This window comes from Meles meles, chromosome 5, assembly GCF_922984935.1.
Source record: "Meles meles chromosome 5, mMelMel3.1 paternal haplotype, whole genome shotgun sequence".
NCBI classification, from domain to species: domain Eukaryota; kingdom Metazoa; phylum Chordata; class Mammalia; order Carnivora; family Mustelidae; genus Meles; species Meles meles.
This window is the reverse complement of record NC_060070.1, coordinates 92,694,042-92,760,928: the sequence shown is the minus strand read 5'-3', so window position 1 is coordinate 92,760,928 and position 66,887 is coordinate 92,694,042. Positions and strand designations below refer to the sequence as shown.

At 54.3% G+C, this 66,887-nt stretch overlaps 6 protein-coding genes across 7 annotated transcripts; 4 read left to right on the top strand and 2 right to left on the bottom strand.

The window, feature by feature from the left end:
* The first annotated feature begins 3,237 nt into the window (after window positions 1–3,237).
* Window positions 3,238–15,848, top strand: AARS2 (alanyl-tRNA synthetase 2, mitochondrial). Its single transcript, XM_046006577.1, has 22 exons — window positions 3,238–3,559; window positions 4,704–4,895; window positions 5,437–5,582; window positions 5,798–5,965; window positions 6,706–6,850; window positions 8,914–9,059; window positions 9,284–9,392; window positions 9,743–9,781; window positions 9,865–9,976; window positions 10,459–10,592; window positions 11,029–11,173; window positions 11,432–11,604; window positions 11,783–11,896; window positions 11,986–12,126; window positions 12,769–12,906; window positions 12,999–13,108; window positions 13,274–13,382; window positions 13,678–13,800; window positions 13,930–14,040; window positions 14,567–14,650; window positions 14,766–14,876; window positions 15,277–15,848. The coding sequence occupies exons 1-22, from the start codon at window positions 3,317–3,319 to the stop codon at window positions 15,505–15,507; spliced, it is 3,024 nt and encodes a 1,007-aa protein (XP_045862533.1). The 5' UTR covers window positions 3,238–3,316; the 3' UTR covers window positions 15,508–15,848.
* An 8,629-nt stretch (window positions 15,849–24,477) lies between these two features.
* TCTE1 (t-complex-associated-testis-expressed 1) lies at window positions 24,478–32,167 on the top strand. The gene is made up of 4 exons (XM_046005582.1): window positions 24,478–24,757; window positions 25,661–26,229; window positions 28,287–28,736; window positions 31,334–32,167. The coding sequence occupies exons 1-4, from the start codon at window positions 24,478–24,480 to the stop codon at window positions 31,541–31,543; spliced, it is 1,509 nt and encodes a 502-aa protein (XP_045861538.1). The 3' UTR covers window positions 31,544–32,167.
* Window positions 32,168–32,255: 88 nt separating this feature from the next.
* On the bottom strand, window positions 32,256–40,710 carry TMEM151B (transmembrane protein 151B). The gene is made up of 3 exons (XM_046005572.1): window positions 40,180–40,710; window positions 37,554–37,994; window positions 32,256–36,358 (listed from the first exon to the last, which is right to left on the bottom strand). Exons 1-3 carry the CDS (start codon window positions 40,315–40,317, stop codon window positions 35,231–35,233), a joined length of 1,707 nt encoding a protein of 568 aa, XP_045861528.1. The 5' UTR covers window positions 40,318–40,710; the 3' UTR covers window positions 32,256–35,230.
* A 4,575-nt stretch (window positions 40,711–45,285) lies between these two features.
* Window positions 45,286–52,612, top strand: NFKBIE (NFKB inhibitor epsilon). The gene is made up of 6 exons (XM_046005585.1): window positions 45,286–45,879; window positions 48,342–48,444; window positions 49,370–49,592; window positions 50,610–50,698; window positions 50,787–51,026; window positions 51,848–52,612. The coding sequence occupies exons 1-6, from the start codon at window positions 45,512–45,514 to the stop codon at window positions 51,911–51,913; spliced, it is 1,089 nt and encodes a 362-aa protein (XP_045861541.1). The 5' UTR covers window positions 45,286–45,511; the 3' UTR covers window positions 51,914–52,612.
* A 551-nt stretch (window positions 52,613–53,163) lies between these two features.
* SLC35B2 (solute carrier family 35 member B2) lies at window positions 53,164–57,618 on the top strand. 2 transcript variants are annotated; one of them, XM_046005583.1, is made up of 4 exons: window positions 53,164–53,735; window positions 54,283–54,476; window positions 54,665–54,819; window positions 55,775–57,618. In XM_046005583.1, exons 1-4 carry the CDS (start codon window positions 53,725–53,727, stop codon window positions 56,711–56,713), a joined length of 1,299 nt encoding a protein of 432 aa, XP_045861539.1. In that variant the 5' UTR covers window positions 53,164–53,724; the 3' UTR covers window positions 56,714–57,618. The 2 variants fall into 2 exon arrangements, with proteins under 2 accessions (XP_045861539.1, XP_045861540.1); XM_046005584.1 differs by lacking the exon at window positions 53,164–53,735 and adding an exon at window positions 53,756–53,871.
* On the bottom strand, window positions 57,560–63,814 carry HSP90AB1 (heat shock protein 90 alpha family class B member 1). The gene is made up of 12 exons (XM_046005570.1): window positions 63,658–63,814; window positions 62,041–62,187; window positions 61,578–61,784; window positions 61,307–61,466; window positions 61,032–61,165; window positions 60,615–60,923; window positions 59,862–60,027; window positions 59,317–59,507; window positions 59,051–59,198; window positions 58,653–58,921; window positions 58,059–58,392; window positions 57,560–57,937 (listed from the first exon to the last, which is right to left on the bottom strand). Exons 2-12 carry the CDS (start codon window positions 62,185–62,187, stop codon window positions 57,828–57,830), a joined length of 2,175 nt encoding a protein of 724 aa, XP_045861526.1. The 5' UTR covers window positions 63,658–63,814; the 3' UTR covers window positions 57,560–57,827.
* Between the last annotated feature and the right edge of the window lie 3,073 nt (window positions 63,815–66,887).

Genomic DNA, 66,887 nt, shown 5'->3' with positions numbered 1-66,887 from the left:
GATAAGTAAGTCAAACAACACAAGGGCAATCTCACACCCAGGGAGGGCAGCACCCAAACCCAGCTGAATAGCTTCCAGGAAACAGATTCAGTTTGCATTTTAAACCCCAAAATGAAATTCTTTTAAGATTTCTATTTATTTATTTATTTATTTGAGAGAGAGAACGCGTGCGCACAAGCAAGGGGAGGGACAAAGGGAGGGATAGAGCAGAGAGCCTGACTTGGGGCTCAATCTCAGGACCCCAAGATCATGGCCTGAGCCAAAGGCAGACGCTTAACGACTGAGTCACCCAGACGCTCCCCCCCCCCCAAAATGAAAGTTTTACAAATACTAAGAAAGATGGTATGTACTACTGAGAGAAGTTCCCAGGTCAGTAACTTCCCAGTCTGGTGAGTTCTCTCCATGCATATCTATCCTGAGAAACTGAAGACCTAAAGCTTCACTTCCTCATCCGAGGACAGTGGCAAATCAGAACAGATACATCGCAATCCTAAAAGAACCACTTGGCTTCCCTGGGGAAAAAAGGAACTGACTTAGCAGAGAATACCACATTTAAAGAAAAGAAAATAATCATTTTTTAATGGCAGAGACAAAATAGTAAGATGGAGGAAAAACTCTTCTTTAAACAGAGAACAACTCAAACAAATGCATTTCTAAAAATCCACAATACATGCTTTAACATTGAGGAACCTTGGAAACATTATGCTAAGTAAATCAGGTACAAAGGACCATATATTGTGTTATTCCATTTATATGAAATGTTCAGAATAGGTAAATCAACAGAGACAAAAAGTAGATTAGAATTGCCTAGGGCTGAGAGGGCTGGGGTATTGGTTTACTGCTAGAGGGTATGAGGTCTCTTTTGGGGTGGTGAAAGTGTTGTGAAAGTGATTATGGTAACAGATAAGGACTCTGTGAATCTACTGAAAGTCACTGAATTGTACACATTAAATGGGTGAATTGGAGGGTATGTGAATTATATTTCAATAAAGCTGTTTGGGGAAAAAAAATCTATGGCTCCACACTAGATCCATGTTAGTCTAAAAACACAGAATTCCGGGGCACGTAGGTGGCTGTTGGTTAAGTGTCTGATACTTGGTTTTGGCTCGGGTCATGATCTCAGGGTCATGAGAATAAGCCCCCAGTCAGGCTCTGCGGTCAGCATGGAGTCAGCTAAAGATTCTTTCCTCCTCCCTCCCACTCTCCCTCTGCTTCTCCCCTCACCTTGCTTATGCTCTCTCTTTAAAATAAATAAACAAAATCTTTAAAAACACGGAGTTCCTGGGGCACCTGGGTGGCTCAGTAAAGCCTCTGCCTTCAGCTCAGGTCATGAACAGACCCCTGCATCGGGGTCTCTGCTGTGGGGAGCCTGCTTCCTCCTCTCTCTCTCTGCCTGCCTCTCTGCCTAGTGTGATCTCTGTCAAATAAATAAATAAATAAATAAAACCAAAAAAAACACGGAGTTCCTACTATAATACAAAAAGTTTCTAGAAAAAAAATCTGAAAAAGAAAGAAAGTTGACATCAGAGCTAGATTTCTCGAGCAAAACAATCCCATCTCAGTTTGGGGAAGAATTTCACAGTCTTGTCTCAAGATCATCAATCTCACAGAAATCCCCATCTGGCTTTGGGTTCCTGTTCCAAAAACATTGTAAAAGCCAAAACAGGCGAAACGCACTTGCAAAACAACTCTTTTAATTTACGTGGGCAAGGGAAGAAACAGGATCACGGGATCGATGCTATGTGCTCTGTCAGAATACAAAGCTGACAATTCACTATTGCTATAGAAACTCAAGTCCAAAAAAAAACCTAAACATTTCCCAAGGAAACCATGTTTCAAAAGTCCCTAAATAACATAACGCCTAAAGAATGACCAAAAGAGCCACAGGGATGACTGAGACCTTGTAGGTGAACACACTGATTTCAGCTCTGCTGTCCCTCTTGAGCTTTAACCTTGGCAATGTCTCTTCTTAACCTGCTTAATTTCCCAAACCCAGAGCAGAGGTTATCATGAGAAGCCCCAGGAGGACTCTGGCTGTACCCACAAGGGCCTGTGTTGGCATCATGGTCACGGCTGTTCCCATAGAGATAAAGACAGAAATAGGAGGTGGATCTCTCTTACCCTAATGCAAAGCACACAAAACCCTAGGGCATTGGGAAGCTGAGAGAGAGAGAAATCCCTGCAGCTGTTGGTCAACAGCTTCATCTTGCCCTGACAACCAGGATTCTCTCTAATCCCCAGGCAAATTAAAAGACCAAACGTTATTATGCGATTAATAATGGAGCAGATGCTGTTTGGCTTCAGTCCCCCCTAGACTCCTGTTCCAAAGGGCCTACTTCTGTCCCTTAGAACAAAATGGTCATTTCCAATGCCAAGGACAAAGGGCATTGGCAAGTGTCTAGAACAGTGCCTGGCACATATATTTATTTACTTAAGAGAGAGAGTGATCAAGTGAGTGAGAGAGAGAGGGAGAGAGAAGGAGCAGGGGGAGAGGGAAAAGCACACTCCCGCCAAGCGGCAAGCCCTAGACTCAATCCCAGGACCCCCAGATCATCACCTGAGCCGAAGGCAGACGCTTGACCCACTGAGCCATCCAGATGCCTTATTGAATGCTTCTTTTTTTCTTTTAAGATTTTATTTATTTATTTGACAGACAGAGATCACAAGTAGGCAGAGAGGCAGGCAGAGAGAGAGGGGGAAGCAGGCTCCCTGCCGAGCAGAGAGCCCCATGCGGGGCTCAATTCCAGGACCCTGAGATCATGACCTGAGCCGAAGGCAGAGGCTTAACCCACTGAGCCACCCAGGCACCCCTATTGAATGCTTCTTGAATGAATGCTGATATTACCTCTCTTGGCACTCTGCCTTCTTCCCTCAGCCCGGAAACACAAACACACACACTCTCAGACACATGAAGTTGAATCCATGTCTGTTCACTGCAACTCCAACTGTAACCTTGCAAAATTAATAAACATAACAATTACTACTACAATATAGATTTCTGGAGAGCAAGGATTTTTGTTAAAGTTGTCACTAATATACCTTAAGGGCCTAAAACAATGTCTAGCACTAGTAGGCTCTAAGCGAATATTTGTTTAATGACGAATGAATTAAGGGCCTACTAGGTGTCAGGCAGCTGAGCTAGCTAAACCTAATCCTGCTTAAGTCCCCTTCCCAATCACTCTACCTGGGCAGTAGAGGCTGCCTTGAGTCCTCCTACCGCCAGGGACCGCTGTAAAAACCGCGCGGCTTCCTTTCCAAGTCACCGTCTATCTCCGCGGTGCCCTTTGACCCCGTGAAGTCACTGCCCCGAGTTAAGATGGCGATATCGATGGCAGCCGCCGCCGGGCGACTAAGGCGGGCCATTCGAAGGTCGCCCCTATGGGGGAGCCCCAGCCGTCAGCCGCTTTCATCCGAGCCTCCTCCAGCCCAGGCCACTGCCGTACGGGACGCCTTCCTGAACTTCTTTCGGGACCGCCATGGCCACCGGCTGGTGCCGTCCGCTTCCGTACGGCCCCGTGGCGACCCCAGTTTGCTTTTCGTCAATGCCGGCATGAACCAGGTGGGGGCTGAACCACCCTAATCGGGGGCGGAGTTTGTGATTTCCCACCCCACCCCACCCTCCCCGGGAGAAAGGCGCCGCGGGATTGGGCAAAAGAAGAGAGGGGCGGAGCTCATGTCTTCTGGGGAAGGGGCAGTTGGTGATTGGGCTAAGTGATTGGGGACTCGAGTTTGGGTTAGGGGAAGGCTCCACTTGGAAACTTCAGGGTTTGAGTTGAGTTTTAGGTCCAAGAATTCAGGGTTTGCGGGACGCCTGGGTGGCTCAGTGGGTTAAGCCTCTGCCTTCAGCTCGGGTCATGATCTCGGGGTCTGGGGATCGAGCCCCGCCTCGGACTCTCTGCTCAGCGGGGAGCCTGCTTCCCTCTTTCTCTCTGCCTGCCTATCTGCCTACTTGTGATCTCTCAGTTAGGAAAAAAAAAGAAGAGTGGAGAATGTGGACTTTTATGGGGGAAGTCTGGCTTCGTTTATTCATGCTTTAAATAAAGATAACTAATCATTAGTATGTGCTAGACTGTGTTCTCTAAGCTTTTTTTTTTTAAATATTTTATTTATTTATTTATCAGAGAGAATGAGCACAGGCAGAGGCAGAGGGAGAAGCAGACTCCCTGCTGAGCAAGGAGCCTCATGCGGGACTCGATTCCAGGATCATGACCCGAGCCGAAGGCATCCACTTAACCAACCGAGGCACCCAGGCGTCCCTTCTCTAAGCTTTTGACTTTGAGCACCATTTACCCTCTGAATTTGTCTTTATCTGTAAAATGGGCGAGGAAGGGGAGTATGTTAACCTTAGAGGCTGTTAAATGCTGACTTGCGAGACCTGCCCTGTGGTCTCGGTTTCATACCCTGCGGTTATTGGGTGTGGTTTGGAAAAGCTGAAATGGAGGATGAAGCCATTCAGTGCCCTGTTACCAGCCCTCTTTTACCTTGCCTAGTTTACTAGCAGAGGGTCTCTGTTTCATGATTTATCTACCCTTTGTCTGTTCCACACATACCGGAGATGGGTGCCCCCAGGCTCCCAGATTGCCCTGTTGGCCAAGACCACACTGCACTCTGAGGGGAACAGTAAGCCTTCAGTCTGAACACCCCACTCCCTACCTCTCCTTTCTGCTGATGGAATGAGAACTGAGATCTTCATGTGTTTCCAGTTCAAGCCAATCTTCCTGGGCACTGTGAATCCACGAAGCGAGATGGCAGGTTTCCGACGTGTGGCAAACAGCCAAAAGTGTGTGAGGGCCGGAGGACGCCACAACGACTTGGAGGATGTGGGCCGAGACCTTTCCCATCATACCTTCTTCGAGATGCTTGGCAATTGGGCTTTTGGGGGTGAATATTTTAAAGTGAGTCTCCAGGAAGCCCTGGATTTAAGAAAGGGTCAGTAGTCAACCAAGAAGAGGCTGGAGATTAGTCCTGTCTCCATTCTTAGTGGCTGCTTAGACAGGACTCATACTGGACACAGAGGCGAAGTGCTAGGTGAACATGTATGGTAGGATTCCATATTGGATTGTAAGCTCTTTGAGGGCCAGGACTGTGCTTCTTGCCTAATGGCTAATCAGTAATTGTATGAATAAATGGTCAGGCAGAAATACTAAAATGCAGGAGTTAGAAATCAGCCCAGCTTAGGGTGGAAAGACAATTTCATGGAAAGGATGGGACTTGAAAGAAAGGATTTAGAGAAGGGGAAGGAGCTTCCTGGGCAGGGAAAAAAAAAAAGAAAAAGAAAATTCAAACAGAAATGGTCCAGGTTTGTTCTGGAAACAAGGTGGGCAGTGGAATTTTGTCTTAAGCTGAGGACTGAAACTCATGTGGCTTGACTGGCACTTCAGTGGGGCCCTCTTCTCACCATGTTCCTTCTCCACCCCATGTGGGTTTCCCCTGCAGGAGGAGGCTTGCAGCATGGCCTGGGAGCTGCTGACTCAGGTCTATGGGATCCCTGAGGACAGGCTCTGGGTCTCCTACTTTGGTGGTGACCCCAAAGCAGGGTTGGACCCAGACCTGGAGACCAGGGACATCTGGCTCAGCTTAGGGTAAGTTTGCCTCTGCCCGTTATGTCCACTTCTGGAGGGCAAGAGGACTGGCAAATAGTACCAGCATCAGTCCTCAGAATCTCAGCGAATCCTAGGAGACTGGAGTCATACCTGTTTTCTTCTTGCTGAGCTTAATGGAGAGGATTACATGGCCAAGAGGGTTCTGGTTCTCATGTTTGTCTGTCTTGCTACCACTTGCTTGGCTTTCTTCTCAGGGTGCCTGCCAGCCATGTGCTTTCCTTTGGACCCCAAGAGAACTTCTGGGAGATGGGGGACACTGGCCCTTGTGGACCCTGTACTGAGATCCACTATGACCTCGCTGGTAGAGTGGGAGCCCCCCAGCTGGTGGAGCTTTGGAATCTGGTCTTCATTCAACACAACAGGTAATAGAGGTTGAAGTGGGAGGGAAATCCCTGGCCAGAAGTGGGAAAGGTAGCAGTCAGGAGACTTTGACCCATTTCTTACAAGAAAACCCAAACACTTAAATGGTGCTTACTGTATGCCAGGCACATTTCTAAGTACTTTTCAGATAATAACTGATTTAACCCTAGTCTCTGCTCATAACAGTTTATTTATGTACTTAGAGAGTGGGAGAGCACAAAGGAGCAGGGGGCAGTGCAGAGAGAGCATGAGAATCCCAAGCAGCCTCTCTCCTCAGCACAGAACCCAATGCAGGGCCTGATCCCATGACCCCGAGATCAAGACCCGAGCCGAAATCAAGAGTCAGATGCCCAACGAACTATGCTCCTAACGATTTAAACTAGTCACTGCTGTTCTCAGGCCTCCCTCTTTTATCATATGCTGAAGCTGAGCCTCATGATCTCTTGGGATTTTCTTCCAGCCTTGACCTGTCTCTTTCTCAGGTCAAAGAATTCTGTCCCAGAAAGGGGACATGTGGATTCAGGCAAGGGCCCAAGCAGGGGTGAGGGTGGAAATCACCCTTTACGAGAAAGTACATACAGGAACTAAGGCCATCACTGTCTGCCTTTGGTGGGGAGTGGGGGAAACTGCCTTCTGGTTCCTCCCACTGTCAGCCCCCTCTCATTCCTCCCCTGCACTTGGGCATCTGCCTCACCCCTGTAATCCTGTGTGGGGCCTTACCTTGCACACCCTTCCCTGGCAGAGAGGCAGACGGAAGCCTGCAGCCCCTGCCCCAGCGGCATGTGGACACAGGAATGGGCCTGGAAAGGCTGGTGGCCGTGCTGCAAGGCACATGCTCCACCTACAACACTGACCTCTTTTCCGCACTGCTCAAGGCCATACACCAGGTGAGCCTGCCTCTTCCCTTCCAGAAGCTTCTGCTTTCCATCTTTATTGAGAACTCTGCATAAACAATGACCGATCAAGGATACCAGAGTCAAAAATGAGGTTGATGTTCATGTTTATTACCTGATATTGCCCCTAACTCCTTCCTTCCTTCTATTTATTAAAAAAATATGTGTTGAGTGCTTCCTGTGGCCGAAGTCCTTTGTGCTTGGTACGGCAGAACAGCAGTGAACAGAAAAGAGATCATGGAGATTACATTGTAGCCTAAGAGATAAATAATAAGTAAATGTATTTAAGAACAAGATGGCAGATTTAAACAAGAATGCAGATTATAACCAGGCAGTAAACATGGGTGATAGTAACTAGGAGGGGGTTGGGTCAGAGGGCTCTTAGACCAAGTGTTTGGGGAAGGCTCACCAAGGACATGATCTCTGAGCTGGAACCTGAAAGAGGAGGAGCCAGCCACAGGAAGCTCATTTCAGGTAGAGGGGACAGCAGGTACCAAGGCCCTGAGGCAGGAAAGGAACACAAAAGTGGCCAGCTAACTACAGAAGAATCACACGGGATATAGCTGGGGAATGTGTCCCTGAGATTTCACTGTCTAACAAACCACCTAACACTTTGTAGTTTAAAGTAATAACCAGTTAGTTGGTTGTATAAGCTGTGGGCTAGCAAGGTTGGCTGGGCTTTGTCGGGTCATACTTTTGGTTTTCTTGAGTTCATTCATACATCTGTAGTCAGCTGCGAGGCAGTTCTACTTCTGGGAATCGGCTAGCTGGCTGGCTGGCTGTTTGGGGCAACGCGGGGGACCAGGCTGTGTCAAGAAGCAGGCTAGCTGGGGCTTGTTCACGTCATATCACAGCTCAACAAGGTTCTAAGAAGAGCAGGCGCACACGAGGCCTCTTGAGGCCTAGGCTCAGAGCAGTGTTAGCTGCACCTCATTCTGTTGGCCGAAGCAAGTCACAAGGCTAGCCCAGGTTCAAGGGGTAGAGAAACAGATTCTGTCCCTGGATGGGAAGCAGCTGCGGTCACACTGTAAAGTGGCACACATATGGAAAAGGAAAGGATTGTGGCCCTTTTTGCAGACAATCTATCGTACAAAGGAAGGCTGGAGTCAAACCTTGTGGGACCTTGAAGTCCAAAGTGGGGCTTTTATTCTAAATGTGGTGAGAATTGTTCTGAGGTGGGACGGGCCATTCTTGTTGCCCTGTGGAGGGTGGGCTGGAGGGAGACCTGAGATGACACTAAGAAGCCAACTGGGAGGCTAGTTCATCATCCAGAGAAGAGACAATAGGGCAGGGCTTAGGCTGGTAGCTGTGGAAGTGGAGAAGAGTAATTGATTTGAAAGATCTCACAGACGTAGGAGAAAAGGCCCCAGTGACGGATGGGATAGGATGAGGAAATAAAAGTCAAGGCCTGCTCCTCAATTTTTGAGTGGAGCAACATGGTGAGTGGCAGGACTATTCATGGGGTTGGGGGGGTGGCAGGAGGGAAGCGCCACCAAGACACAGATTTGGAGCTCTAGGTGTGGAGCTGGATGAACCAGGCATCTGATTCCGAGCACTTCCATGTAGGTGCAGCTTACAACTTACACCCTCCCTCCCTGCCCCCCCACAGAGGTTGGAGGAGTGGGTGTGGGCCATGGAGAGCGCCTGAGCTCAGGCAGGCCAGATTCAGATCTCAGATCTGCTCCAGTGCGATGTGATATGATGCATGGCCTTGTGGCATTCAGCTAGCTCCTCTGAGCCTCTGTTTCCTCTTTTTAAAAAGAGGCTAGTAATCCCAGAGCAGGATGTTTTGGGTATTAGACAACGCGTCATTCAAGCACCCACCCATTCTGATAGCAGAAATTCAGTACGTGATCACAGCCGTGATCATTGTTAGTGCTGAATGTGGCCCTGGCGGGACGGGGAGCAGCTCCGTTTCATGTCGGAAGCTTCTCCATGTTCCAGATGTGATCGGCTTTAGGGGGTAGGGCAGATGCTCTGGTGCTGATGAAGAGTACCCCACCTGGGCCACATTAGGCAGGGCCAGCAGCCACATTTCCTTGTCTCCCACTTGCCAGGGTTGCGGGGCACCCCCTTACTTGGGCCGGGTAGGAGCAGCCGACGAGGGGCGCACAGACATGGCATACCGCGTGGTGGCCGACCACATCCGCACGCTCAGTGTCTGCATCGCTGATGGTGTCTACCCTGGAATGTCAGGCGCCCCGTGAGTCTGGAAGGGCTGCAGGGAGAGGCGTGTGCTGCTGGGGGATTGCAGAAGAGAGGAAGGAAGGAGATGGAGAGGTGGGTCAGGTTGAGATGGCAGGAGGAGCAGAAGAAGGGTGAGGGCTCCAGATGGAGAGCACACACTCTGGACCTTGCCCTCCCCACTCTCCATAGTGCTGACCAAGGGTGGCTGGGGGTTCATAGCTGGCCTCTGAACCCCTCTAGGCTGGTTCTCCGTCGGATCCTCCGTCGAGCTGTGCGCTTCTCTACAGAGGTGTTGCGAGCACCGCCTGGCCTCCTCGGCAGCCTGGTGCCCATCGTAGTGGAGACACTGGTGAGGGCAGAGCTTACCCTTCTGAGCTTCCCTGGGTGCTCGGGAAGCTTGCAGCTGAGCCCAGACAGTGCCCCCAGCCTAGGCTCCCTACCCTAAATGTCCAGCCCAGGTCCTGAGAAAGCTGGGATTGCATACAAGAAGTGGGGAGCCCTCAGGAGGTCTCCTTGCCCAGGCAGCTGAAACTTTGAGTTTGGGACTCCCTTCCTCCTGTATTCCCTATTTGGCTCCATTCCCCATCCTACAATATGAGCTGAGCTCCCCAGGCAGGTGTCCTCAGGGAGGCCCAGGGTGGGGAGGTACAGAGTGGGTCAGTTGCCTTTCACACCTTCTCAACCCTCTACCTCCCTCAGGGGGACGCTTATCCAGAATTACAGAAGAACTCAGCCCAGGTACTGGCTTCAGATGGGGAGGGATGGAGAGTGGCTCTCCTTTGGAGGAGGTCTAACTCTAGTCCCTCCCTGCTCTGGTTCAGATAGCCAGCCTGGTATCAGAGGACGAGGCCGCCTTCCTGGCCTCCCTGCAGCGGGGTCGGCGGATCATTGACCGGACCTTGAGGCGCCTGGGGCCTGCTAAAGTCTTCCCTGGTGAGTGAGGTGCCTGGCCAAGGTGTGATGGCCTCACGCAGGCAAGCCAGGGCAGGCAGAAGAGGGAGCTCGGGCAGGCCTGGGCCTAGCATCCACACCCTCCTTGCCCCATGCCCCTTTCCCTGCACTGTCTCCCAACACCCAGACCTCTCTATGGCCAGACACCACCATGATTCTCTCCACTTCCCCACTGCCCAGCTGGCCCTGCCTCCAGTCCCTGCTTCCCAAGGCTGGCTTCATGCCTGGAATGAGCTTCCCATGTCCTCTGAAATGACAGATGACAAAGGAGTACCCTGGGTTACCCTCAGCTCTGGCCTGACCCCTGTCCTGGATCTAGCCGGAGTAGGCAGGGGACACTTGCACTTGGCACCTGGTAGCTTCTGTGTGCCTAGAAAGCCCTGGCCCTTACTGCCCCCTCATTCCTTTCCCTTTGGGCTATCCTGCCCCTCCCCCCCCCCCAACACCCTTTGTCTTCCTCAAAGCTGAAGTGGCCTGGTCCTTATCACTGTCTGGGAACCTGGGGCTCCCCCTGGACCTGTTAGAGTTGATGTTGGAGGAGAAGGGTGTGCAACTGGACTCAGCTGGGCTAGCCCGACTGGCCCAGGAGGAGGCCCAGGTACAGGCTGGGGGACCCCCTCCCAGGGTTCTTTTGGGACAACCTGATCCCCGGCCCTGAGTTCCTGGGGGAGGAACTCTTAAGGACAACAGGTGGGGTGTGTCCCCTCACCTCTGAATGACCCATAGCCTGGCAAGAATACAAGTGCAGTGGGCTAACCAGGAGCAGAAGGGGAGAGACCAGCATAGTGGCCCAGAGAGGGGACCTTCAAGGGCAGCGGTGGGTGAGGAGTGGGAGGTAGACCTGATCCTGGGACCCTGTGTGAAGGCCCGTTGACTGACCAGCCCAGGGTCCAGCAGCCAGCCAAGCCCTGGCGGCTTACTGAGGGGGGCTGCGGGGTCCACACAGCCGTGTGGCAGGGACAGGACTCCAGGGAGGCTGAGGTCCCGTGGCACCATCCACGTGTCCCTTCCAAATGCATCTGCCCATCCTGCAGCACCGGTCACAGCAGGCCGAACCTGTTCAGGAGCAGGGACTGCAGCTGAGTGTCCATGCACTGGGGGAGCTGCAGCGCCGAGGGGTGCCTCCAACGGATGACAGTCCCAAGTACAACTACTCCCTGCGACCCAGCGGGGGTTATGGTGAGAGGCTGGATGGACACTCGTGGCCATAGGTGTACCTGGCGGTGACTGGGGAGGGAGGGCTGTGACAGGAAGGAGGGCGGCCATGGTTGCTCCCGGCCCTACACATTACTGGGATCGCCCCCAGGGGTCGCTGTGGCACCTGAAAGGGCCCTGTCCTCTTCAGCCGTGTGCCTGTGGCTTCAAGTAAGGCACAGACCCACTTCCCCAGGTCCCACGCCCCAGCCTAGCACTGATAAGGGTTCTTCTCTGTGGCAGAGTTTAGCACCTGTGAGGCCCAGGTGCTCCAGCTGTATACAGAGGATGGGACCGCAGTGGCCTCCGTGGGGAGGGGCCAGCGCTGCGGCCTCCTCTTGGACAAAACCAACTTCTACGCCGAACAGGGGGGTCAGGCTTCAGACCGAGGCTACCTAATGCGGGTGGACCAGGAGGTGAGAGACAGACAGACAGACACACACACACACACACACACACACACACATATACATACATACATACATACATACATACATACATCTGCCTCCGGCAGGCCCAAGCTCAGAAGGGAGCCAAGGGGAGGGAAAAGCGACAAGCCATCACTTCAGTGCCACGGCCCCTGCCCTTCCTCAGGATGTGCTGTTCCCAGTGGCCCGGGCCCAGGTCTGTGGAGGCTTCATCCTACATGAGGTTGTGGCCCCTGAGGACCTGAAGGTGGGGGACCAGGTGCAGCTCCACGTGGATGAGGTAAGCACTCCACCGCTGATACTCGGGATATCTTGCCGCCTCTCAACTCCCTCCACGCCCCAGCATCCTGGGTGACCAAAGTGTTTCAGGCCTGGCGTCTAGGCTGCATGAAGAAGCACACGGCCACCCACCTGCTCAACTGGGCGCTGCGGCAGGCCCTGGGCCCTGGCACAGAGCAGCGAGGTTCCCATCTCAATCCCGAGCGCCTGCGCTTTGACGTGGCCACGCAGGTGAGTGGGTGCAGAAGGCCTTCAGGTGATGCGGCAGGCTTACAGGGTGGTAGTCGGGGCGGGGGGCACTGGGTGTTGGGGGTTCGGCCAGCCCAAGGACCTGGGCCTCCCATGGCTCAGTCACCATGAGGCCGTTGGGGGGCGTCTTGCCCTCAGGCTCCTGGTGCACCAGGGAGGGGGTTGGCCAGACCGTCTCCAGAGCCCTCCTTTCACCTTCAGCCACCCAGCTTCCTTGTTCCTGCTGTCACCCAAGACCTTCTTGCTCCAACTGAGCTGCCCTCACTCCCCTGCCACCCTGTCTCCCTTCCCTCCTAGCACATCAGGCTCCGTCCTTGTCCCCGCACACCTCCCCACACATACACACACAATCCTGTGCTCCCTCGGTACAGAAGAGCATGTTCGATTCTTCATCAACTTTTAGTGCCTAGTGAAAGGCCTGCAGTTCCCAGCAGGCCCTACTCCCAGGTAGCTTTCTGAGGAAAAGAATTGCCTGCTCCTTGAAGGCTGAGTGAGCTCTGCTCTGGGCTAGCCGCTGTTTCAGCAGCGGAGGGTAGTCAGCCAGCTGACTGCTTCTTGCCATATCAGTTACTGGTGTGGAGCTGACTTCCTCTCAGTCTGTCCGTTTTCCCCCCACCCCACCAGGCTCCACTGACCTCACAGCAGCTCCGGGCAGTGGAGGGCACTGTGCGAGACGCTGTGGCACAGGACGAGCCAGTGTACGTGGAGGACGTGGCCCTGACACGCACTGCCCATGTCCCTGGCCTACGCTCTCTGGATGAAGTGAGCTGCCCGCCCCCCACCAGTGAAGATCACCTGCTCCCTACCTCCCCACACACAGGCTGGGTAACAGACTTGTCCCCTTCCACCCTCAGGTGTACCCAGATCCTGTGCGGGTGGTGTCAGTGGGGGTGCCTGTAGCCCACGCACTGGACCCGGGCTCCCGAGCTGCACTGCAGACCTCTGTGGAGCTGTGCTGTGGGACGTGAGTCACTCCTGCCTGCCTACCTGCCTGCCTGCCCTCACCTGGGGCCCTGGGTCCTCACCCTTTTCTGGTCTCTGGAGCCACAAGCCACTGGTTCGGAGCTGAGGCTGCTCTTTCCTGTGCCACCGTCCCCACCGACTTCCTTCTCTGTCCCCCTGGTCGCAGGCACCTGTTGCGCACGGGGGCTATCGGGGACCTGGTCATCGTTGGGGAGCGCCAGCTCACCAGGGGCACCACCCGCCTGCTGGCCGTCACAGGGGAGCAGGCCCAGCAGGTTAGCATGCCAGCAGGGCCCGGGAGGCTGCTGGATGGGGGCATGGGGGGCAAAGGGGGCCCATGCAGCTGACACTCTCAGGCTGGGGGATGCCAAGCAGCAGAAGCAGGGTTCGGACCTGTATGCTGATAGGGCAGGGCCAGCTGCTGGCAGCTGCTGTGATTGGCCAGTGCTTTGAGTGGTCCTGATGGTTAAATATTTCTAATTTGGCCCCCACTGGCAATGGGTTGAGCCCCTATCCTGGGGAGGCAAGAGTAAGCCAAGTGGCCCCGAACATTCTGTTCCATCCCTGCAGGCCCGAGAGGTGGGCCAGAATCTGGCCCAGGAGGTTGAAGCGGCCACAGAGCGGCTGAGTCAGGGCAGCAAGGATGTGGTGGCGGCTCAGAGACTCTCCAAGGACATGGGACGACTTACTGATGTGAGGGTCACCCCCACCATGGACCTGCTCTCCACCCTCTCCTGGCCCTCTTCCCCCCGATCCTCCCCCTGCCCCAACTCCGAGTCTGTGGCTCAGGGAAGGGCCCCACTGATGGGCTTCTGGCTGTAGGCCGTGGACCTGGCCGTGATGCCCCAGTGGCAGCGTCGGGAGCTTCAGGCCACGCTAAAGGGGCTGCAGCGGCGCGCCAACACGGCTGTTCGGAAGCTGGAGCTGGGGCAGGTAAGAAGAGGTTCAGCTGACACTCGGCAAGGGTCAGAGCTGCTGGAGTGGCACACCGGGAAGCCTCCAGGTCTGACATGGGGGGCGGAATGGGCAGCTCCTCCCTCTCCCACCTGCTGGGCACCATCACCAGGCCATCTTGCCACATCTCTCTGACAAACTGTGCCTCTCCTTCAACTCCCAAGTCTGGCTCAGACTCTCCCTCCAGGAAGCGGACTGACTTGATTAAGCCATGCAGCCCTCATTGCTCCTTGATGTAGATCTGCCTCCCTCCCCCCCACCCCTTTCATCCACCTGACTCCATCCTTAGACCTTGACCTTCAGTAGCATATTTGTGAGGGCCTGGAGCTCTGGCAAAAGGACAGAGATGGGGGGAGGGGAAGGACACAGAGCCCCTGTCACCTCTGTTCAAAGCCAAATACTGGTGCTGGGGGCGGGAATTTCTGGACTGGGGCTCACTGTGAAAGTTGGGGCCGGTTACCTTCACGCCTAATGCCCGTGCCATCCTTCCTGCCCCCTCCCCCAGGCTACACAGAAAACCCAGGAGCTGCTGCGGCGGCACTCACAAGGGCCCCTGATTGTGGACACAGTTGCCGCCGAGTCCCTCTCAGTGAGTGCTGGGGCTGGGGGTGGCCCCAGGGTTCAGAAGAGGGAGGAGGGTCCCGGGTGGGAGGCAGCTGGGAATCCAGAGAGCAGCGGGCTCACCATCTCCCTCCCTTGCCCAGGTGCTGGTGAAGGTGGTACGGCAGCTGTGTGAGCAGGTGCCCGGCACCTGTGTGTTCCTCCTCAGCCCCCAGCAGCTGGGGCATGTGCTATGTGCCTGTCAGGTGGCCCAGGTAAGGGATGGAGCAGAGGAACCTCCCCCACCCCCAACCCTTCCCGGTCCAGCCCTGTGGTTCCCCACCTTTGATTCCTCCGAAGCAGGGTAGAAGTGATGTATGGGGACACCCCAGGATGGGCATAAGGCCATCTCTTACCCCTAACCACACTTCCTGACCAGAGAAGGCACCATGAGCTCCCCTAATTACCACCCTGCTCCAGGCCACATATCCCTTACAAACAAACAGCAGACATTCATTAACCTCCACCCACGTCCCCAAACCCCACCATCTCCTTACCTGATTCCCCTGCCATGTGTCCAGCTAATCACCATGATGCCACTCTTGAGGGGAGATGGAGTGGATGGTGGCGGGCAGGGGTGCCCTGCATCACTGTCCCTTCTGCGTCTGTCCCCAGAGTGCCACGCCAGCCTTCACAGCGGAGGCCTGGGCCCTGGCAGTATGCAGCCACATGGGGGGCAAGGCCTGGGGCTCTCAGGTGGCAGCCCGGGGCACTGGAACCACTGCTGACCTGGAAGCTGTCCTCAGTACCGCACGAGCCTATGCCCTGGACCGGCTCCGACCCAGCTCACCCATGGACTCGCATAGACTACACAGACAGCAGACAGGCCTGGGCCAGGAGCCCTGAAGGAGTTGGCAGGACTTCCCTGGAGGCTGAAGCAAAGGACTGAAGGCTGGAGGCCAAGCAGCTAAGCCCAGGAGGGCCACCTGGGGCCAGGCCCCGTGCAGACACAAGGAGATGAGGCTGTGGAAGGCAGAGTGGACCCAAAAATATACCCCCTCTCACCGGATGAATGTGGAGCCACGACTGTCTTGGCTGTGATTGCTCGTTAGAAAGTATTTTCACCAAGGGGCACCTGGGTGGCTCGGTTAAACTTCTCCCTTCAGCTCACATCATGATCCCAGGGTCCTGGGATCCAACCCCGCATCAGGCTCCCTGCTCAGTCAGGAAACTGCTTCTCCCTCTCCCTCTGCCTCTCTCCCTTGTGCTCTCTTTCTCTCTGTGTCAAATAAATAAATAAAATCTTTTTATTTATTTATTAGTTTATTTCACCAAGGCTAGGAAGCTCCAGAAGGTCTATTGCTTATAAACAAGAGCAGTTTTCCCCACTCAGCATCCACATTGGAGCCATCCTCGTCGCCCCTGCTGCTCAAAGGGCTTTCCATGCCAGCCTGTTCTGGGCACCCACGAGGGTCTCTCTGGCCACAGAGACCCAGGCCTGCCCTATGAAAGTCACAACAGCAGGGCAGATCCTCTCTGGTGCCACTTGTTTCATTAACAGCAACTTCCCATTTTCATGAAGGGCCTGTAGATAAAATGAGCAACAGGTACTGGTCAGTTGCTGAGAATGTGGTGAGAACCAAAGGTCTAAAATTTGCTGCATTTGTGGAAACTTGCTGCTAGTGGGGAAATGCACAATGAAGAGAAGGGAGCAGATGTAAGGCAGCGATGAGGTCTGCAGAGAAAGTGGGACAGGGATCAGGAGGGTGGGTGACTTTGTTGTTTCACCGGGATGTGCCATCTGAGGGGAGGGTGTGAGCCAGGAGGGTATCTGAGGGAGGAGTGCCCCAGGCTGAGGGCACAGTGCAGAGGCCCTGTGGGGGAGGTGCGGGGGAGGTGAGCAGGCACAGGGAGTGGTGGCAGGTGGTGAGGGGTCTGGAGAGCTGAGGGTCAGAGGCACGTGACTCTTTTTTTTTTTTTTAAAGATTTTGTTTATTTATCTGACAGAAATCATAAGTAGGCAAAGAAGCAGGCAGAGAGAAAGAGGAGGAAGCAGGCTCCCCGCTGAGCAGAGAGCCTTATGCGGGGGCTCCATCCCAGGACACTGGGATCATGACCTGAGCCGAAGGCAGAGGCTTTAACCAACTGAGCCACCCAGGCGCCCCGAGGTACGTGACTCTTAAAGACAAGTTGCACAGCACCTGCCCCAGCCCCAAGCTGAAGCTGACAGAATGAATGTGCTTAGCACCCAGCCAGACTCGGAGCTCCACCTCTGTTCCCAGATCTCTGTTGCTAGAGGAGGGAAAGGACCTCAAGGGATCCATCTCCAAGTCAAAGGCTCCCTGGTGACCAAGTTCTGGGGCCATTTAGTTAAAACTGTAAGTGCAAAGCATGGCTTCTGGCATGGTTTCTCATTCTAATTGCACCGGTTGAAAGGAATTGCAAGGGGGACCAGTCCCTGCCAGGATGGGATACCGAGGATTCTGCTGGGGCTCCGACTGCTTGCTCAGCCCTGTGGGCTTGCAAAGCAGTACTTCTGGACCTCGTTTCCACACAAAAGTTAACAAAAAAGAACAGCACTCCAGTCCAGGAGCCCCGTCCTGGCTCCCACTCCTCACCTTCCCCCAGAAAAGCCCATCTATTCCTAAACACGTCCCCCAGAACCAGAAAGCGCACCCCTGCCAACAGAGTTCGCCGTACCCACACAGCGGCACGCCGCGGAGACCCGGTGCACACGAGGGTATATTGCGCGCTTGCGCACTGGCCCTCAGCCCCGCCCCCTGGCGACGTGGGGCGTCCCTAACGACCGGCGCGGCCGCGCGGGTGGCCTGCAGGAAGGTGAGTGCCCAGGCACCGAGAGTGGGTGAGGTGAACCCTGGAAGAGAGGACGCTCCACCCGGGGTCTCCATAACTCCCCTTGCCCCCCACTCCCGCCTGGCTGAGGTTGGCTTGGCTCCTGGACCTGTCTGTCCCCTCAGAAGGCCCCCCACTCCCACCCATTCGAGGCGGAACTCTTGCCTCTCCCCTTTACGGTCACATCTGCATACTGGCCCAGAGGCTAAGCGTCTGAGAGTAAAGAGGTTGGGGCCGGGGGAGGGGGGGGGGCACCATGAGAAGGGGGAAGGGGAAAGGAGCATCTGATAGGTCGTGGAGGAAAGCAGTCCTGAGCCCAGAGCCTCAGCCTTCTGGGAACAGCTGACTCCCACCCCCAGCTCCTTTGGGGGCTGCAGTCCTTCCTGCAGGTCCAGAAGCTTCGGCACCTCCCTTCCTCCCTCCCTCCCACAGCATGGCTGATTTCCCTTGGTTACCAAGGAGCAGCAAGGGCCTCTTCACCCCAGGCAGGTTGGGGGAGGGACTCTCTGGCCTTTGGAGCTGAGCTTCCCTGTTGGGTGTCTGAGCACAAGGCAGGATCGAGGGGTGGGAAGCGAATACTGTGGAGTCCTTTCTAAGACAACAGACCAAGTGGTCAGGAGTTGGGAGGAGGGCCAGGCCCATGGGTGTGATTAAGTGTGTTGTCTCACTGGGGCCAGTCACCCAGCATGCTGGGCTAGGCTCTGTCAGAGAACTTTGGTGTCCCTCTTTTGTGATTTCACAAACTGAGTGTTCCCAAATGGGAGTGATATGGCCTGAGGTAGGGTCTGATAGGGGCATGAAAGACATCAGAGGAAGTCTGACAAATGCCCAGGTCCCCTGAGGACATGCCAAGGGAGGGTTCTCCTTGGGGGTCCTAAGGTGAACGGGAAGCTGAGAAAGTAGAGGAAGCACAGTGGGAGAAGTGGGTGGAGAGTAGAACCCATCTAGCTGAGCCAGCCCTGGGGGTGGTGCACAGAGGTGCTTTGGCTCCTCAGCTAAGAGGAAGGCCGGGGAGAATGAGGGCCAGAGATGTGATGAGCAGGAAGGAGAGAGGGTGCTCCCCCAGCCTCTTCAACTTTCCCCTTTGGGCAGGGGGAGAAGCCTCTGCCCACGGTGGTTAGATTTAACTGAGGACTTAAGAACAGAAGTCTGACACGTCCAAGACGAAAGGATGTGCTAGACATACAGGCACTGATCCCAGGTCTGTGAGGAACATCAAGGGCCCAATGTGAACCATGGGGCAGGAGAGCATAGCTCTGCAGGATGTTCTTGGGTCCCCAGAAGGCTGAAGGATACAGGCAATGGCGCAGTTCTGTGGAAGGGCCTGGTGAATTAGGGGGTTGAGGAAGCCTGAGCTGTTTAGGCCAGCATCAAAAGGGTTAAACAGAGATGCCAAGAGCTCATGAGCTGGGAAAGTGGGATGCCCACTGGAAAAGTGCTGTGAACACCCGATCTGGCCAATTTAGGAAGCAACCCCAATAGCTCATTATTTGTCTATGCTTTTGTGTATGGAAGTAACGGACAGCTTTGGACAGGTATCAACTCAAACCTTAGCTTTCCCACTTACCAGCTATGTGCTGCTTAGCAAATTACTTATGCTTTAAGCCTGTTTCCTCATTTGTGCGATGGGGATAATAGTGTCATAATAGCAGTAATAGTCCTCCATAATAGTCCTCAATAAACATATGTAGGTGAGGCATGCAACATCTTCATCCCAATATCTATCACATATTTTGAATGCTGGTTCTGGGCCCAGCACTGCATGAAACGTCTCACTCACATCAACTCCTTTAATCTTCTGGATAATCTTAGGAAGTCAGTACTATTCATTTCCATCCCTATTTTACAGATAAAGAAATGAAGGTTTAGTGGGGTGAAATGACTTGCCCAAGGTCTCACAGATGCTGGGGGCTCAAGACCGAGTGGAGATTGGCCCTAAGGCAATCCTGAGTCCTTAGCCAGCTGCCTCCTGGTGTGCAAACGCTTTGACAGCCTTGCACTCCATAAATATAGCCGTATATAAGCAAGAATATGGTTCCCGGAATACTCATCCAACTGATGCAAGCCATCAAAAATGAGGACAAGCTAGCTGAACAGGTGCATGTTGTCCCTTACATTACCTGTGCTTGGGCACATAGAGAATGGATTTTAACACCTAACCCTTGGAGTTAGGGCCTGAATGTGATTTCAGGCCCCTGGACCCTGGTCCTAAGGACACAGAGTGGGGACCTGGTTGGAGGGAGGACTGGCCTTTCTACATGGACTGTGGTCCTGTGTTGGGTTAAGCTGACGCTGGAGACACAGCAGGTGAAGCCCCGCGGGCCTATGAAACAGGTGCCGGGAGAGGAAAGGTCACAGGCTATGCCCCCACTTTCCCCATCCTCGGGTAAGTTGTGCCCTTAGGGATACCAGGTGTTGACACAAGAGGCAATCACTCCTCAAGGCCCCAACCTTCTCTCTGGGATGTCTGAAAAGATTGCTGCCCCAGAGAAGGATCGGAGTGTTCAACACACTTCCAGTCTTCAAACTCTGGGGCTATTAGTCAAATGCACCAGTTGGTTATTCCACCAGACAGAATTCTCTGTCTGCCCTGCAGTTTCCCTACAGAGACAAAGCTCCAAGAAGGAATGTGGTTGCCATTTCAGGAGCTGTCCTCCTTGGGCCCTTGGGAGCTGCCAGGGTGCCCCTGGGCCCCTGGCTAATAGGTATCCACACATCCCTCAAGCTTCCAGGGAGGGTAGCAGCCACCTGCTGCCACCCTCAGCTGCAGACTGGTGATGCCTAGGCCAGACTGAGGCTGCCCCGTGAGTAGGGGGAGTCATCACAGGCCCCCCTGACTCGTGGGCTCTCCACATTCAGTGGTGTGTTCTCCTTGCCCCCTTCCTGACTTGCCTTTTTGGATCTGAAATTCATTCAGACTGAGGTGTGGATGACTGGTAAGAAGGGAGATAGATATGTATTTTATTTAATTAGATATAAGTGTATAGTTAGGGGCCTGGAATTTCCATAGCGGGGCACCAAGTTCTGGTTGCTCTCTTGGCCTGGGGAGGCCTTCCCTGACAGATTCTCTTTGCATAAAGATAGGATCCCAGCTTCCCAGGGAACAGGGACGTGCCTTCTTTCCGGGCGGAGGGTGGAAAAGTGTGGGGAGCAACTTCGAAGAGCAAAGTATTGTGGTGAGAGGCCCTCAAGCCCCGGGCCCAGCCCTCCTATGTCGGAGCACCAGTCATTTCTCCATCCCTGCAATGGGGCTGAGAAACCCACCCCGCCTCCACTGTAGAGTGGCTGTTAAGCCCCATTGACAGCAGAGCTCTGAAAGGAGCTTGTAACTGCTACTTGCCGCGTAGCTCAGGTTGATGATATGTCCTATGGCTGGAGAGGTGAGAGGGGAGGCTGGAGTGATCTCGAGTGATCAGGAGAGGAAGAGTCCCCCGAGTTAGAGTCCAGGCCCTGTGTATAATAAACCTGGGGGCCTCTGGTCTTCAGCTACTGCATTGAACCGCACCTACTGACGTAGAATTTTTTTCCATAATTCCATTCATCAAACTGTGAGCCTATCCAAACGGTCAGGACCCTTTGGTCACAAAGGGGTTAGAAACCCAACTCAGCTTCACCAAAAGGGACTTATTAGAAGGCTGCCAAGTAAGTCTCAAAACCAGAGGCATTGCTGAGGAGCCAGGCAGTTCTGGGACTCCCGGGGACGTCAGACTTGGGGACCGAAGGTGCCGGGTGCTCTCTGTCCGCCCCTCTTTTCTGCTGGTCTCCCCCAGGCTTCATTCCCTCCTGCCGCAGGGAAGGGAAACAGCCTCCCGCAGCAAGAGAAGAATACGCTTGAAAGACATCCGCCCTGGTGTCTACCTCCACCTTCCCAGAGGCTCTTAACAAATCCCAAGATTTGTTAGGAAGATCCCCTGATTGGCTGGCATCAGGCATCCCTGAGCCAATCACCCTGACCAATATGGGACATTCCTATTGGCCAGAGTCTGTTCCCAAAAGGGGGCGGGGCAGCTCCAACACCATTTCCAACACCAGCCCCCGGCACTCCCCCCCCCCCCCCGTACCCTCCACTCCCCCGAACCACCCCCCCCCCCCCCCCGCAGCCTCCCCGGCCAAAGCAGACCTGACCTGGGATGGGGATTAGGGAGAAAAAAGAGTCAGAAACAGCCCCTGCACTTCAAGGGGCTCACAGTCTAGCGTAAGTGTGTGTGGAGGGTGGTCAGTCAGATCACTGAAGGGATACAGGTACAGAGGTCTGATAAGGGCTAAGGATCAGGGGCACCGCCCCCGCAGGGAGGGACAATGCTTTCTACTCTCTTTAAATTTTTCTTTAAATTCCAGTTAGTTAACAATAGTTAATCTGAGCGGAGGTGGATGGGGGATGGGTTATATAGGTGAGGGGAAAGAGAAAACTGTCAACTCCGACTTTAGGAGATTAATGGTTTCAACCTTTGCCCTACAAATGACATCAGACCTGGTAGTATGGAGTTTCTGTAGACGCTGCAGGACGGTGGGGGCTCTTTCTACAAGCGCCATGTACCTGGAGCACATGGAGGGATGCTCTGCCTCTTCTTTCTGAGGAGAGGGCTCAGGACCCTGGAGCCCACCTTGGGGCAGGTCCTGCGGTGTTAGGCCCAGAGGGGGCCACAGGCTCCAAAGAGTAGCAAGAAAGATGAAGACCAGACCTCAGGAAGAGATGTCGGGTCCTAAGACAATGAAGCCCTAGAAAGTGGAACCAGCACCAGCCAGGTCCAGAGGGCAGCTCACCTGGCCCCGGGTTGGGTGTCCCAACAAAGTGGCCTCCCAGGAGGAAGGAGAGGGAAGGGCCTCCCTGGATAGAAGGTGAGACTAGGCACCCTTGTGAGAAATACCTGGAGAGTGGGCTCCAGGGCAACTCCAGCCAGAGACCTGGGGCTCCCCCAGCCAGGCTGGGTCCTGCTCCCTTGGGTGTGGCCCACAGTGTGTCTTGGGATACATCCTGGTCCAGAGAAAATACCAGAAATGTTTTCAGCCAGAACTCTGGAGGGAACTTTTGGCAGGAGCCCCAGGAGCCCAGAGGCAGAGCTGGCAGGAGCAGGGCTGACCTGTTGTCTCTTTCCTCCTTGTGTCCAGACTGCCAGGCCCCTCCATCCTAATCCAGCCCAAACACCACCAACTGCCCCTTTGTCTGCTGCCTTCACCCTGGAGATAGGGAAGGGCCTCACTCAAGGATACCACCTCAGGTCAGCACTCAAGAGGTGGAGCTCCAAGGTGCTCTCTCCCCAACCCAAGACCCCTGTCCCCCACCCCTAGCCTCGACACACCGCCCGCCCCCCCCACCCCAGTACCGGCTTCAGACATTATCTCAGAGGAATTTCCACACCCGCCTGCAGAAGGAGGATATTATCCTGTGGTACAGATAAGGAAACTAAAGCTCAGATATGTTAAGTAAATTGGCCAAGGTCACCAGCAAAGCCAGAAATGCAAAGTCATCTGGCACCTCCAAGTAGCATCCCCTCCCAGCCACACCCTCCGAGGGGCTATTAGTCAAATACACCAGCTGGTTATTCCACAAATCTGGACACAATCAGTTTGTGAATTTGCATTTGATTTGCATAAGGGTATCATAAATACATAGATCTCTTCCCTACACTGCCCCATACCCCTCCACCCTCTGTGTGTGTGTGTGTCTCTCTCTCTCTGCCCCCCCCCCCCCCCCCAGCCAGGCTCTTCCTCCTTGTGATGCCTTGTGGACTGGGGAGTACCATCTGGTCCCCTCCATCTGCCAAGGACACCTTTGCTGGTTCAGAGTGTTCCTTCCCACCGGGCATTACACAGTGCACCGAGTCAGGGAGCAAATCATAGGGGAAACTGCCGGGAGGAGGAGCTCGGTGCGAAGCGGCCCCATTTCAGCCTGCAGCTGCCGGGCAGCGCCGCTGCAGCAAGGAGTCACGAATGGACAATCGCGGAGGAGGGTCCCCAGCCCCAGATACATCCTCTCTTCTGTCTCCAGCCCCAGATTTAGCTGCCTTTTCGCCTCCCACGCCTTCCCGCTGCCGTCTGGAATGTCGGGAGGCTGGGAGAACTAGGAAGACTGGATCGGGATATTGGTGGCGGGGAGGAGGTGGGCGGAGCCAGAGCTCTCAGAGGGGAAGAGAGAAGGTGCCCTGGATGGAGCATGGGTCTGGTCCCCTACCCCACCTCCACCCCCCGACCCCCCATCTTCCTCTCTGCCTACACTATGCAAAATGGTAGCCACTAGCCACACGTGACTATTGAGCCATCTGATTGTGAAGGCATAGTATTAAAAAAAAGTATATAAAATATCTCATTAATTTTATATTGATTACATATTCCAAGGATAATACTGTGGACATACTGGGTTAAACATAAAATTAATTCCACCCATTTCCCTCTTTTTTTAATGTGGATGCTAGAAAATTTTAAATAATATATATGTGGCTTGCATTTTGATATGTGTTGCATTTCTATTTGGCTTGCTGTCCTCAACACCAACCTCCTGGTTAGGCAGTTGCTGTTTAAAATAAATACAATAAATCTTTTTTTAAAGTAAGTACCTAAGTAACTGTCCAACATGTATCAATTACTTATCATTGCTGTGTGTGTATTATTATCCAAAATGTGGGCCTGCCCCTTGCTATAGTTGTACGGGTCACAGTATACTATGCCTCTTTGGATGCGTTATTTTACATTGTTCACTTGTCCTGCTTCGCTTAGAGGTAACTGCCATCCTCATTTCACAGAGGAGGCACATGAAACTATAAGAGACTCAATAACTTGCCCAGGGCCACACACCTAGCCAGTGGGATTTGTGCCCGGACCTTGTCTAACCAGAGATGGACCCTTGAGAACCACTCTGTGCTACCTCTCTTGCTAAACGCCCACCGAGGACCTCCAAAGTTAAGTCCTGCACCCCTCCTCTCCCTCCAGGTTCCCACGGGCATCAAGGACCTGCCAGTGTGAGGCACTCCTCATCACAAGGCCATTGCCAAGGGGCCACCTGTCTGGAAGCTGCCAGTCCACAATATGCAGGAAACCCTAGCAACATCGACCTTGTTGTCGGTCCCCAGTCGATCCTCAATCTCCATGCAGGACAAGTTCTCCACTGCAGGCCAGACTTCGAGTGCAGGCCCCCAGCCCTCAAGGCCCTCAATCATCCCACCCCATAGCAAGTCCAAGGGCTGGAATTCTGGGACCAAAGTACGTCGGATGCGCAGGATTATAGCCGAGGATCCCGAGTGGTCCTTGGCCACCGTTCCCCTCCTCACAGAGCTCTGCATTCAGCACATTGTCAAGAACTTCCACAGTGAGTTTGTCCCCACCCTGGGAAGAAGGGAAAGGCCAGGGGTGGGGCAGGATGGGTGGGGACTGCCCAGAGGCGTGGCTTCAGAGGCTGGGTCCTGTGGCAGCCCCAGCCTTTCTCAACATGGCTGTCCCATTTGGGGGGGGGGGGGACACCTTTCCCATTCTCTCTGGCAAAACCCAGCCCAAACCGTATTTACCGAACACCTCCTCCAGTAAGCCCTCCCTGGTGGATCATCCTCCATTCCCTTGGCCTTCCCCAGTGTGTGTATGTTCTTGGTTCGTTCTGTACTCTGTGCTCTACAAATGGCCATCCTTTGCAAAGATGAGCAACCAGCCTCTCCTAGCAGATGGGGTGCTCTGAGGACAGGATCATCATATTATCTACAGCACCTACCACCCCCTGACCTACAATATATTCGCCCAACTGATTTACTGTCAGCCTCCTCTCCCAAGAGGGAGTGGCTCCCTCTGTCTTGTTCACTCTTATGTCCATGCCCGCCCCTTAGAACAGTGTCTAGTGCACAGTAGGTGCTCAAACATCTTCTTGCTTTAAGATGAATGAATCAAATCATTTGGGAATCTCAGAACTCAGGATTATCTCCTGCATCAGACCAAGTGATCATGGAGGGCTAAACCGGAGATCCTTGCTCACACTGGGAGCTCTGGGAAACCAGATACTAAGCTGTCCACCTTCAGACAGGCAACACCCAAAGCCTGGGGCTGCGTCTCCCCCCTCAGACTGAGCCTCTCTAGGAGTAAAGGCTGTCTCCCCTCTCTGACTGAGGCTCCCTGAGGGCCAGGGAGGGTCTTCCATTCCCTCGGTGCCCCTAGGCAGGCTGGGCTGGGGCATTATGTAGAAGGCTCCCCAACACTGAGACTCCTGCTTTCCTTCCTTTTCTCAAAGACAACCCTATCCTGAAGCAGCTGCTTCCAGAGCACCAGCAGAAGGTGCTGAACCACTTGTCACCCGACCTGCCGCTGGCTGTGACCGCCAACCTGATCGACGACGAGAACTACTGGCGCCGCTGCTGCGAGCAGCGCTGGCCCGTGTGCCACGTGGCCAGGCACGGCGGCAGCTGGAAGCGCCTGTTCTTCGAGCGGCACCTGGAGAACCTGATCAAACAGTTCATCCCGAGCACCACAGACCCTGCGGTGATCCTCGACCTGCTGCCGCTCTGCGGGAACTACGTGCGCGGGCTGCGAGTGGACCAGTTCCTTCCGCCAGTGCGGCTCCAGCCCCAACCCCGGAGCGGGGAGCTGTCCGACTCCGGCAGCGACGTGGAGATGGAGGAGCCCGCCACGGACCACTACCAGCTGTGTGACTTGGTGGCTGGCCTGAGCCACCTGGAGGAGCTGGACCTGGTGTACGGGGTCAAGGACTGTGGCATGAACTTTGAGTGGAACCTCTTCCTCTTCACGTACCGGGACTGCCACTCGCTGGCGGCCACCATCAAGGCATGCCACACCCTCAAGGTACCAGCCGGCCCTGCCTTCCCCCACCTCCCACTCAGCGCCTCTCTGATTTCCTCTCCCCTCCTCTTCCTCCTCCTCCATCCCCATCTTCTCCCTCCCATTTCCTTCTTATTCACTGACCAAGTGTCAATGCACTGGGCACCAAGCTGGATTCTGGGGATGCTGGGATGAACAAGGCGCTGCCCTCCCAATTCAGGAGCCAGTTATTCATCCAAGGAACATTTGCTCTCCAGGCCCTATCCTAGGTGCTGAAGATTCAACAGGGAGTGAAATTATACTATTTGTGCCCTCTGGAGCTAACAGTCTGGTGGGATAAAAGGCACTCATCAGCAATCATGTAAATGTGAAATTACAACTAGGATAGGCTTGCTAGATTTAGCAAATAAAAAATACAAGACATCCAGTTAAATTTGAAACTCAAATATACAACGAATAATTTTTTTAGTAAAGTATGCCCCAAATATTCTGGTTGGAAGGGGGAAAGCCTGCCCAAAAATCAGAGAAAGAGGAAAAGGGGGATGTGGCCCTGAGTCACAGAGCCAAGGGAGGGGTGTGTTTCAAGAAAGGGGGAAGGCAGCAATGGGGGGGGGGGGGGCTGATGCTAAGGACCAAATTTAGCAAACCCGGAGGTCACAGAGATGGAACTGTCAGTGGAGTACCAGAAACAGGGACCAGATCCTAGTGGTTTATGGAAAGAGTGGGAAGTGAGGAAACAGGATGGCTGTGATCAGCTTTTTCAAGAACTTGGCTGTGAAGGGGGCGAAGGGGAAATCGGTAATACATGAAAGGTTGGGGTTTTCTTTAAAAGATATTGGCATGTGTTTAAAACCAGCGTAAAGCTCCTTCCAATAGCAAGAAAGCAGCTGAGTCCAGGAGAAAGGTACAGGTTCGTTGAACAAGGAAGGTTCCTGAGATTGCAGGAGGGATGGAATTGAGGACGGTGGTGGGACAGTTGGCTCTGGGCAGAGGAGAGAGTGGATGTGGTGGGTAGCGGTGGGTTACTGTTTGGTATTAGGAAAATGAGGGGTTCTCATTGAATGGCCAGGGTGGTCGGAGGAGACTTAATTGCTGAAAGGAGGCTGTAGGGTTTTGAATCACTACCCCCTGAAGTTTGAGGAAGCTGGAGAAGGTTGAAATTATTGTTTTAGAGGAGGAGAGAGTATGTTGTCCAGAGAAACAGGGCTGAGTTGGAACACAGCATTGAGGGTCTCTTGGTGGTTCCGGCAATAACAACCAGCAACCAACCAAAATGTCATGTGACATTTTCCATCATGTCAGTTGCCTGGGCACAGATATGCTGCAAACAGAGTGGGGTTGATCCAGAGTTGGAGCTCTGCCAGATAGGTGCAATGAAATGACAAGAGGGACAAGAGGCTCTAAGCTGGCCGAAAGGGACATAAAGAAAGGGGACTGAAGGACAGGAAGAGGGTGGAGAGGCCTCAAGGAAGAGGGAGGTGTGGAGGGAGCTGGTGAGAAGGGAGGGTTAGGGCTCCCATCTCCAGTATTCCTCACGCTAGTCCTACCCCATTCTTTCATCTTTTCTCTCCATCCTTCCATTTCCTGCCTCTCACCCTGGTTCCTACCCTGGCATCTCCTTCCAAGAGTTCCTCTCCTTGCCATGGTGGATCTTAGCCAGCTGAAGAGGGCAGAACGAGGGGCTGGGGCATCAGGCAGACCTGCATTCAAACCTACCTCTGGGGCTTGATCACCATGTGACCTTGAACAAATGATCCATCCACCCTAAGCCTTCATTTTCTATCTGTAAAGTATCTAGGTTGCTGAGGGTTAGAGATAATGGTTATGATACCTTCTAGCAGCATGTCCAGCATGTAATTTCTCGATAAATGCTAGGGTTTCCTTCTACTGCCCTCCATCAGGTCTGCACTGATCTGCCATGTGGGGGATTTCTGCTGTGCCCAAAGGCCACTCAGGGGGCCAAGAGCAGGTGAGCAGGACCTCAGGCCTCCCTGGGGCCCCCTCCTATACCTGCAGAAGGCAGGCAGGCAGGCAGATTCTCCCTGGCTTCCAGCTGCTGCATATCTTCTACCTGCCCACAGATCTTCAGGCTGACCCGAAGCAAGGTGGACGATGACAAGGCCCGCATCCTAATTCGTAGCCTCCTGGATCACCCCGCCCTTGAGGAGCTGGACCTATCACACAACCTCATCGGGGACCGGGGCGCGCGTGCTGCAGCCAAGCTGCTGAGCCACAGCCACTTACGCGTGCTCAACCTGGCCAACAACCAGGTGCGGGCACCTGGTGCCCAGTCTCTGGCTCACGCCCTAGCACACAACACCAGCCTCATTTCCCTCAATCTGCGCCTCAACTGCATCGAGGACGAGGGCGGCCAGGCACTTGCTCATGCCTTGCAGACCAATAGATGCCTCACCACCCTGCACCTTGGGGGCAATGAACTGTCTGAGCCCACCGCCACGCTGCTGTCCCAGGTGCTTGCTGTCAACACCACGCTCACCAGCATCAACCTCTCCTGCAACCACATTGGACTGGTAAGCCATACCCTTCTGGGGCCTTTGGGAGGTGGGTGTGGGAACCAACTGCCTTGGGGTGCTTCCAGGGTAATTCTTAACAACACAGACTTCACCTGGTTCTAATCCCAGCTCTGCCATTTTGCACTTGGTGTAATTACTTACCCTTTTTGGGCCTCCATGTCCTTATCTGTAAAATGGGGATAATAATAGTATCTAGTTCTAAGTGGGATACTAGTTGTTTCTTGGAGGATGAGTTGTACTTGTAAAGCAGTTAACATTGCAGGGGCTGGCTAGCATATCAGTCTTGCTAGCTGTTACTGTTATTCAGGGTTATATCCTATGCTAGGCACTGATATCCTTCAGTGTTCCTTTATTCCTCCTGGTTATCTAGTATAATGTGTATTCCTTTCCCCCCTGCCCCTTTTTGAAGGTTTTGTTTTTAAGTAATCTCTACATACAACATGGAGCTCAACTCACAACCCTAAGATAAAATGTTGCATGCTCTACCAACTGAGCCAGCCAGGCGCCCCTAATAGAATATGAATTCATTCATTCTTTCTTTCTTTCTTTCCTGTAAGATTTTTTTATTAACTTGCGAGAGAGAGAAAGAGAGATGGGGGAGGGGCAGAAGGAGAGGGAGAGGGAGAGAATTTTAAGCAGACTCCTGGCTGAGCCAGGAGCCTGACACAGGGCTTGATCTCATGACTCTGAGATCACAACCTGAGCTGAAATCAAGAGTTGGACACAACTGACAAAGTCACCCAGGTACCCCTAGAATGTGTACTCTTTTTTTAAAAAAGATTTATTTGTTTATTTATTTGACAGACGGAGATCACAAGTAGGCAGAGAGGCAGGGAGAGAGGGGGAAGCAGGCTCCCTGCTGAGGAGAGAGCCCAATGCGAGGCTTGATCCTAGGACCCTGGGATCATGACCTGAACTGAAGGTAGAGGCTTTAACCCACTGATCCACGCAGGTGACCCAGAATGTGTATTCTTAACCCCACTTTACCGATGGAAAATTGAGTCTCAGAGAGGCTAGTGAATTGCCCAAGAGCACCCAGTCAGTGGAGAGTGGCAGAGCTGTGATTCAAACTCAGGACTGGTTGAATACCAGATTTATTTATTTGGGGCACCTGGGTGTCTCAGTAAGTTAAATGTCTGCCTTCAGCTCAGGTCATGATCTCAGGGTCCTGGGATCAAGCTCCATATCAGGCTCCCTGCTCAGCAGGGAGTCTGCTTCTCCCTCTCCTTCTGCCCCTCCCCAGCTCGTGCCCGTGCTCTCTCTTTCTCAAATAAATAAAATACTTCTTAAAAAGAGATTATTTATTCTAAAAAAAGATTATTTATTTATTTATTTGAGAGAAAATTGAGAGAGTGTGTGCTCAAGGGGCAGAGGCAGAGGGAGACGGAGAATCTCAAGCAGACTCCCCACTGAGCACAGAGCTTGATGCTGGGATGGATCTCTGGACCCTGAGATCATGACCTGAGCAGAAAACAGCAGTCAGACACTTAACCCAGTGAGCCACCCATGTGCCCCACCTGGGTCCTTTCTGATAGATGATGTCTCTCATTTTCTTGACCAAGTCTCAGAATAAGAAATGCAATTTACACAAACACCTAGTGAACATATACATCAATATAGTATCATTGAAATGTACTTTTAGTGCTTGTGATACATGCTGATATTTTCCTTTATTTTCTATTCTACTTCATTTTTTAAAAAATGCATCTGCAACCCATTAAACTGGCTTTGCTCTTGGGTCACAACCATGGAACACAACCATTCTGCCTCTCACATAAGTCTTACATCAAGCATGGCCCACCCAGCCCAAAAGTGGCTGGAGCTATGAGGACTAGTGAGGAAGACCCTCCATCAAGAGAACAGTCTCTCTTTCTCTTTCTCTCTCTCTCTCTCTCTCTCTCTCTCTCTCTCGCACACACACACACCCAAGTCTCCACTAGGGGTGCTTTTGGCTACAAGTAACAGAAACCTGAACCAGGAAATGGCTTAAACAATATTCATTATGTCCCATAATCAGAAGCTCCAGGGTAGGGGGCGTCTGGAGTTGATAAATTCGCCGGCTCACTGCCACCCTCTGCTCTGCCCACCCAGACACATGGCCATATCCTCTTGGGTGCTTCTGTCATGGTCCCAAGATGGCTGCTGCTCCTCACATAGGGCCATGCTCAGAGGCAGAGAAAGGGAGAGCACCCCTCTCTCTTGTTCTCTTTTCAGAGGGAAAAGAGCCTTCCCAGAAGCCACTCCCTCTATACGTCCTCCTCAAATGTCATTAGCCAGATTTGTCTCACACACCCATGGCTGAATCGGAGGAGGGTCATTACCATCATGGTCACAGAGACATGTTTTTCAAACTATGAGGGTTGAAAAATCAGTTTAGTAAGTCTTGATCACCGTTTTTCTTATACAATAGAACAGGATGGGATAGGATAGCATAGAACACATTAGTGTGCTGCACAAAATGTTAACCATTGTTTTGTGAAACCCATTCTAGTCACATCCTTGTATAAATGTACGTATGTGTGTGTACACATATGCACAAGGGTGATCCTGGGTAGTGATATGAAATGGCCCCTTCCCTTGTACTCCTCTCCCAGGATGGCGGGAAGCAGCTCCTGGAAGGCATGTTAGAAAACAAGACCCTCCTGGAGTTTGACCTGCGCCTGTCAGATGTAGCCCAGGAGAGCGAGTACCTCATTGGCCAGGCCCTCTGTGCCAACCGGGAAGCTGCCCGCCAGCGGACCTTGAATCCTGGCCACTTCATGTCACCAATCATTGCCAAGGGCCCTGAGAACCCTGCGGGATAAGGTGGGGGACAGGGCTGGGGCAGTGACGGGACCTGGGCCACTGCTCTAGCCCCCTCCTCATTTCATGCTCAGTCATGCCTGCTGTAGAGCGACACATTAGAAGGGAGAGACCACGGATATCCTTGGGGAGAGTGATCAAGGGTGATGTGGGAAAAGTCCTGAAGGGGGGAGGGGACTGGAATAGGGGGAGAGAGGGGTATGAAGTGGGACCCATCCTCTGTACCCTGGAAGAGGATATTACCAGAACCCCTGAAATGACTGACTTCTTCCAGGGTCAGGGAAGGCAGAGAAGATTCTGAAAGCCTGTGCCAGCCCAGACTCTCCCATGCAAATTGTCCATCTCCCTTACCTACTCTACTCCCTTTCCCCTGACATTTTTCTCTCTCTACTAAATAGGTGCTGAACTTCTTTACCTTTAAACATGTGCGTGCCTGCACACGTGGACACATGCACACCCTCAGTCTCTCTCTACTGCAAGGCTTTGCCTGGCTCTTCTACCCTCACCCCTGCCAATGCTACCTAGCAGACTCACTGAGTCTGCTAAAGTGATCCGTTCTACAAGCCATTCCATCCCCTAATTCTCACCCCACCCCACCCCCCACAACCCGGCAAGGGGGAAACAGAGGTGACAGGAGGGACTCAGACCACTGCCCCACCAGGGAGCTTCCGCAGGGAGTAGAGTGTGGGGGAGGTGCCACACTGGGGAGGGAAGTCAGTGAGTCATCCGCAACTTTATTATCCACCAGTTTGATTTGTACAATCTTTGCGCTTGGAAATCCACGACAGAAAGGCCACAGTGTGATGCACCCAATTGACAGAGACCTGTCTTCTCCCCAGCCAGGCCCAGCCCACCCCACAAGCCCTTGTCCTCAGCACATATGGAGCCTTCCAGTGGCCCTCCAAGAGTCCCCATGGTTCTGTGGCTGCCCACAGAAGTCACATCAGCCCCCAGGGCCACAGGAGGACCTGACAGATACAGGCTGAGCCCCATCTCCCCTCCTCGTCCCGCTGAGAGGTCCAGAGCCTCCAGACCTGTGGTCTTTCCACAGGGTGGGTCACGGGCTGCAGCCACAGCCCAGGGGTGCCTGCTCCCCAGGGACTTCTTCAAACAAGCAGGCGCCATGCAGAGCACCAAAGGGGGCTTGGGAGCGACTGCGCTTGTGTGCCTGTCTGGGCAACCTAGAGTCTGTCTGTGCCTGACACCCTCTGACAGTTCTGGAGTGCAAACGTGTAGATGTGAGGGTGTGTGTGAGTGACTGTATGTGTGTGTGTGTGTGTGTGTGTGTGTACATAGCCACAGTTGCTAGCAGAAGTTCTAATTAGAGAAACAAGAACATTCAGTGTAAAGTTTAATTTTAGAGATTAATTAATTGTCTGGTTTTCGTTTTCCCTGGCAATCAATAAAGCTACCAAGAAAATAGACCAAAGAATCAGTTTCTCTCTAAGTCTGTGCGTGTGTGGAAGGTGAGGCTGTCTGTGTAAGAAGACCTAGGCAGAAATGGTCAATACAGGCAAAAATAGTAACAGGAGTCCCTCCGTCCCCTCCTCCTAGCTCAGGCTCCATCTCAGTAATGGGCCTGAGGGAGAAGGAGCTGAGTCCCTCCCTCTTTGGAGCCGGGAAGTGGCCAGGCTGCCTCCACACAAGGGTATGACATCCGGGGCCAGCTGGCCAAGAACTGGGGCCTGCGGCCACAGCTCACCACCTGGACCTCACAGATGTCCCTTCAGAGGAAAGAGGGGTTCTCCAACTGCCAGGGCCCCAAGGAGCACAGACTTGGGGTTCAGGCAGGTTCAGTGATGGCAGTCAGGTGGCCACGGGTGCCCAGGCCCAGGGAAACTCAGTGGGCAGCTGTTCCCTCCTGCCCAAGTCTCCTGTTCTCCGGCCGTCTCTGCCTTCCCACTTAGCCATCTCCACAGGAAAGTAAAGCTCAATCCCGATGGGCCATGGGCCATGGTGTCCCCACAATCCGAACCTCCCAAGTCCCCTGGGGGAAGGGGGACGGGGAGCCAGAGATGTTGCATAGGTGGCAGTCATGCCCTTGGCAGGTGTAGTCCTGGCTAGGCTGGAGGAAGATGGGAGAGGAGGCTGAAGGAGGGGAAGAAGGAGCTCTGGAGGCTTCGGTGAAGTGAGGAGCATCAGGGGAGAGTGATGCTGGCGGGCCCCAGGGTTATCCTCTCCAGCGTGAAATGTGAGCCCAGTCCCTGGGCACTGAGTCCACTGGGAACGCATTAGGCAGGGGGGTTGGGAGGGCAGGGGGCACACAGACATGCACACTGAAGCCGCATCAGGGTGGGAGTGCTGGGGGAGAAAAGGCCGCCTCAGAGCTTTAGGAGAACAGCAGGTGGGGCCCGGACCCTTCGGTGGTAGCAGGGTGTCCTTTGGAAGACCCTGGGACACGCTGCAGGGCTTCAGCACATGGGATAGGATACGACAGAGGGGTTGGGCAAGATTTAGAGAATTTCCGCCTCTGATCCTGCCCCTAGAATTGAGTATTTCTCCAGCCAGGACTCATGAAGACAACCTCAGCCCTGCAGAGGTAATGTGTGGGGGCACAAACCGCTCTTCACATCACCATACCCCACAAGTCTGGGGAAGGCAAGGAAAGCTTTCACCCCAGAAACCCCTACCTTTGGCTGTCCTGTCTCCCTCCACTGCCCACTCCCACCTGCTACGAGTGTTCCCCTTTGCCACCCGGGGTCTGTCCCCCACTCTTCCCACCCAGGCATTCATCTTGACCAGCTTTAATGACCGCGTGTAGCAGTATCCCCCCCACCCCTAAAGGGAGAGCCCTCCCAGAACCCAGGTCAGGAGGCTGCTGCCAGGAGGCTGCAGAATTTAGAGATAGGACTGAGGTGCATACTATCCGCATTTTGCCTCCCTCCTCCCTGGGCAACTGTTCTTCAGGGCCAGAGAGCAAGAGGGAAGGGAGGAGGGTGACGCAAGCAGTGTGAGCGAAGTCCCTCCAGGACCCACACTCCAGGGGCCCAGCTAGATAAACAGCAGTGGAGGGAGTGGCAGAAAGGAAACCCCGATGTTTGGGGCCGGCGCCAAGAAGAGGATAGCAACATTTGCATGGTTTTGAGATGGAGCGCCGGGGCTGACATCTGGCCCCGGTCTCAGACCCGCTGAATTCATTAGCTGGTTGGAAGCCAGCCCTGCTGTTCACTAAACCACCGCTCCCTCCGCAGGGAAAGGCCCTGGTGGGGCTAGGCAGCGAAGGAAGGAAAGCCCCAGTTTCCCTTCCCCATGCCTCTAAACCTCCCCAGCTGCACAGCCAAAGCCTCGCCCTTGAGGCGGGCCCCACGCGGTGCCACACAGCACAGTCGCCACTAACAGTCAGAAGATCCACTGAAAGGCTGGACGGGAAATCGCGAGTGTGCGAGTGTGCGTGGAAGAAAGGGACGTGTGCCCCTAGGAACCGGCTGGAAGAGCCGACCGTGCCCGGGCTGGGGGTTCTCCGGAGCCGCCGATCCCCTCCCACCCATCGGTCTCTTTATGTACAGGAAAGGCGGAGGGTCCGGACCCTATTGGGGTCCGTCCCGCGCACCCTCGCCTCCTGGCTCCCCGCGCCGCGCCCAGCACAGCCTCAGTCACCATGACGACTCCCCCTGCTACAAGCCAGGGACACAGTCCGACGGGGGACAGGAGGGAGGACCGAGAGCCTGGCGGGGGAGGAGGGGCGGAGGTCACAGTGAGGTCTCTACGCAGGAGCCATGGCGGTGCAGCGGCCGGTGGCTGTGGCCCAGGCACCCCTCCTGCCGGTGCACGATGAGAACCGGGAAGTAGAGGGCGTCGTGGTAGGGTGGCGGCGGCCCGGCCTCCTCCTCGTCGTCGTCCTCGTCGTCCCCCATGCTGGCCTGGCTCGACAGGCGCGTCTGCTCGGTGGGACAGCTGGCCTCGTTGACGCTGCCGCTCCGGCTGCGCCACAGGCAGCTGCGTCGGGAGCCGTAGAGGCGGCCGAGCGAGAAGCGGCTGCCCCCGCAGCCCGGGCCACCGCCCGGCCCGGGGCCGGCCCGCGGGCTGGCGCAGATGCTGAGCGCGCTGCGCGAGAAGATGGACGAGCTGCTGACGGCTCGCTGGCAGTGCTCGCAGCTGCGCCGGTACGGGGCCACGCCCGCCGCGCCCGGGCCGCCCACCCCGCCGTAGCGGCACGCGGGCGCGTACCCGCCGCCCGCTGCCCCCGCGCAGCGCGCCCCCAGACCCGCCAGGTCCATGAGCACCGCCTCCGAGTAGCTGGGCACCAGCTGCTGGTTGGAGCGGATGTGCCACTCGAGCTCCGTGCTGTCCACCGTGTTGACCCGCGGCAGGCGGTGCGTCAGCGGGGGCAGCAGCTCGTCGCTGGGGCTCAGGCCGCCGCCCGCGCTGCTCGCCGAGCCCGGGCCCTCCAGGCCGAAGAGCTTCTCCACGTGGTAGTGCGCGTAGGCCGTGCGGTACTCGGCCAGCACGCGCAGCGGCCACGACAGCGTCAGCAGCGCCGCGGCCCAGAAGGCCGAAGAGCAGGCGTACCACGGCGGCCGGGCCGGGTCCGGGAAGGCCACCATGAACTCGCGGAAGTCCACGTTCTTGAGGTGCATGCCCTCGCGCGCCTCCATGTAGTCGTCCAGGCCCTCGTTCTCTGCGAAGAAGCGCGCGCGCTGGCACAGGTAGGCGTTCTCGGCCTCCACGCTGGCGAAGCTGAAGCACTTGGTGAAGCGCAGGCGCGTGGCCGGCGCGCCCTCCAGCCCCACCAGCGCCTTGGACACGTCGCGGACGCCGCAGCGCGCGTAGTCGAACTCGGCCTCCGCCACGTGCGTGTTGACGCGCTCATGGTAGACCTGCGGCGCCGGGGAGGGCGGCGGGAGTCGCTTCTGTCGGCTCACTCTCGTCCGCCCCATCGCGCCGCTCTTGCTGCCCGCTCAAACCCCGAGCCCGCCCCGCTTTCGAGCTCGCTTGGAGCCGGGTGGGATCTTATCATCTGCTTTGCAGAGCCACGCGGGCCCTCAGCGTCTTCGGTTAGAGAGGAGGACGGGCGGGAACTCAGACCTCCCGGTGTGCATGCTAATTTGAATTAAGCGCTGCTTCTTCAGGGGGTCAGGCGCTGGCCTTGAACTGCCCGTCCGGTTTGCCCGACATTTTTTGCCCCGTCTCCCAGGACTCACGCTGCCCCTTCTTTCCTTTTACAAGTGTGTTCCCCAGTGGGCCGAGGAGCGCCCTGTCGACCGGTCTACCTGTTCCCACCTTAGCTCCAACCCATCCCTGATTCTCACAGGCCCCAGGCTTCTGTTTACCCATCCCAATACTGAGACGGAGGTCACCCTTCCCTGAGAAAAATCTCTTCTTCCAGGGTTCTAATAATGCCTAATCCTGGCGGGTCCAGGCTGTGCTAATTAGCCCCCACCCCTACCTCTCCATGGGGCTTCCCGTGCCTACCTCCGCCTCTTTGCCAGAAGACTCCCACCTCTGGGAGCCTCAGACTTGGGATCCAGGGCCCTGCGTTTGAGTCTAGCACTACCTCTTAGAAGCTGCAGACCTTGGGCAAGTCATTGAGCTTAGGATTCCTTACCTGTGAAAGAGGACCTGGTAGCAGCCACCTCACTGAACGGGTGAGAGCATGCTGTGAGGTAGTGCATGGGAAGCCATCTCCAGCCATTAAGCACTAAGCATTATAGACCCTGGAACCAGACCGCCTGGGTTCAAATCCCAGCTCCACCACATACTAGCTGTTTGACTTTAGCAGGGTACTTAACCTGTCCAGGCCTCAGTTTCCCCATCTGTAAAATGTGGGTAGTCGTTACCTACCTCATAGAGTTGTAATGAGGATTAAAGAAATGATGCAGTATTATCGTGCACATCGGGCAGAGCCGGGCTGTTAGTGTTTACCATTATTATTATTACAGTTGTTACTGCCCTCCTGTTTCAGTGTCCACAAGAGCTCACTGCTGCCTGTGCTCCTCCCCCTGGGGGGTAGTCCGTCAGGTCCCAGCACCCCCTCCCATTTGGACTGGCCTGTGCTCCCCTCCAACCCCTCACCTGGGTGGTGGTGTAGGCGTCTCCATTGCGGTATCGCGTGACCTGGCGGGTGCGGCGGACATAGTGGTAGCTGATGGCCTTCCACCAGATACAGGGCGTGGCCTGCTGCATGCGGCCCACACGCTCCCGCACGCTGCTCACATCAACACGGTGCTGCAGCTCATGGCGGGCTTGGCAATGCCAACACTCCACCAGGTAGACGGCGTACAGCATGAGCAGGAAGGCCAGGGGGATGTAGACATAGCCGTTGGAGCAGGGGCTGTCGTGGTACATGAGGCTGTTGCCCTGGTAGGTGCTGCTGAAGGTGAGGCGGGTCACCGTGGTCACGTGGCACCAGGCCACGGCCCCCAGACAGCCGTACATGAGCAGCGAGAGCAGCAGGCACTTCCAGTGGGACTCACGGCAGAGGGACTTGGTGAAAGAGGGCTGGATGGGACGCTGCTGCTCAGATGGGCAGGGGAAGGTCCGAGATGAATGGGAAGTGAGACAGAGTGGCAGGACCCAGCACAGAGATGGATGGAGGTGTGGAAGCCAGCATCAGAGATGACAGGCAGACAGGGATGTGGGGAGGAAAGGTAAGACCGAGAGGGGAGCCGAGGACCAAAGATAAATGAGGAAATGACCCGAGTGAGACACGGAGGCAGGGAAAGAGAACAGAATGCCAATACAGGGACGTGCAGAGAGAGAGAGACACCCCAAAAGGCAGAGAGGGATTGGAGCCAGAGGTGGAGGGAGGAGGCCCAGGTGGCAGAGAAGACACAGATGGATAGGATGGCACCCAGAGAAACAGAGTCCAAAGACAGATGTAAGATGGCCATGAAACAGGAGGTGTGGATGGGGAAGACAAGGGAGGACAGATAGGCATCAGTGAAGGCAGGTCCCCAGCCAGGACTCCTTCCAGGTGTTCCAGGAAAGCAGGGAGGGACCCATTTGACAACACCTTCCCACTTAACAGGTGGGGCCCTCACATCTTCCTGGTTCTTTGAGTCCTGGGTTCTGGAGGAGCCAGTCCTCTTTGACCCATGCATCTCCCCATCCCTCACAGACAATTAGTCTCATACCTCCTTTGGGAGGGGGGTGCCCAGGAGACATCAAGCTCTGACTCTCCCCATATTCTGACCTGGAGGTCCCCTCTGTAAGTCTCCTTCCTGGACCCTAACATCCTTCCCTGTTCTAAGATGAGAGGCATCTCTGGGTAGAAGGCAGTCCAGAAGGAGATATCCAGAAGGGCAGAGGCAAGTGGCTGGGGAACAGGGATGTGGGACTGGGTCACAGGGTTAGGGAGGGAGACATCTGCAGTCCAGTCATTTGTCAAAATGATTCCTGGAGCTCTCTGGGGGCCTATTAAAACACTTGGCCCATTCTGTTCTACAGTCACCCCAGTGAGTTGTTTACACATCTAGATGGGCGCTTCTGAGGTCAGGGTCTCAGTTCTCCTGGGTGCCCACCATGGAGCTGGCACCCAGCAGCCACTTAACAGATGAGAACTGAGTTGGATTTCTGGTGGTGGGCTGTGCTTTCCCACTCTTCCTCCCTGCTGTCTAGCTTTAAGGAACCCCCCCCCACCCCTCAACACAAACACCCCCTGCTGAGATCCTGATTTCCTCCAGTTCCTCAGGCCTGACCTGGAGGCTAGCCACAGGAAGGGAGAAAAGGGTGGAAAGGAAGGGCACAGTCACAGGCAGTGGGCCCTGGGCCTGTGAAATACGAGGAAAGATCTGGAAGTGCAGATAGGTAGGTGGGCTAGGCAGTAGTACACAGCATATACAAACAAGATTAGGGTAGAGGAACCTTTTCCAGAGCCTTGTCCTTGGGGGGTGTGCAGATGTGCACCTTTGTGTGCCCGTCTGAGTGTGCACATGTCTCACGGAGAACACATCTGAAAGGGTCTCTGCCTGCAGGTCTGTCCGTGCCCACGTGCTTCTGCCCTAGAGCAGTGTGTATGTGTGTGCAAGAGTGTAAGAGTGTGGCGGGGGGGGGGGGGGGGGGGGGGGGGGAGAGGAGCAGTGCTACAGGCACCTTCCTCCGTCTCTTTGTTTCCAGGTTCAGAGGACGGAAGAGTGGGGCCCCCGACTAGGGAAATGCTTATTTACAACACTCTGAAGGATTCCTGGGCTCAGGGCCCCCCTGGGAGTGGGGGAACTGCATGGACATTGGGAGGGAGAGGTGCACACTCCCAGTGACCCCAGGGGGAATCGCCTCTCTACACACTTGACCTTCTCAGGACCACAGCTCAGGTACCACCACCATTTCCCCATGGTACTCTCCTGCCTCTGTATCCCCTACAAGTCGCCCTTCCTGGCCTTCAAGATCGCATCCCCTCCGCGAAACAGGATTCCTGCCACCGTCCCCACCCCATCCGCCCGGGGTCCGCGAGGCTCCGCCCCTAGGCCCCTCCCCCTGCCCAGGACCCCCGAGCCCCGCCCCCGGCGCAGCCCCTTCCCCGCTACCGCGGACAGCTCCGGCCGCTGGTGGGGGCATCCACGCGAGACTGCGGCTGCGGCGGCCGACTCGGGGTGCGGGGCGCCGGCCGCGCTGCGGCGGAACCGGCGGGGGCCGCGCGGGGCGGGGGATGGGGGGGCCAGGCTGTGGCCGCGCCTGGGGAAGGGGCGCCGCCTGTGCTCACCTCCTCTCGGGCGGGGCCCTCGTCCGCCGCCGCCGCTGCCGCCGCCGCCGCCGCCGTGGGCTCCTCCGGGACCCCGGGGCCGCCACCTCCGCCGCCGCCGCCGGCGCTCTCTCCCGCGGCCGAGCCAGGGGGGGACATGGCGTAGAGGGGGTGCGTCGAGCTCAGGGCTTCCCGGGGGGCTGCCGGGGGCCGAGGGCATCCTGCGCTGGCCCTGGGGAGGGGGCGGGAGGGGGCGGGGCCCTCGCTGCTCCCCACCCCCCGCCAGGGGGGAGGGGGCCTGGAAAGGGCACCGGGGGTAAGGGGCTAGGGGCTGGGGGTGGGGAGGCGGGCTGGGGGGCCGGGCCGGGGGGGCCGGGGCCGGGGGCGGGTGTCACCTTGAGGCCCTCGCGGCGCCGCTCCGCCTCCCGCCCGCTCCCGCCGCCGCCTTTTGTCTGAGCCGAGCTGAAGCCAGCGCGCCCCCCCTCTTCCTCCCAGCTCAAGAGCCCCGCCCCCGGCCCCCCAAACTCCGCCTTCCCCAAGCCTACCTAATAGCCACCCCCCCAAAGAGAAGAAGCAACAGGGGCTCCCCGCACCCCTTCCCCACTCCCAGCCTTGCTCACCGCACCACCACCACCCCACATCCTGGGAAGATCTGTGCCGCAACTCCTTCCGTCCCTTCTCGGTGGAGGGGGCACCAGCGGTTCAGCCAACATCCCTCCCCATCGTTGGTTCCCGCAAGTTCCTGGGGCCGAGGGTGGGGGAAAAGAAACTGAACCGTGGAACCCTAGGGAAGATCCTTATTTCCAGTTGGGTGGTAACGGGTTAAGGCGGGAGCCAGCCTTCTGAGGGCAGATCCAAGTGAGCAGAGATGGAATCTCCTGAAAGAGAAAGGACTGGAGCTAGATGTGAGAAAGGACTAACAGAGGGCAGAGGGAAGGACATGGGAACCAGGCTTCACAGAGCCATTTTCCTTCCGTAGAGGAACAGCCCCAAAGAAGCAATGAAGTGTGTGCATTGCTCTAGGCTGGAGAACAGGAAACCTAAATTCCAGTTCTTAATGGTGACTCTGCCATTAATCGGTTGTGTGACCTTGGGCAAGTGCCTTCCCCTTTAAGCCTTAGTTTCCTCATCTGTGCACTGAAGAATTTGCCCGGACACTCTCTAAGGTTCTGCCCTTCTGTGGGTGTAGGAGGCAAAATCATAGACCGCAGGCCAGGCTGAGTGACTACAAGTAGCCTACCCCTTCCTGCCATCCACCCACATTGCTTTTTCCTTGTACTGCCTGGGTCAGGCAGAAAGAAAACTGACATGCATTCATTAATTCCTGGATGGATCCATTCAATAAACAGGCTTTAAGTACCTACTGTGTACTCTGTTCAGAAATGAAACATACGATATTCTACCCTCAAAGAGCACAAAGTCTAATGGGAAGGGGGACCAATCATTATGATAAAATAGTATAAAGGGTAGGCGTATTCAATCCATGTGTGCACCCTGTGGAATCCTGCTGTGTGCCCAGTGCTACATTAGTCTTTGACATATAGTAATTGGTCCCCTATTTTCCACAAGGAACCAAAGTATAAGGAGTTATAGTGATTTATTCAAGGTCACAAGCTAGTACTCACAGAACTAGTGCTAGAATCCAGACCTTTCCCATTCCAAAGGCCATGGGGATATCTGTGGGTAGGAAGTTAGCTTAAGGCAAAGTTTTGGATAATCCAGTCTTTGGGACAGGGGACGAGCGCACTGATCTGCTGGGATGGCCACCTGAGGCAAAAGAGCCACTACCTCTCTCCCATCCATCCCCAACACACCCAATCCTGCCCCTGCCTCCATTTTCCTATTCTCCTCTTTCCAGGCAAAGTGAAGGTCGCTGGCCGACTGCCTACTGCTTCCAAAGTATCCAGCCTGAGGTTCCTTCACTCCACGGGTGGGTCATTCCATCCTCCAGACCCAAACAGAGGAAGGATGGGGTCCTGAAGAGGCTGGCCTCTCCCTCATTCTCATGGCAGAGGAAGACTCTCACTTGGGGGCTCACTCCAGTGCCTCCCACCCATATTTTGTGGGAAACTCTATCTCACATCTAACTCCAACCCCTCTTCTGATCTCAGCCTGTTCCACCTAGTTCAGTCCTCACTGCAAAGTGCAGACTCCCCAGCCTGACCCTTTCCCAACTCAGATAGGAGGCTCCCACTCCCCATTTAGTTGTTGTAATCTTGCTCCTGTTTCCCACTCCTTTTGGCCAACCCCAGAGCTCCCAAGAGATAAAGGACCCCTGACAACCACCCCCCCCCTTCTCCATTCACACACATTACTCTTCCTTGCAGCTCAGGGAAAGAGGGGTGAAGGGAGGGGGCAAGGAAGGAGCCAGCTGACCAGCTGGTCACCATGGCAACCGGGCCTGCTTCTTGAAGAGGAGCCTGGCTGGGGTGGGTGGAAGCTGGGAGTGGGGGCACTACAAAGGGAACCAGAAAAAAAACAGCAGAAAGAGAAGAGGACTGGTGGGGCAGAGGAAGCAAAGTTAGGGCCCTGACCGTGCTGAGGCCCGAGTCAGAGTCCCCAAGTCATCTTTTGAAATGGCACTGCATGATCCCTCTCCCCATTCTGAAGTGTCCCCTGAAGGGCTTCCTGTCAAGAGTACCGGCAAGGTGCTGGAATCTGTCAGTGACTCAATGCTGACCTCATGTGGCCAGAAAAGGGGTTGGTACACACCTGTTAAGGTTCTAAGTGAGACTCCAGACTGAATTGGGATAGGTTTTTCCTTAAATTCAGCCTCTATCTGAAGGCAAGGGGGGTTCACTGCATAATCCTGCATTCTTGTGTCTTTGCGGTGGGTTCAGATGCCCCAACTCCTTAGACCTTTATAAAGGAAACAAAGTTTTAGTGAAAATGTTTTTCAAAGTTTTGGATTAGAGACAGGAGAACCTGGCCCCCGTCCTTCCTAACTGTTGGATCTTGGGCAGTTCAGTTCTCCTCTCTGGGTTTCAGTTTCCCAACTTTAAGATGGGGATGTGATAATGCCTGATCTGAGCCCAAGTAGTCTGGGTCTAGAGTTCCTGGCTGTATTTTTGCTCTAGCCTTTGAGGATGAGAGAGGAACATGTCAGGGGAGGAAGTTGAAAACCTCTCAAGTCGCACTGACCTCAAGAGAAGGAGATGCTTCAGTTTCCTTGGGCTTTCCCCCTCATGGCTTCTCACTGCCTCATGCTCAACCATCTTCTCCACTCTGGTTCTCCACAGGAATGAAGAGCAGTGGGGCATCTCCTCCTGGCTGCCCACCATGCTTCTCTCTTGACTCACCCCTCCAAGCACACACACTGGGTACCTCTCTTCTCCCCCAGTCCCCTTTCTTCCCCCCACTCCACTGGGCAGTCGACCCTGCTGTGTGCCCCCAGGGCACCCTATTCTCACTCCTGTCTTTGCGTAAGCACTCTGTACTATAATTGCTGGGAGATTTTTGAAGGCTGGGACCATGGGACATTTTTGAGTGGGGGTGGGGTTAGTGGTTGTTGGTTATTACTGTTACTATGATACTTAGTTTTGCTTCCAGCAGAAAGACCAATGTCAGACATATAGGAAAAGCCCTATATGTATTTGTCAAATGAAGGAATAAAATGAGGTTACATGGAGGAGGGCAGTAGGAAAACTGGTTCATAGCTGTCTACACTCACTCCAGCTTCCTTCCCACAATGCCAGAATTGGGAAAAGGAGATGTTCCCTTAGGGATGATATTCTAAGGGCATTGCTGCCCCTGGGTTGATGGCACTTGGGGTAGGGGATGAATCTTGGGGAACAGATTGGGGCTCACCATATGGGTGGAGTTTGCTGACAACCTCCCTAGGCCCTTTAGGCCCAGAGAAAGCAGGGACAGGGAAGGAGGGAAGATGTGCTGGCATTGGGGCTGTGGCTGTGGTGGGGACCTCAGGAGAACATGACCCAGCATGTCTGGGGCCTCCCCATTCTGGCCCCACCATGAGGAACTAAACTTCCCTGACCACTAGGGGTAACCAAATGTTGTAACCGCCCAGAGCCAGTGTTTCATCCCTGTGAAGAATGACCATTCTGCCTTTTTAGACAACAAAAAATATGACCTGCATATCTGCATTTTTTTAAAGACAACAGCTTGCCTGAGAAAAACCACTTTCAAAAACCAAAAACAAACAAACAAAAAAACCGTCCTTGTGCCCAATTCTATGTGATCTAGGAAGTTGACTCAGGAGATCCTCTATCCAGGACCCAAAGACAGAACTCCTCCTTTAAAGACAATAGCTATCCCCTTTCTTTCCCTACCCAAACTCCTGGGCACTGATAGAGGAGGAAGCCACAGAAATTGAGAGAAATGGGTAGGAGATAGGAAGCAGTGCTCTCCTTGCAAGTTGCGTAGCCTGTGCAGATGATTAATAAATATTCCTTTAAAAGTAAATGAAAAGAGGAGCTCCTGGGTGGCTCAGCCGGTTAAGCAGCTGCTTCTGGCTCAGGTCATGATCCCAGGGTCTTGGGATTGAGCCCCACATTGGGCTCCCTGCTCAGTGGAAAGCTGTTTCTCCCTCCATCTGCCTGCCTCTCTGCCTATTTGTGTTCTGTCAAATAAATAAATAAAATCTTTGGGAAAAAAAAAAAAAAAAAAACAAATGAAAAGGGGCGCCTGGGTGGTTCAGTCGGTTAAGCTGCTGCCTTCAGCTCAGGCCATGATCCCGGGGTCCTGGAATCAACCCCCCAGGAGGGCTCCCTGCTGGGTGGGGAGCCTGGTTCTCCCCCTCCCCCTGCTTGTGTATGCTCTCTCTGTCACAGAAATAAATAAAAATCTTAAAAAAAACAACAACAAATGAATGAATGAATGAATGAATGGAAAAAATGAAATGGAAGAAAGGAAGGAAGAAAAGAAAATGCATGGAATTAATGAAAAGGGAGGGCAAATATGGATGGATGAATGAGTGGGTGAATGAATGAATGAATGGGTGAATGAATGAGTGGGTGAATGAACGCACGAGTGACTCAGGACTGGGTAACCCCTGACTCGAAGCCAACGCAGAGGGCGGGGTTAGGGGGATTCCGGAGGGAGGGGCCTCGGTCCGGAAGCGCCTGTCGGGGGCGGGGCCTGAGGGGCGGGGCGAGGGAGCGAGTCAGACTGGGCAGTCCAGCTATCCCGAGTAGCCGCTGCCGTGGAAGCCTCCAGAGCTCCGATCCTCGCCCGCGCTTTTCGCCGACCCCTCGGGCTCCACAGCCCGAGAAGGAGGCCACTCCTGGCCGGGCGCTAGCTCTGCAAGGCGGACCTGCAACCCGGAAAGGCGGCGCGGCGGAGCCCGGAGCCGGATCCTGCTCGGACCTGGCCCCCGCGGGCCGGGACCGCTGGCATGTCGGAGGCGCGGAAGGGGCCGGACGAGACAGATGAGAGCCAGTATGACTCGGGCATCGAGTCTCTGCGCTCTCTGCGCTCCTTGCCCGAGCCCGCCTCGGCCCCAGCCTCTGGGCCCTCGGATGGCCACGGCCGCCAGCCCTGGACTCATCCTCCGGGAACAGCCCAGGAGCCACAGGAGAAGGAAGACACAGATGGGGAGCGAGCTGATTCCACCTATGGTTCCTCGTCGCTCACCGAGCCTTTGCCCTTGTTGGGGGGCACGGAGACCGAGAACCCAGCCCCACGCTCGCCGCTTCCCGCCGCGGGGGCGCTGAGCCCTCAGCAGCTGGAAGCCCTCACTTACATCTCCGAAGATGGAGACACGTGAGTATGGGGTCAAGGCTGAGACAGGGACCCCTTCCAATCGATGCTAACTCCTGGCCTGCCAGGATCTTCAGCAGGACGGGAACCCAGTCTGTGAGGATCCCTCAAAACACCCGCGCTGGAAGGGGCAGTCCCCATTCTCTCTTCCAAACTCTAGACTTCACACTCAGCCCACTTTTGAGCTCTGGCCAGACCCGGACCAGAGGCCCTGGCATCATCTCTCTGCCCTCCCTTTGGGAGGTGGGCAGAGCTGACAGGGCCCTTACCAGACACCTGGAACCCCAGCTTGCAGCCCGGAAAGCTACCAATAACCCACCCCCTGGAAGGGAAAATTCCCCTGAGCAGTCAAAGTGGTTTTTTTTTTTGTTTTTTTTTTTTTTTTTTCCCCCTTGCTGGGGGAGAGCACATCCTTGATTTGCTCAATATCTGGGATTCCAGCCCCCGGCCTCATAGTACCCTGTCTCAAGGAACAAAAGGTGCCAGTTACAGGTTGCCAGTGGGGGTCAGGGAGCTAAGGTTGGGGGTAGGGCCAGGGAGCAGAGCTAAGGCTAGCTCTGAGGAAGAGGGGGTGACCCAGGCTGGGGCACTCTTGCCCAGCAGACAGACAGGCGGCTGGCTGCCCAGCTCACTTCCTTCTCTGCTGCAAAAGGGGAAGTGAGGGCTGGAGTCAGCTTTACCGACACCCTCCACCTCCTGAGCCCCCCAAGTCCTCCTCACTGTCCTGTCTGATCCCTTTACTTTACCCTTTCTCCCCCCAGGTCCAGGTGAAGTTTGGTGGGGACTGGGCTAGGGGGGCAGGCAGTTGAAATAAGAAGCATTTTGTGTGGGAGGGACTGGCCCGTTGAAGATTTGCCCCTTAGGAAGAAGAAACACTGTCAGGTGAGGGGGTGGCTGGGATTTGGGGGTGAGAAACAGAGTGGAGTGTGCCGGGGTCCCAGATCGGGGGTGCTGAAATGAATGGGGGTCGGGAGGGTAGAGGAGGCCAGAGGTGTCTGTCTTGACCTGCTTTTTGGAGATGGGAGGGTCCTAATCTTGGGTGGCCTTTGACAAAGATAGCCTGTGGACCCAGTGGCTGGGAGAGGAATGACTCCAGGCCTTTTTTGTAACCTGCCCAGATTACCATCCCATAGGCCCAGAATCAAGATTTAGGGAGTTCTGTGTGGAATCCCTATGACTGACCTTTGATCTAGGGATTGAAGACTTCTGACACTGCTGTCCTTTGTTAGCCTCTGGGCTGCAGAGGCTTAACCTAGTTAGAGACAGGTGTTGTGTCTAGACTGGGGAGGGGGCGGGGCAGAGAAGAGGAGTCTGGACTCCCCAGGGGGTTCCTAGGGAGGAGGGGTCGCTCTCTTCCCTTAGAGGTGTCTGGCCTGTGGGACTTATGGAAGTGGGAAGAGGAAGTGGGAGGAGGGGAGACAGGGAGAGAGGGAGGTGGCTGCAGGAATGTGACCTAGAGAACAGGCCCTGGCCGAGGGGATTTCCAGCGTGGTTCCTCCCGCCCTCCCTCTGTCACTCTCTCTCCTGGGCCTCTCCCGCCGCCAGCCACCAAGCTTGCCTCCCTCCCGCCTGAGCAGCCCCCTCCCCAGCCCAGATGTGCTTTTACCCAAACTACCCCTCAGGGCGGTTTAGTGCCCCAAGGCATCTGTCCTGGCCTAGACCCTCCAGCTCTGGCTTTCATTTTCCCCACCTGATGTGGGGAAACCCCAGGACTGGAACTTCCCCTCCCAGCTGCCCCCTCCCACCTTAGCAAGAGGCTCAGACTCTTTGGCCCCCAACAGACAGACGCACATGTTCTGCACCGCACAGACCTCCCCTTGGAAGTGTACGCAGAGTGGGGGATGGCCTCTGGTCAGGCTCCACCGGGTCGGTGCTGTGTGAAGACTGACTCTCTTGATTCCCCTGTAAAGGGCAGCAGAACAGGCTGCCTCGCTGTCTCCTGCCTCCTCTTCCCAGAGCTTCTGTTTTCTCTCCTTTCAATGTATAACATTGAGTTGCTTGAGTGGGGGTAACTCCGCTTCTGCCCTCTCAATCCTCCCTGTTGAGGTTGGGGGAGGTGGGGAGCTCAGCCCCGGAAACCACGTCTATGCTATCTCGGCGGCTTTCCTTTTGGCTTTGAGCTGCAGCTGGCCTCACAGGGCCCTGGGACCAGAAGGGAGTGGGGTGTGGGCAGGCCAAACAGGAAGGACCTTGTTCCATCAGCACCCTGCCCATGCTCCCGCTCTGCCGAGGCCCTCCTGAAGGCCAGAGATGGGAACCTGGAGCTCCCAGCCCCAGGATCCTGGCTTCCCACACCAACCCTCACTTCCTGGCCCAAACTCTCACTTCCTACACCCACCCTATGAGTGGCTTCTTAGAGATTGATGTGTTCTTCCTTCTAACCCCAGGACCCCAGGCCCCTAGCTTACTGTCTAGGGCCCTAAGCCCTGACACTGAATCCTGTTCTTGCTGCCTCCCCCTCCCAGGCTGGTCCACCTTGCAGTGATTCACGAGGCCCCAGCTGTGCTGCTCTGTTGCCTGGCTTTGCTGCCCCAGGAGGTCCTGGACATTCAGAACAACCTTTACCAGGTATGTGGGGGAGAGGGTGGGCTGTCCCCGGATACCTATCCCTGCCCCATTCCTAGCGGCCACATCAGGCTGCACATTCTGGAAACTGTATGCAAGACACTGGGATAGAAGCTGATGATACAAACGTGAGCAAGACACAGCCTCGGCCCACGAGGTGCTCGAGCCCGGGCTAGGGGACTCATGTCCATACCTAACTGCAGAGCATGGTGACAAGAATTGTGATAGAGAAACATACCAGCTACTGTGGGATCCAGTGTTCGTGGGGAGCTGCCAGGGAATGCTTAACATAGGAGTGGCATCTGTGTGGAGCCTTAGAAGAGGAGTATGGCAGGTAGAGGCTGCCTGGTACCTCTTTTTTTTTTTTTTTTTTAAAGATTTTATTTATTCATTTGACAGAGAGAGATCACAGGCAGAGAGGCAGGCAGAGAGAGTGAGAGGGAAGCAGGCTCCCTGCCGAGCAGAGAGCCCGATGCGGGACTCGATCCCAGGACCCTGAGATCATGACCTGAGCCGAAGGCAGAGGCTTAAACCACTGAGCCACCCAGGCGCCCTGCCTGGTACCTCTTCTCTTTCCTCCCTCCAACCTTTCCTTGTCCCCTGGCCGCTGGGGATAACAGAGGTCTCCCCAGAGGTGAAGGGGTAGACCCTGCCCGCATCTGTCCTTTCTGCAGGGGCTAAGAGGGCCTGCAAGAAAAGCCAGGGCCCACTTCCCTCACCCTGCCTGCAGACCTGGGAGGGGTGGCCCCAAGAGCTGCCTTGGCAGTGACAGAGGGAAGGGTTTAGCAGCATTTCCTTGGAAAACCAGGGCCATGGCCTTTCTAAGCGGCCCTCAAAGTGTGGCATCTGGTAATTCCTGGGTCCACCCTAGCATGTTGCCAGAGGGAGGAGCATGCTCCAGTAGCCCTGGGCCCCTCTGTGCCTACAGACAGCACTCCATCTGGCTGTACACCTGGACCAGCCCGGCGCAGTCCGGGCCCTGGTCCTGAAGGGGGCTAGTCGCATGCTACAGGATCGACATGGTGACACGGCTCTGCATGTGGCTTGTCAGCGCCAGCACCTGGCCTGTGCCCGCTGCCTGCTGGAGGGGCGGCCTGAGCCAGGCCGAGGACCACTGCACTCCCTGGACCTCCAGCTGCAAAACTGGCAAGGTATGGGCGGCTTCGGGGCCCGTGGGATGAGAAGGGGGCCGGAGAGGGACTCCATTCTCAGGGACAGGAGGCTTATGGCTTGTCCGTCAATGCACCTCCAGTTCCAAGCACATATGTACTCCGTACATCTTTGCTGAATGAATGAATGAATGAAGGAAGGAAGGAAGGAAGGAATGATTTCGATTGAGAATTTACTGAGAGTCTACAATGTGCAAAAGAGAGAGCTAAACCTTGCCCTCAAGCTATTTAGTTTAACAGAGATTAGATGAACTCATTAATTCACATTTCAAAAATGTACTGAGGGCCTTCTGTGTGCCAGACATTATTCTGGAAGTGAGACTTAATCTGTGAACAAAGCAAAGAGTGATGGAGGCCGGCAGTAATTCTAAGCAGGGAGTTCTCTAGCAGGTTAGCAAGCAGAAAGGGCTGGGGGAAAAGTAGAGCAGAGTGAGAACTAGAATGTGAGGGACAGGGGGTGAGGGTGGAGGGTAGGCGTGATTTTCAAAGAGGATGGCCAGGGAAACCCTCAAGGAGCAGGGATGTTTGAACAGACACTTTGAATCTAGTTCTGGGAGGGGGACACAGGGCAGGAGGTGGCAACCGGGGAGGGGCTGGGGCCTGGGGATCCTGGAGAGCTCTGAAGAAGGTGGTTTTGGGACAGGGCTTGAAGGCAGATAGAGTTTCAGAGAGGTGGGGGGCGGGGAGAGAGAGACTGGGGGCAGGGTATGCTTGTGGGGGGATGGTGCGCATGTATGTGGGGTGTTACTCAGCCACCTAACCCCTGAAGCATGAAAGTTTCAATAACATGACTTTGAAAAGGTGGAAACTTTGAGTTCCTTTCCCCTTAGACTTTTGAGGGGGTTTTTCAGGTTTGTGTTTGAACAGTCCTGTGCTCAGAGGCATTGAGTGGGCAGTAAGTCCCTTGGGGCTGAGGGGCAGGGAGGTCCCTGAAAGTGAGGGAAGGAGGGGAGAGTTGGTGGATACAGACGAGCGACTCCCAGCCTCACCCCATCCCAGGTCTGGCCTGTCTCCACATTGCCACCCTGCAGAGGAACCGGCCTCTCATGGAACTGCTGCTTCAGAATGGAGCTGACATTGACACACAGGTGAGGGGGGCCAGTCATGACCCAGCTCTAGGCCTGCCCTACCACCTGATCTGGCCCTGGGGCCCCTGACAGCCTTGCTCCCCTGTAGGAGGGCACGAGTGGAAAGACCGCGCTGCATCTGGCTGTGGAGACCCAGGAGCGGGGGCTGGTGCAGTTCCTGCTCCAGGCTGGTGCCCGCGTAGATGCCCGCATGCTCAATGGCTGCACCCCTCTGCACCTCGCAGCTGGTCGGGGCCTCAGCAGCATCTCATCTGCTTTGTGTGAGGCCGGCGCCGACTCCCTACTGCGGAATGTGGAGGACGAGACTCCCCAGGACCTGGCTGAGGATGTAAGAGGCCCAGACTAGGCTCCAGGAGCTCCCACACCCATAGCAGAGCCAGGAGCTGTGACAGTTGAAAGGCCCGAGGAGTTGGGATTCCAGGGTGTAATCCACATCCGTGACTCTGTCACTCGCCCTACGTGGGACTTGGAGCGAGCCTCTGCCCCCACCCTCTTAGTTGGTCAAGACCAGGGAGCTCCAACTTGGACTCTAACAGGAGCCCTGCAGTGGATCAGTGAGGCAGGCTAGGTATAAAACAGGGTAGTGGGGTCTGCGGGGGGCGGGATCAGAGGCTCCGCTCAGGGGTCACCCTACTTGATATCAGCAGATAGTCGCAGAGGAGGAATGTATGCCAAGTACTTCCAAGTCTTGGAATTTTTCAAGAGAGGTGGAACCTAGATTTCCTGTACAGTCTTTCCCATTTAAAAACGTTCAGTGTAAAAAAGGATTCAGGGGCACCCGACTTGCTCAGTCAGTAGAGCGTGTGACTCTTGATCTCAGGGTCATGAGTTCAAGCCTCATGTTGGGCTTAGAACTTACTTAAAAAAAAAACAAACCCAGACCCATAGGCTGTATCACCTCTGGTGTCCTTATTAGCTCTGATATTCTGACATTATCTTAGAGAGTGAGGGCTTGCCTAAGGCTTCAGGGTTCTGTCTAGCCCAGAGGGGCCTCTATTGGGGGGATTAGTAGGAAGATTTATTCCCCAATGTCCTTCAGTTGTCATTCAGTGGAGAGGAAAAGGCCCAATCCGTCTCCCCAGCTCCCTTTCCCTACTGCTGCCTTTTGCCCATGGGCCCTGATCTTGCTTCTCTCCATTCTCTTCTCAGCCCTTGGCTCTTTTGCCCTTTGATGACTTGAAGATCTCTGGGAAGCCACTGCTGTGTGCTGACTGAAGCCGGGGCAGAGTCTGGGGCCCGGAGACTCCATCTCTTCCCATCTGGAAGCTGGAGCTTTAGCTGCTGCAGCTTGGGCCCAGACAACATGCCCTCCTGGTGTCCTGGGGACTGCTGAGGCCACAGCCTGGGGCCAGCACAGTCCTGAGCTGAGAGGAGGGATCACAAGTGAGAGAAGGCCAGTCTAGAAGGAAGACCTTCCTAGGTGGATGGAGATTCTTGAAGACTCCGAAGCCCCGGGTATCCTGGGCGAAGCCTGTTTGCCTCCAGAGAATGGCAGGGGCTCTCGTTTCTACCCACGTTGGGTCAGCCTAAAACTGCCAACCATTCGGAAAACATGGACTCTCCCGAGTGAGGAGAGAAACTGAAATCAGCAAGCAGGACCCTGAGGGGTTCCATCTCACTGCTGTTGAGGACTCTTAAACACTGTTGTTTAAAGACTTCACACAGAAGGCCCTGAACTGAGCCTTTGGGGAAGGGGAAGTTTCAATAACATGACACTAAAACAGCAGAGACCTTTAAAAAGATCCCCCCTCCCAGAGTCATTTTGCGCACACACACGTCTGTGTGCATTGGGGATTTTTAGGTAGGCCTGCCTTGTGACTTTATGGTAGAGACAAAGAGAAAGAAATTGCTCCCTGAGCAGGGTAGGACCTTCCTAGGTGTGTGTGTTGGGGGGGGAGGGGGAGTGGGGGGGGGGCTAACAGTCCTCAGGCCTCTCTGTCCATCACAAACCCTTGCCCTTTGTGTGGAAACAGAGGGATAAAGTAGAGGTGAGATGAGAAGCCCCCACTCCCCCAGGGGGTTGCTCATCACTGCCCTAGAGGAGCCTGGAGAGAAGGGCTGGCCTATGGAGGGTAACACAAGGGAGCTATGGCTTTGTATGTTTTTCCTTTCATAACACACGTTTGAAGCCCTTGTTAGGTGAATATGGTCAGTATGGGTATGGGGGAATAAACCAACAGTCTCTGGCCACTTGGATCTTACAGTCTAGTGAATGAGGCAGCCATTAAAATCATAAACAGCCAAATAAATATGTAATTATAAGTTGCAGTGGATTCTGTGAAGGAAGAGTAAAGTGAGGAGAACACGCGTTGGTGGAGGGCCTTACTTTGGGTAGTCAGGGGAGAGCTCTGAAGCCTGTCATCTCAAGGCCGGACAGAAGGGTAAGTAAGGGATGTTGGGGGAGCGTTCAAGGGAAGGCCTTTTGTGAATTAGAGGACCTGGCCAGTGGGACTCCGCAGAGGGTGGGTGAGGGGGCGAGGCGGAAGGGCCAGGTCATGCAGAGCCTCGAAGGTCATGGGTTGTTGGGGGACAGAACTGCAGCCCAGCGGAGAAAGGAAGGAGAGATCTTCCTGTCAGAAATCGCGAAAGGGGTAAAGTGAGAGGAAGTGCTTGGGACGCAGAACCTCAGCGTCCCGGTCCTGAGATGGCAAGGGGGACACCACTACCTCCCGGGTTGGTTGTGAGGGCTCAGGGCGATGGCAAAGCGGGGTGGGGGTGCGCGGCCTGGGGGGTCTCCGCCTCCACGCCGCCTCGCCCCGCCCCGCCCCGCGCTGGGCAGCCCGGCTCCCGAGCCGCGTCTCCCTCCGGGCCACGCGGGGGCGCTGTGGCCTGTCGGCGGCCCGGGGCGCTGCATGGTCGCGGCTGGGGGCGGAGGGGCGGCCGCCGGGAGGGAGGCGGGAAGAGCAGGGTACTTCCGCTAGCCGCTAGCTCACTGGCCGCTGCTGGGGGCGGCCGCGGAAGCGGAGGGAGCGCGCAGCCCGGGGACCGCATTCCTCGGCTCCCCTCCGCCCCACGCGGCCCGGACCATGGACGCCAGGTGGGGGGCTAGGGGAGCGGCGGGTCCACGTGACCGAGCCCCCGGGCCACGTGACTGCCGCTGCTGGGCACGGAGGGGCCGGGTGGGGTCCCAGCTGCCGGGCGGCCGACGGGCCACCGGGGCCCGGAGCCGGCAGGTAGAGGGGGCGCGGCATGGACTCGTGCTCCTGGCGAGGGTCCGGGAGTGTCGGGCGGAGGAAGTGGGAACTCTGGCGCTCCCGGATCCTGGAAGGCGGGCTGGGAGGAGGGGCGCCGCCTGTGGCCGGAGCGGCAGGAGAGCGCTAGAGGGAACAGAGGGAACCTGTGTGGTCAGAGGGGCGGATCCGCCCCCGGGGAGGGAGGGAGCCCTGCCTGGCCCGCGCAGGCCTCCGCTCCCTTTACCCCTCCCGCCCCCCCCCCCCCCCGAGAGAGAGAGGGGCTCTTTGTCCGTACTGGGCTGCAGCTGAGGGGGGCGGGGAGACTCCGGGCCCTTCTCCAGTGTAGTCCCCTCTGGAGGGCCGAGTGGATGAGGAATTGCACCCTAATCCTTACGTCCGCTGTCCCCGCAGGTGGTGGGCAGTGGTGGTGCTGGCTGCGCTCCCCTCCCTGGGAGCAGGTGGGGAGACTCCCGAAGCCCCTCCAGAGTCATGGACGCAGCTATGGTTCTTCCGTTTTTTGGTGAATGCTGCTGGCTATGCCAGTTTTATGGTACCCGGCTACCTGATGGTGCAGTACTTCAGGCGGAAGAACTACCTGGAGACAGGTGTGTGCGGAAAATGGGTTACTGTGCAAGGTCCGTTTTATGAGTGCTCACCAGCAGTCCAAACAGGGATGTGGCTTGGAAAGGGAGGGAGGGAGACCTGCAGGTCTCACAGCAGGGCAGCTGGCTGCTCTGGGGAAGATGAGGTGCTGGGGAGAAGGTGAGATCTTGATCTTGTGTGCCTTTTTTAGGCAGGGGTCTCTGCTTCCCCCTGGTGAAAACTTGTGTGTTTGGCAATGAGCCCAAGGCCTCTGACGAGGTTCCTCTGGCTTCCCGGACGGAGCCGGCAGAGACCACTCCCACTTGGCAAGCCCTGAAGCTGCTCTTCTGTGCTGTGGGGCTCCAGGTAGGTAGGCAGGCGGGCCTCTCTTCTCTTCCTGGGTCGGGTCCCTGTGGACAGGGACTGCACGGAAGCAGAGTTTTCACCCTACCAGTCCCAAGGCTTTCCTGGCTAGTGTGTTACATGGCCCCCTCCTCCCAGAGGCACACTGTGCCATCATCTTCTTAGAAGTGGTTGGAGGACATGCTGTCTTTTCTTTCCTTGTTTCCCCTGTACTCTTTTCTGTGATGTCTTCTGTGCTCTTACTACACTTCCCCTTGTGGTGATGTGTCTCACATACTGTGAACCCACCGATCGAAGTTTGGGGAGGCCATTCAGCCTTGCCCCACTCCATGTAAGAAGGAGCGAAGATGGGGCGCCTGGGTGGCTCAGTGGGTTAAAGCCTCTGCCTTCGGCTCAGGTCATGATCCCAGGGTCCTGGGATCGAGCCCCGCATTGGGCTCTCTGCTCAGCGGGGAGCCTGCTTCCCCCACTCTTTCTCTCTGCCTGCCTCTCTGCCTACTTCTGATCTGTCAAATATATAAATAAATAAATAAAATCTTAAAAAAAAAAAAAAGGAGCGAAGATGCTGAGCTCTTGGCATGTTGGCGTGGACACTGCTAGTTATACACATGCTGAACTAACAGGTGTCCCATCTTTTTACTCCCTGAATTGAGCATAGATAGGAAGATACCTGGGATGGAGTCATCTTTGACTTACCCTTGTGTGGGACACGGACACAGGGTCTGGACAGTCTTAAAGCATTTGTTGTTGTGTTTTGCACACACTTGATTCTCTTCAAGGTAAATGCAGGCTTGGAAGGGGAGAGGAAACTTATAGTTACTGCAGAGGGACCAAAATATGTATGCTGTCTTTTAAATCATTTAGACATGTGAGAAAGAGGGAGGTCGTCAAGATGCTTTTTTGCCCACCTTTTCCCTCTCTGGCTTATCTTGTCCCGTCCTGGTCCTTCCCCACGCAGGTGTCTTACCTGACTTGGGGAGTGCTACAGGAAAGAGTGATGACCCGCAGCTATGGGGCTACTGCTACATCGCCAGGTGAGCGCTTCACAGACTCTCAGTTCCTAGTGCTCATGAACCGGGTGCTGGCACTGATCGTGGCTGGCTTCTACTGCATCCTCTGCAAGCAGCCCCGCCACGGGGCACCCATGTACCGGTACTCCTTTGCCAGCCTGTCCAATGTGCTTAGCAGCTGGTGTCAGTATGAAGCTCTCAAGTTCGTCAGCTTCCCCACCCAGGTGCTGGCCAAGGCTTCCAAGGTGATCCCGGTCATGCTGATGGGCAAGTTGGTTTCTCGGCGCAGCTATGAACACTGGGAGTACCTGACAGCTGGCCTCATCTCCATCGGGGTCAGCATGTTTCTGCTTTCCAGTGGCCCCGAGCCCCGCAGCTCCCCAGCCACCACGCTGTCAGGCCTCATCCTGCTGGCAGGCTACATCGCCTTTGATAGCTTCACCTCGAACTGGCAGGACGCCCTGTTTGCCTATAAGATGTCTTCGGTGCAGATGATGTTTGGGGTCAACCTCTTTTCCTGCCTCTTCACGGTGGGCTCCCTGCTGGAGCAGGGGGCCCTCCTGGAGGGAACCCGCTTCATGGGGCGACACAGTGAATTTGCTGCGCACGCCCTGCTGCTCTCTGTTTGCTCCGCGTGTGGCCAGCTCTTCATCTTCTACACCATTGGGCAGTTTGGTGCTGCCATCTTCACCATCATCATGACCCTCCGCCAGGCCATTGCCATCCTCCTCTCCTGCCTCCTCTATGGCCACACTGTCACTGTGGTGGGGGGTCTGGGGGTGGCTGTGGTCTTCATTGCCCTCCTGCTCAGAGTCTATGCCCGGGGCCGTCTAAAGCAACGGGGAAAAAAGGCTGTGCCTGTTGAGTCTCCTGTGCAGAAAGTTTGAGGGGCCTGAGGCGTGAAGTGGAACAAGACCCTCACTGTACCAATTTTCCTCTCCTACTGTAACTTGAGGCGGTTGGCTTGAGGGCAGAATGCAGGTTTTTTCTGTTATCACAAACCAGCTCTGCAAGTTGGGGTTGAATCCAAGAGGCAGCCTTCCCCTTTGCCTTAAGTCACCCGTTCTCTAGGAGGGATTCTTCTGAGGACCGTCCTGTGTGGAGGGGTGTGGAGAAGGCAGAGGCACCTGCCAAAGTCCCCACCCCTTGTAAAATTCCCTGAAGTTTTGCCCTGTGGGCTCCACCAACACCTCACCTTTGCTTATCCCCTACCCTGAGTGGCCCACCCTTGCAGACAGCCTCCCAGAGACCTACAGTTCTTACTCTGGCGAGAAAAGCACAAGTGTTAGGCTCCAAGTGCTGCTTTCCCAGGAGTCTGAAAGATGGTGCTGTGCTGGAGGAGGGGAATGGGAGAGCCCTGCCCAGTGACACCACCCTCTGTGTAAATGGATTCCTAGGCTCTGCTCCAAGAGTCAATTGCAGGTTTTGGTACTCCAGAAATGTAATTTTGCTCTTATAATTTTATTTTATTAAATTGCTGCAATGGACTAAAGTCCTGTGTTTTGGGTCACTGAAGCGTATGCTTTAGGATAGGGACTGAAAACTACATGGTAGTTGGAAGCTACCCTTTAGAGTCAATGTTGGGTGACTTCAAAAGTGCTAAGTGCCTGCAGGTAACCTTAGCTTTTAATGTACCAGGAATACTTATCCTTGGAATGACAGCAGGTACAACTTGGGAAACTAAAGAACCCCAAAAGACAGCATGAGATCCACTTTACAAGGGACAACATAACTGTATAAAACTGTATCATTCTTTATTTTGCATACTTTAATCTCAGAACAAAATAAACAACAAAAAAAAAACACACAATACACATCCAAACCCCTTGTCAAATATCAGAAGGGAGAGGGCTTGAGGGCCTTCTTTCCTGCCTCAGAGACAGGAGGAAGAAAAAAAAAACCACTAGACATCAGCAGAGGGAACCAGGTGAACAGGGACACTCCGGGCTGCTAGGGAGCCATGGGGACACTATACAGAGGGCTCAAGGTCTGCAGGTAGAACTAATCTACTTCTTCCATGCGAGAGGCATCATCATCACCCTCAAGGGGGGGGATCTCATCAGGAACAGCAGCACTGGGTTCCTCTGCTGTCACTTCATCTTCATCAATGCCTAGAAGTAGAAAAAAAAAAGGCACATGAACTTTGATCCAAACCCCATGAAGTTAAATTTGTCCTTGTGAGACCAGCTCCTCAGTTTCCTGTCACACTCTGGTTAACAAGGTCTTACTCACCCAGGCCTAGCTTGATCATGCGGTAGATGCGGTTGGAGTGAGTCTGGGGATCCTCGAGTGAGAACCCAGAAGAGAGCAGAGCGGTTTCAAACAGCAGCACCACCAGGTCCTTGACAGCCTTGTCATTCTTGTCCGCCTCTGCCTTCTGCCGCAGCGTCTCCACAATGGGGTGGTCAGGGTTGATCTCCAGGTGCTTCTTGGCCATCATATAGCCCATTGTGGAGTTGTCCCGAAGGGCCTGGGCTTTCATGATCCGCTCCATGTTGGCCGTCCAGCCATAGGTGCTAGTCACAATGCAGCAGGGTGAAGACACTAGCCTGTTAGAGATGGTCACCTGTGGACAGTTACCAAAACCATGTTGGTTCTATTCTACAAGTTCTATTCTCTGTAGAAACTCAAGAAAAGCTGCAATCTTTATCCAACATTACAGAAATACCAACCTTAAACCTGTCTGGTAAACACAAGGAAAGCTCTAAACCAATTTGGCTCGTTAAAACTACTTAGTGTAGTGCCAATTCTGATTGGAAGATTCTGAGGTTAGCAGCCCTAAAAGCAACTGTTTGCAAAATACACCCTAGTCCCAGAATTGTTTACCTTCTCAACCTTCTTATCCAAGATTTCTTTCATGAGTTTGCAGAGGTTTTCGAACTTGGCCTTGCTCTCCTCCATTTTCTTCTTCTCCTCTTCATCCTCAGGCAGCTCCAGGCCCTCCTTGGTAACTGAGACCAGACTCTTCCCATCAAACTCCTTGAGTTGCTGCACGCAGTACTCGTCAATAGGCTCCGTCATATACACTACCTCGAAGCCCCGCTTTCGCACTCGCTCCACAAAAGCGGAGTTGGCAACCTGCTCTTTGCTCTCACCTGTAGGGTTATTCAGAGTGACTCAGGTCAGAGTGCGGCTTCCTGCCAGTTCCCAGGGATTCCCAAATGCCCTCCTTTCCCTCCTCACACCCCAAAAGAGGCTTCGATCAGACTAAGGCTCTGACGCACCGGTGATGTAATAGATGGACTTCTGGGTTTCCTTCATGCGTGACACATATTCTGAAAGAGAAGTCATCTCATCCCCAGACTGGGAGGTATGGTAACGCAGCAGCTCAGAAAGGCGGCGCCGGTTAGTAGAGTCCTCATGGATTCCAAGCTTCAAGAGTCCAAACAAAAGGATTTTACTTATAATCTGTTACCCTCTGTGTGAATGAGAAATAACCTAGAGTTGTTAATTAAAAAAAACTTTTTTTGGGGGGGAGCCACGTCTGTACCTTTAGGTTTTTAGAGAACGCCTCATAGAATTTCTTATAGTTCTCCTTGTCTTCTGCCAATTCAGAGAAGAGCTCAAGGCACTTCTTCACAATATTTTTGCGAATGACCTTCAAGATTTTGCTCTGCTGGAGCATTTCTCGGGAGATATTCAGGGGCAGATCCTCAGAGTCAACCACACCGCGGATGAAGTCTGCAATCAACCAGTTAGCACAGTTAAAAACAGGGCAGGGACACCTGGGTGGCCGAATCCCTAAATGTCTGCCTTTAGCTCCGGTCATGATCCTGGAGTCCTGGGACTGAGCTCCTTGCTCAGCAGGGAACCTGCTTCTCCCTTCTGCCTACTCTAACAATCTTAAAAAAAAAAAAAAAAAAAAAAAAAAAAAGGATTATCTAAATTCAGTTGGACTTATTTCTCACTGCACCCTTACTTCCCATGTTACCCACAATGAAGACTTCATTTCCCCCAAAACACAAGACCTCACTTTCTTGAGAATGCTAAGAGGGTTCCACAGGACTAACTACTTGAGACCAAGACCACACTCACTGAGATACTCTGGTATCAATTCATCACAGCTGTCCATGATGAACACACGGCGAACATAGAGTTTGATGTTGTTCTTTTTCTTCTTGTTCTCAAAGAGGTCAAAAGGAGCCCGACGGGGGATGAAGAGCAATGCCCTGAATTCCAGCTGACCTTCTACAGAGAAGTGCTGAAACAAATCCAAGATAAGTCAGTAGTATATTTCAAGAAAGCAATGTTTATCCCCGGGGCACCTGGGTGGCTGGGTTAAAGCCCCACATCGGGCTCTATGCATACTTGTGATCTCTGTCAAATAAATAAAATCTTAAAAAAAAAGAAAGATAAAGAAAAAAAAATGTTTATCCCTACCATCACTTCACTGAATTGTTTATAACAAAAATCTTAACATATGTTCCTTTAAAAAACAAATACAAAAACAAAAAACCCTTCCTGAAGATCCAAGGCTCTAAGAAATGCCATTGGACAGCTGTTGAACAAATTAAGCTCTTATATTCTGAATTAAGCTATGATGGCACAGCTCTATACACCCTTAGATCAAGAGGAAAACAATCCCATTAAGAACCCGTCATGGAGATAAAGTGAGGTCACTGGGAAGGATGTCCTTTCTTCACCCTGGAAGGGTCACCAGTAAGTGAATGGACATGGCTCCATGGCATTCAGTTCCCACCTACCAATCAGCTGGGCAAGTTCTACTTGTCTACCACCAGCAACACCCTTCTGCCTGCTCTTCCTGAGTCAACATGCAAGGGTTCTCACCTTGACTGCCAAGTGGTCTTCCCAGTCATTAGTAAGGCTCTTGTAAAACTCTCCGTATTCCTCCTGAGTAATGTCATCAGGGTTTCTGGTCCAAATGGGCTTGGTCTTGTTCAGTTCCTCCTGATCAATGTATTTCTCTTTAATCTTCTTTGTTTTCTTCTTCTTGTCTTTCCCACTATCATCCTCCTCATCTGAGCCCACATCTTCAATCTTGGGCTTTTCCTCATCATCTTTATCTTCTTCCTCCTTCTCCCCTTTCTCCTCCTCTGCCTCATCATCACTGATTTCTTTCTCTCGTTCCTTCTCCAACTGAAAATACAAAAAGGTTTCAGAACACGAATACCAAAGAACCAGAGACTATCCCATTCTCCTGAGCAGCAGACATTATATATGCGAATATTACTAGTCTACACTCACATAAAGGGTGATGGGGTAACCTATGAACTGCGAGTGCTTCTTCACCACTTCTTTGACACGTCTCTCCTCTAAATATTCTGTCTGGTCTTCTTTAAGATGGAGAATCACTTTGGTACCCCGGCCAATGGGCTCACCTAGGAAAAATCAATCACGATACAATATGAAAACACAAAACTAAGCACACAATTGAATAAAAAATATCTACAGAGAACATGCTTAAGATCTCTATTACAGATTTCCCCAGAATTCTAACCCAAACGAGAAAGTTAACTTACCATGGTCTGCACGCACAGTGAAGGAGCCCCCAGCAGAAGACTCCCAGGCATACTGCTCATCATCATTGTGCTTTGTGATAACCACCACCTTCTCTGCCACCAGGTAGGCAGAATAAAAGCCAACGCCAAACTGTCCAATCATGGAGATGTCTGCACCAGCCTGCCAAAGAGTTTTAAAGTCAAACACACACACAGACACACACAAAACTACAGCAAACCGAAGAATATCCACAATAATGAATGGTTTATGTCTAGCTAAAATACCACATACCTGAAGAGCCTCCATGAATGCTTTAGTTCCGGACTTGGCAATTGTCCCCAAATTATTTATGAGATCGGCTTTGGTCATGCCAATGCCTGTGTCCACCAGAGTCAGGGTGCGTTCCTGGGGGTTGGGGATGATGTCAATTTTCAGCTCTTTACCGCTGTCCAACTTGGAAGGGTCTGTCAGGCTCTCATAGCGAATCTTGTCCAAAGCCTAAAAATACAAATTTCAAATTTATATTTCATCTTCATCCAAAAAAGAACTTTTCCACTTCCAAATAGCCTCAGTTCTGATTACCACCTCAACCTGGTGTTTAAGCACAATAGTTAGTTAACCCCAGAGAATAAAAAACCAATTTTAAAAAAATCAGAATGTTTATCCCCTCCAACAGCAGCCCCATAAAATGCCAAACCACCTTTCTTTCTCCCTTTCCCTGAGTGCTGAAAAGGAATGTGCCCAAAGCACTCACATCAGACGCATTACTGATCAACTCCCGAAGGAAAATTTCCTTGTTAGAATAGAAAGTATTGATGATGAGGGACATAAGTTGGGCAATTTCTGCCTGGAAGGCAAAAGTCTCCACCTCCTCCTCTCCATGGTGCACTTCCTCAGGCATCTAAAGTAGAAACAGTCAAGAATTACAAGAGAACACCAGGACCCCATATTTAACACTCATGTACACCCCAGTCTCAACACAGGCTAGAAGAGATTTACTTCAAACTGCTTTGGGCTGGCTACTAAACATATTCCTGAAAGCCTGTAAAGCCTTTTCCTCAAAGATTTCAGCCTGTATCCTTAGTAGGAACCGAATTTATAAAGAAAAATGTAAAAAGCTTCTTTAACACAATATGCAATGCCAAAGATTTTGGAAAGGTATCTTGAAGCCCAACTACTGCAAGTAGTCCTTGGGACCCAAGAGCCTCAGCATCACTGGGTAGCTTGTTGGAAATGAACATCCTGGCTCCAATAGGAAAAAAAGAGCTCCAGGTATCTGAAGGAGAAAACCAGATATTAAGCTTCTATTACATTTTTTGGTAGGAAAAATACCCCAAGGTGATCGATTTCATGTTAAAAAAAAAAAAAAAAAGAAAAAAGTAATTCAGCATTGGCTCTCCCATGGGTTATCTCCACAATAAGCACGTGTGATTGCTGCCTCAGGGCATAGGGGAAAGATTACACCAGAGACCGGTGGATACCCGCCCAAGAAGCTACTAAAACAAAGAATCAACGAAGCAAAAGCTCCATCGTTGTGACCCCCTCAACACACATGACTACAATGTAGGGCCAAACCAAACACAACTAAGATGGTGGCCGTACTCCCCGGGCAGACCCTCGTCACTGCCGGACATGCGTCGGCCAGGGCCACGCGAGGAGGGGGCGCCACCGCGCAGCCTCCCTTCGCCCCAGCATCCGGGCACCAGGGCGGGGCGTCGGGCTCCAGAAGCTTCCAGAACAATCTCAGCTCTCTAAGAGGGGCGGGGGAGGAAAGGGCCCATGAATCTTCCAGAGCCTGCCCCCTCCTCTTCCCTCCCCCACCACAGAGACTGCGAGAAAGATCTGGAAGGAGAGAGGAAGCCTCCTAGGCCGGAGCCGTCCGTAAACGTTCCTCACCGCAGAACCTTGCAGAAAAGAACCGAAAACACTTGGAAAACGCTTCCCATAGGGTAGAAGGCAAAGCCAGGCCAATACCAGGCTATGCTGAGTCACGTCCAGCGCGCACACCCACCACCCTCGGGGACTCTCCGGCGCCCCGTAGCAGCGTCCGGAAGTGGAGGGGCAAACATGGCAGCGTCCCGGGCCGGCGCGGACACCACGTGCAGCTGCCCACTACCCCAAGCCCACTCCGCGGCCCACCTCCCCCACAGCTAGTCTCCGCCCGGCGTAAGCACCGCCATCCAGACACAGGTGAAAAAACAAGCCTAACTCGCCAACCCCCTCCCGCGCATCCAAACGAAAGGTGGAGTTGTCCTATCCCAGAGGCCGCTCCAAACCCACAAAATCTAGCCTTTGGGAACGAAACGAGGAACGAAAACAACTCAAAAAGAGCATTCCAGACAGAATAATCTGAAAAGAACCCCTACCTTACCTTAAAAGAGAGGAACTGCAAGCACTACAGACCACGGTAGGTAGGGACTGCGTCCGGCAGCAACTCCGCCACGAGACCGCACGGGGGTGACTCAAGAGAGTGGCTGTGCGCCCCCAGTCTTCCTATATACGGCGAAACACAGACCAACTGCCCGCCCCCGAATCCTTCCGCCTTAAAGGAAGATGCCTGTCAGCCCCGCACCTGCCGCTGCCCGCCCACCTTGACGTCATGGTCCAAAATAGGGGAGGAGGCGGGAGCCACAGGTCTCAGTATCCGCCTTAAGAGCACGCGCAAGCAATCCTTTTTTGTGGCCCCCCCAACTCCGCACTTCCGAGGCATTAGCCGTTTCCAAGAACTAAAGATTGGGAATGCCATATGATATAAATGGGGGGCCTAGGGGCGCGGATGCCCCCGACCTTATATAAACCTGAGAGGCAGGCGCCTCCGAACCCGAGTCCTGGCGTGGAGGAACATCTAAAAAGGTGGAGGGCGGGATAGAAGCGGCCAACCACTCGGACCTCGGCTCCCAGGTTCGACTTTTTTGCTACAATCTGCCGTACACATCCCTACGGCCCGATAAGGGAAGAGGTTTTCTTTAGGGACGGTGCGGGATTCGAGGTCTAAATTCAGACAGTCCCCGGATCCCGGCCCTCCCTGGGCCAGAGGGAAGAGCCAGGGCTTTGCAGCGGGGCGTGGCTCCGGCTGGGGGAAGGGTTCTGGCCTGGGCTGGCTGGGGGACTCTTTGCCTGCGCTCGGCGGAAGGAGCGACGACGGCGGTACTGCGATTACTTCCAGCAGTTTCCAGACCCGCCTTAGCGGCCCCGGCCCCGCCCCGCCCCTTTCCTCCAGGCCCCGCCTCTCCTTTTGCGGCCGGGGCAGTCTGTTCAGCTGCTGCGCTACCGGTACTATGCTGCCGGGGTCCCGGGAGAGGAGGAGGATGGCTGTCCCAAACTTTTTTATCCTAGGAAGCCGCGGGTGGGACCCTGCTTTCCACCTGCCTGGCCCAGATAGCTTGGCACTCCCTTGGGAGTGGGATGGAGCGTAAAGGGAATGATTGACTGACCCACCCCCTCCCCTATCAATCACACGACACAGGGCTTTAGGGGCGGTAGTGCCGGCGCCGCCGTCAGAGAGCAGAGACTGGGGACGCGTTCGCCTCTGAGGTGGAGAGCAGGATGGGGGGTACCCTCCCCAACTCATGCATTCGCCCACGTGTGTAGAACACTGAGACATTCGTCTCCTCTGCGTGAGCACATCGAGCCAATTCTGTCTGGTTTCATTTTTTTCTGCCGTTTTCGCTCCTGCAGCTGCCAGACCAGAGGTGGGGAGGTTCTCCAGGGACCCCTGCAGAGTGGCAGGGACTCTTGGAGGTCGTTTGAAGACGCTGGCCAGAGGGCAGCCCTCTGCAGGCTGCCAGAAGTCGTTCCTCGTCAGCTGTGGCGGAGGTCCCAAGCCCCCAGTTCGTTAGCCTGCCAAGGGAACTGTGGGTCTCCATACCTCTCTTGGCTCTGACCCTTTTGCATGCCCTCCTGAGGGGAGGCTGTCCTTGTCTATCCAAGGCCTCATCTAGGAACCCTGTGGGACCTACAGCCCCTCTGGAAGAAAATGGCCCACAGTGTCCTCCACTGGAATGCTGGAGAGGGGTTCCCTCCCACCACCACCACCCCTAGTTCTTCAACAGCCCTGGTGCCCCGTCTTCCTTCCTTTGTATGTTCTTTACTTATGTGTTAAATTCCACAGAACAAAGGACCCTCACTTTCCTTATCTTTGCCCCACACTCCAGACCTCATCACCCCAGTGGCACCACCCCAATTTCATTTTTCCTTACTCTTCTATTCCCCTTCCTTATGGTGTGTGGAAAACCTGTGACTGGAAGTTGATGGGCGTGGGAAGGGTGCTGTTATCAAGAATCCCCCAGGATTCTCTGTTCCTGATCAAAATCTCAAAGGAAGTGTGTCATCCCTCAACATACTCTCTTTCCCTCTGGACAGAAGGGGTCTAGCAAATGAAAAATCTCCCTAGTTCACAAAGAGCATTCATACCATTTCACGGTCCTGTGAAGTGATAAAGGTGAGTCTCCACAGTGTAGGAACTGGGAAAGGAAGGCTTCATTGAGATCAGTCAGCTCAAAGCCTTGTCTTGCGAACCCTTGCTCCTTGCTCCAGAAATGGAGTGGAGATGCTGCCTCCCTACCAGGACCCAAGTCCAGGGCAGAGCAGAAATTACTCCTGTTGATCAGTATTAGGATCTGAGAGCTTTCAGGGGTCTTCTAACGGGGAAATCTCAAATCTTGCCCTAGGCTAGAAAGTCTGCCTTCTTTTCTGGAAGCCTTTTCCCACTCATTGACTCTCACTGAAGCCCCCACAGTGAGTGCCTGGGGATGCAGCAGTGCATAAACAAGATGCAGGTTTCAGCCCACAAGGGGCTGCTGCAGGACAAGCATGAATCATAGCAACGAAGGAGAACTATCAGAGACTCTCTGCTCAGCCTGAGCCAGGGGGCAGGCTTTGGGCTAAGGCTAGCCAGCCCTTGGCACGGGTCTATTCCCAGAAGACAGAAACGCATGGAGAGGCACAGCCCTGACAGAGGGACCATAGCCTAGGAGCCCCCAAGGGAGGCAGAGGCGCTGAAAAGTGACCCTGCAGGCAGGGCTCAGGTCACAGAGGGCCACAAATGCCATGTGAAGACGTCCTGACCTTAACTTAGAGTTCGGGAAGCCACTGAAGGCTATTAAAAACAGCTAAACCCCCTAGATCTCCAGAATCCTATTTCCGGCAGCACTTGCAATGCTCACTGCTGCCAAGATATCCTTTGTTCCTGACCAGGCGTTAAAGACCCAGGCCAACCTTCTGTCGCTGGAGGGTAGCCAGATGAGGCAAGAACTGACAAACCGCCGCCTGCAGCTGGTGGGCCTGTCGCTTGTTTTTATACGGCTTATGGAGAAGAATGTTTTTTACATTGTTGAAAAAATCAAGAGAAAGATAATATTTTGGCATGTGAAAAGTAGAAATTTGAATTTGTGTTTGTAAAGCTTTACTGAAACATAACCCTTCTCATTTGTTTACATGTTGTCTTTGGCTAATTTTATGCTGCAATGGCAGAGTTGATAGTGCAGCAGAGACCAGGTGGCTTGCAAAATCTACAATACGTAGTCTCTTACCTTTTACAGAGAAGACTTACAGACCTCTGATCTCCTAAAGCAGAATGAGGTCTTGGAGCAGAGAGACTCA

Excerpts from the sequence above, each read along its gene's own strand:
- SLC35B2 (XM_046005583.1), top strand. Across the intron at positions 54,477-54,664 it reads GAAGAACTACCTGGAGACAG|GCAGGGGTCTCTGCTTCCCC; the intron begins GTGTGTGCGGAA and ends TGCCTTTTTTAG. Across the intron at positions 54,820-55,774 it reads TCTGTGCTGTGGGGCTCCAG|GTGTCTTACCTGACTTGGGG; the intron begins GTAGGTAGGCAG and ends TTCCCCACGCAG.
- TCTE1 (XM_046005582.1), top strand. The coding sequence starts at position 24,478 with ATGCAGGAAACCCTAGCAACATCGACCTTGTTGTCGGTCCCCAGTCGA. Across the intron at positions 24,758-25,660 it reads CATTGTCAAGAACTTCCACA|ACAACCCTATCCTGAAGCAG; the intron begins GTGAGTTTGTCC and ends CTTTTCTCAAAG. Across the intron at positions 28,737-31,333 it reads CCTGCAACCACATTGGACTG|GATGGCGGGAAGCAGCTCCT; the intron begins GTAAGCCATACC and ends CTCCTCTCCCAG.
- NFKBIE (XM_046005585.1), top strand. The coding sequence starts at position 45,512 with ATGTCGGAGGCGCGGAAGGGGCCGGACGAGACAGATGAGAGCCAGTAT. Across the intron at positions 45,880-48,341 it reads ATCTCCGAAGATGGAGACAC|GCTGGTCCACCTTGCAGTGA; the intron begins GTGAGTATGGGG and ends TCCCCCTCCCAG. Across the intron at positions 49,593-50,609 it reads CCAGCTGCAAAACTGGCAAG|GTCTGGCCTGTCTCCACATT; the intron begins GTATGGGCGGCT and ends ACCCCATCCCAG.
- AARS2 (XM_046006577.1), top strand. The coding sequence starts at position 3,317 with ATGGCGATATCGATGGCAGCCGCCGCCGGGCGACTAAGGCGGGCCATT. Across the intron at positions 10,593-11,028 it reads TGGCCCAGGAGGAGGCCCAG|CACCGGTCACAGCAGGCCGA; the intron begins GTACAGGCTGGG and ends CCCATCCTGCAG. Across the intron at positions 14,651-14,765 it reads TTGCCGCCGAGTCCCTCTCA|GTGCTGGTGAAGGTGGTACG; the intron begins GTGAGTGCTGGG and ends TCCCTTGCCCAG.
- HSP90AB1 (XM_046005570.1), bottom strand. The coding sequence starts at position 62,187 with ATGCCTGAGGAAGTGCACCATGGAGAGGAGGAGGTGGAGACTTTTGCC. Across the intron at positions 61,785-62,040 it reads TGATCAGTAATGCGTCTGAT|GCTTTGGACAAGATTCGCTA; the intron begins GTGAGTGCTTTG and ends TTGTATTTTTAG. Across the intron at positions 60,028-60,614 it reads AAGACCACTTGGCAGTCAAG|CACTTCTCTGTAGAAGGTCA; the intron begins GTGAGAACCCTT and ends GATTTGTTTCAG.
- TMEM151B (XM_046005572.1), bottom strand. The coding sequence starts at position 40,317 with ATGTCCCCCCCTGGCTCGGCCGCGGGAGAGAGCGCCGGCGGCGGCGGC. Across the intron at positions 37,995-40,179 it reads AGGGCCCCGCCCGAGAGGAG|CAGCGTCCCATCCAGCCCTC; the intron begins GTGAGCACAGGC and ends CCATCTGAGCAG. Across the intron at positions 36,359-37,553 it reads ACGCCTACACCACCACCCAG|GTCTACCATGAGCGCGTCAA; the intron begins GTGAGGGGTTGG and ends CCGGCGCCGCAG.